At 39.3% G+C, this 72089-nt stretch overlaps 1 pseudogene; it reads right to left on the bottom strand.

The window, feature by feature from the left end:
* Positions 1 to 19385: 19385 nt before the first annotated feature.
* LOC100597940 lies at positions 19386 to 20554 on the bottom strand (annotated as a pseudogene).
* Between the last annotated feature and the right edge of the window lie 51535 nt (positions 20555 to 72089).

The following is a 72089-nucleotide window of genomic DNA, read 5'->3' on the forward strand; positions in this document are numbered from 1 at the left end:
GAATCCTTTCCTTATTGCTTTTTTTGGTCAGGTCTGTCAAAGATCAGATGGTTGTAGATGTGTGGCATTATTTCTGAGACCTCTGTTCTGTTCCATTGGTCTATATATCTGTTTTGGTAACAGTACCATGCTGTTTTGGTTACTGTGGCCTTGTAGTGTAGTTTGAAGTCAGGTAGCGTGATGCCTCCAGCTTTATTCTTTTTGCTTAGGATTGTCTTGGCTATACAGGCTCTTTTTTGGTTCCATATGAAATGTAAAGTAGTTTTTCTAATTCTTTGAAGAAAGTCAATGGTAGCTTGTTGGGGATAGCATTGAATCTATAAGTTACTTTGGGCATTATGGCCATTTTCACAATATTGGGTCTTCCTATCCATGAGCATGGAATGTTTTTCCATTTGTTTGTGTCCTCTTTTATTTTCTTGAGCAGTGGTTTGTAGTTCTTGTTTATTATTGGTGTATAGGAATGCTTGTGATTTTTACTATTGATTTTGTATTCAGAGACTTTACTAAAGTTGCTTATCAGTGTAAGAAGATTTTGGGCTGAGACAATGCGGTTTTCTAAATATACAATCATGTCATCTGCAAACAGAGACCACTTGACTTCCTCTCTTCCTATTTGAATACGCTTTCTTTCTTTCTCTTGCCTGATTGCCCTTGCCAGAACTTCCAATACTACGTTGAATAGGAGTGGTGAGAGAGGGCATCCTTGTCTTGTTCTGGTTTTCAAGTGGAATGCTTCCAGCTTTTGTCCATTCAGTATGATATTGGCTGTGGGTTTGTCATAAATAGCTCTTATTATTTTGAGATATGTTCCATCAATGCCTAGTTTATTGAGAGTTTTTAGCATGAAGGAGAGTTGAATTTTATTGAAAGACTTTTCTACATCTATTGAGACAATCATGTGGTTGTTGTCATTGGTTCTGTTTATGTGATGGATTATGTTTATTGATTTGCATATGTTGAACCAGCTTTGCATCCCAGGGATGAAGCCCACTTGATAATGGTGGATAAGCTTTTTGATGTGCTGCTGGATTCAGTTTGCCAGTATTTTATTGAGGATTTTTGCCTCGACGTTGATCAGGGATATTGGCCTGAAATTTTCTTTTTTTGTTGTGTCTCTGCCAGGTTTTGGAATCAGGAGATGCTGGCTTCATAAAATGAGTTAGGGAGGAGTCTCTCTTTTTCTATGTTTGGAATAGTTTCAGAAGGAATGGCACCAGCTCCTCTTTGTAATTCGGGTAGAATTTGGCTGTGAATCTGTCTGGTCCTGGGCTTTTTTTTGTTGCTAGGCTATTAATTACTGCCTCAAGTTTCTTTTTTTTGTTTTTGTTTTTGTTTTTTGAGACTGAGTCTCACTCTCTTGCCCAGGCCGGAGTGCAGTGGCACAACCTGGGCTCATGGCAAGCTCTGCTTCCTGGGTTCATGCCTTTCTCCTGCCTCAGCCTCCCGAGTATCTGGGACTACAGGTGCCCACCACCACTCCTGGCTAATTTTTTTTTGTATTTTTGGTAGAGATAGGGTTTCACTGTGTTATCCAGGATGGTCTCAATCTCCTGAACTCATGATCTGCCTGCCTCAGCCTCCCAAAGTTGTGGGATTACAGGCATGAGCCACCATGCCCAGCATACCTCAACTTTCAAACTTGTTATTCATCTGTGCATGGATTTGACTTCTACTTGATTCAGTCTTGGGAGGGTGTATGTGTCCAGGAATTTATACAATTCTTCTAGATTTTCTAGTTTATTTGCATGGAGGTGTTTATAGTATTCTCCAATGGTAGTTTGTAGTCCTGTGGGATCAGTGGTGATATCTGCTTTATCATTTCTTATTGTGTCTATTTGATTCTTCTGTCTTTTCATCTTTATTTGGTCTGGCTAGTGGTCTATTTTTTAATTTTTTCAAAAAACCAGTTCCTGGATTTATTGATTTTTTTAAGGGTTTTTCATGTCTGTAGCTCCTTCATTTCTGCTCTGATCTTAGTTATTTCTTGGCTTTTGCTAGCTTTTGAATTTGTTTGTTCTTGCTTCTCTAGTTCTTTTAATTTTGATGTTAGGTATTGATTTTAGACCTTTTCTTGCTTTCTTCTGTGGGCATTAATGCTTTAAATTTCCCTCTAAACACTGCGTTAGCTGTGCCCCAGATATTCTGGTATGTTGTGTCATTGTTCTCATTGGTTTCAAAGAATTCATTTATATCTGCCTGAATTTTGTTATTTACCAAGCAGTCATTCAGGAGCAGGGTGTTCAGTTTCCATGTATTTGTGCAGTTTTGAGTGAGTTTCTTAATCTTGAGTTCTAATTTGATTACACTGTAGTCCGAGAGACTGTTTGTTATAATTTCTGTTCTTTTGCATTTGCTGAGGAGTGTTTTACTTCCAGTTATGCGGTCAATTTTAGAACAAGTGTGATGTGGCACTGAGAAGAACGTATATTCTTTTGATTTGGGTTGGAGAGTTCTGTAGATGTCTATTAGGTCTGCTTGGTCCAGAGCTGAGTTAAAGTCCTGAATATCCTTGTTAATTTTCTGTCTCGTTGATCTGTCCAATATTGACAGTGAAGTGTTAAAGTCTTCCACTATTATTGTGTGGGAGTCTAATTCTCTTTGTAGGTCTCTAAGAACTTCCTGTATGAATCTGGGTACTCCCATATTGGGTGCATATATATATATATGATAATTAGCTCTTCTTTTTGCATTGATGCCTTTACCATTATGTAATGCCCTTCTTTTTCTTTTCTGATCTTTGTTGGTTTATAGTCTGTTTTATAAGAGACTAGGATTGCAGCCCCTGCTACTTTTTGCTTTCCATTTGCTTGGCAAATATATCTCCATCCCTTTATTTTGAGCCCATGTGTGTCTTCACATGGGAGATCAGTCTCCTGTATAGAGCACACTGATGGGTCTTGACTCTTTATCCAATTTGCCACTCTGTGTGTTTTAATTGGGGCATTTAGCCCATTTACTTTTAAGGTTAATATTGTTATGTGTGAATTTGAATCTGTCATTATGATGCTAGCTGGTTATTTTGCCCATTAGTTGATGCAGTTTCTTCATGGTGTTGATGGTCTTTATAATTTGGTATATTTTTGCAGTGGCTGGTACGAATTTTTCCTTTCTATATTTAGTGCTTTCTTCAAGAGCTCTTGTAAGGCAGGCCTGATGGTGACAAAATCTCTTATTCTTTGCTTGTCTGTAAAGGATTTTATGTCTCCTTCACTTATGAAGCTAAGTTTGGCTGGATATGAAATTATGGCTTGAAAAACTTTTTCTTTCAGAATGTTGAATATTGGCCTCCACTCTCTTCTGGCTTGTAGGGTTTCTGCAGAGATACACTGTTAGTCTGATGGGCTTCCCTTTGTGGGTAACACAATCTTTCTCTCTGGCTGTGTTAACATTTTTTTCTTCATTTCAACCTTGGTGAATCTATTGATTATGTGTCTTGGGGTTGATCTTCCGAGGAGTATCTTCGTGGTGTTCTCTGTATTTCCTGAATTTGAATGTTGGCCTGTCTTGCTAGATTGGGGAAATTCTGGATAAAAGAGTGTTTTCCAACTTGGTTCCATTTTCCCCGTCACTTCCAGTTACATCAAACAAATGTAGGTTTGGTGTTTTCGCATAGTCCCATATTTCTTGGAGGCTTTGTTCATTCCTTTTCATTCTTTTTTCTCTAATCTTGTCTTCCTGCTTTTTTTCATTAAGTTGATCTTCAATATCTGATGTCTTTTCTTTTGCTTGATCGATACAGTTGTTGATACTTGTGCATGTCTCACGAAGTTGTTCTCCTGTGTTTTTCAGTTCCATCAGGTCATTTATGTTCTTCTCTAAACTGGTTATTCTAGTTAGCAATTTCTTTAACCTGTTTTCCAGGTTCTTAGCTTCCTTTCATCGTATTAGAACATGCTCCAAAAGCTCAGAGGAGTTTGTTATTACCCACCTTCTGAAGCCTACTTCTGTCAATTCGTCAAACTCCTTCTCCATCCAGTTTTGTTCCCTTGCTGCCGTGGAGTTATGATCCTTTGGAGGAAAAGAGACATTCTGCTTTTTGGAATTTTCAGGCTTTTTGTGTTGGCTTTTCCTCATCTTAGTGGATTTATCTACCTTTGGTCTCTGATGTTGGTGAACTTCAGATGGGGTTTTTGTGTGGACTTTTTTTGTTTGTTTGTTTATGTTGATGGTATTTCTTTCTGTTTGTTAGTTTTCCTTCTAACAGTCAGGTCCTTCTGCTACGGGTCTGTTGGAGTTTGCTGGAGGTCCACTCCAGACCCTGTTTGCCTGGGTATCACCAGTGGAGGCTGCAAAACAGCAAACATTGCTGCCTGTTTCTTCCTCTGGAAGGTTCATCTCAGAGGGACACCTGCCACATGACATCCAGAGCTCTCCTGTATGAGTTGTCTGTCAACTCCTGCTGGGAGGTGTCTCCCAGTCAGGAGGCACGGGGGTCAGGGACCCACTTGAGGAGGCAGTCTGTCCCTTAGCAGAACTTGAGCATTGTGCTAGGAGATTCACTGCTCTCTTTAGAGCCGGTGGGCAGGAACATTTAAGTTTGCTGAAGCTGCACCCACAGCTGCCCCTTTCCCCAGGTGCTCTGTCCCAGGGAGATGGGAGTTTTATCTATAAGCCCCTGACTGGGTCTGCTGCCTTTCTTTCAGAGATGCCCTGTCCAGAGAGGAGGAACCTAGAGAGGCAGTCTGGCTACAGCAGCTTTACTGAGCTATGGTGGACTCCACCCAGTTCGAACTTCTGGTGGCTTTGTTTACACTGGGAGGGGAAAATTGTCTACTGAAGCCCCAGTAATGGTGATGCCCTTCCCCCTACCAAGCTAGAGCATCCAGGTTGACTTCAGACTGCTGTGCTGGCAGCAAGAATTTCTAGACAGTGGATCTTAGCTTGCTGGGCTCCATGGGGTTAGGATCCTTTGAGCTAGATCACTTGGCTTTCTGGCTTCAGCCCCCTTTCCAAGGGAATGAAGAGTTCTGTCTCACTGGCTTTCTTGGCACCTCTGGAGTATGAAAAATAAACTCCTGCAGGTAGCTCGGTGTCTGCCCAAACAGCCACCCAGTTTTGTGCTTGAAACCCAGGGCCTGGTTGTGTAGGCACTCGAGGGAATCTCCTGGTCTGTCTGTTGTGAAGACTATGGGAAAAGCATAGTATGTGGGCCAGAATGCACCATCCCTCATACCACAGTCCCTCATGGCTTCCCTTGGCTAGGGAAGAGAGTTCCCTGACTCCTTGCACTTCCTGGGTGAGTCAATGCCCTACCCTGCTTTGGCTTACCCTCCGTGGGCTGTACTCACTGTCTCACCAGTCCCAATGAAATGAGCTGGGTACCTCAGTTGGAAATGCAGAAATCACCCAGCTTTTGCCTTGATCTTGCTGGGAGCTACAGACGGGAGCTGTTCCTATTCAGTCATCTTGCCAGCCACCCTCCACAGTGGTTCTTTTGAGTCAGAGTAACACCTATTGCCAAGAACCTTCTGCAGCAATACTATTCAATGTATTTGTTCCCTTCAGATGATAATGCCTGCATAACTTCTGAGAGTGTTATTCCATGTTGGCCCTGTAATTAGACATGTTTATAATACTAAGATCCATCCCAATAGCTATATCACATTTGCTAGGACTACTGACTACTGTTTTTCTCATCCCTATATGATTCTGGTTTCTTCTCTTCCTCAGTAGTGCATATTGCTGAGAACACAGAAAGCCTTGTAACTGGGCCCACATAACAGTATATTTCTAAGTCAATGGTTCTCGAAATATGGTCCCTGGAGCAGCAACATTTGCATGTCCCAAGAATTTGACAGAAATGAAAATTCCTTCATCCTATCCCAATCCTGTTTAACTACATAGAAACTTTGGGCATCTGTCCCAGCAATCTGTGTTTTAATAAGTCCTCTTGATTATATGGATAGAAACTAAAGTCACCTTTAGGATATGGCACTATAGAATATGATGTTTACAGTAAGTTTCTGGTAGATTCCCTTAGTTAAATAAGTTTCCTTTCACTCCAGTTTTCTTTGTATGTTGGAGAGGGAGGGATGACTTGTATTATTCTTTGAATTCTTTACTGAAATCAAGTAAATATTTGGGGTGTTTGGATATTTAAAAATGTATTCATCAGTGAGATTGGCATATAATTCTTTTGCTGTGCACACTTCTCATTTGATTTTGGTATCAGGACTATGTTTTTTTTCTGTTTTCTCTTTCCCAACTTTTATTTTAGGTTCAGGGGGTATATGTGCAGTTTGTTACATGGGTAAATTACATGTCCCTGGGGACTGGTGTACAAATAATTTCATTACCCAGGCAGTGAGCATAGCACCCCATAGGTAACTTTTTGATCCTCCCCTTTCCCCATCCTCTTCCCTAAAGTAGGCCCTAGTGCCTATTGTTCCCCTCTTTGTGTCCACGTGTACTCAGTGTTTAGCTCCCACTTACAAGTGAGAAGATGTGGTGTTTGGTTTTCTGCTTCTGCATTAATTCACTTAGGATAATGGCCTTCAGCCACATCCATTTTGCCGTGAAGGACATGATCTCATTTCTTCTTAATGGCCTGTAGTATTCCATGGTGTATGTGCACCACATTTTCATTATCCAGTTCACCATTGATGAGTATCTAGGTTGATTCCATGCCTTTGCAATTATGAATAAAGTTGTGATAAATATATGAGTGCATGTGTCTTCTTGGTAGAATGATTTATGTTCCTTTGGGTATATATCCAGTAATGGGATTTCTGGATTGAATGGTAATTCCATTTTAAGTTCATAGAGAACAATTTACATTCCCACCAGCAGAATATAAGCATTCTCTTTTCTCTGCAACCTTGCTGACGTCTGATATTTTCTGAATTTTTAATAGCCATTCTGACCTATGTGAAATGGTATCACATTGTGGTTTTGATTTGCATCTCTCTAAAGATTAGTGATGTTGAGCATTTTTTCAAATGCTTATTGGACATGTGTATGTCTTCTTTTGAAAAGTGTTTGTTCATGCCTTTTTCCTATTTTTTAATGGGGTTGTTTTTTGCTTGTTGATTTGTTTAACTTCCTTATAGATTCTGGATATTAGACCTTAGTTGGCTGCATATTTTGTGAATATTTCTCCCATTCTGTAAGTTGTTTTTTGCACTGTTGATTGTTTTTGTTGTTGTTGTTTGCTATGCAGAACTCTTTATTTAATTAGATCCCACTTGTCAATTTTTGTTTTTGTTGCAATTGTTTTGGGAGACTTTGTCACGAAATCTTTGCCAAGGTCTAACTCTGGAATGTTATGTGCTAGATGTTTCCTAGTTGTTTTTTTTTTTTTTAAGTTTTAGGTCTTACATTCAAAGTTTTAACCCATCTTGAGAGATTTTTGTATATGATGACAAGAAGGGGTCCATTTTCAATCTTCTCCATATGGCCAGCCAGTTATCTAGATATCACTTATTGAATAGGGAGTTCTTTCCCATTTTTCATTTCTGTCAGCTTTGTCAAACATCAAATGGTTGTAGGTGTGGAGCTTTATTTCTGGGTTCTTTATTCTGTTACATAGGTCTATGTGTCTGTTTCAATGCAAATACCATGCTGTCTTGGTTATTCAAACCTTGTAGTATACTTTGAAGTCCAGTAGTGTGATGCCTCTCACTTTGTTCTTTTCACTAAGAATTGCTTGACTATTTGGGCTATTTTTTGTTCCATATGAATTTTAGAATAGTTTTTTCTAGTACTGTGAAAAATAATATTGGCAGTTTGATAGAAATGCATTGAATCTGTATATTTCTGTGGGTAGTAACACCAATTTAACAATATTTATTCTATCTCTGAATATGATGGTTTTCCATTTTTTTGTGTCATCTCCAATTTCTTTCAGAAGTGTTTTGTAATTAATTCTTACTGTAGAGATTATTCACCTCTCTGGTTAGCTGTATTCCTAGCTACTTTATTGTGTTTTGGCTATCGAGAATGAAACTGTGTTCTCGATTTGGCTCTCAGGGTGGATGCTGCTGGCATATAGAAATGGTACTAATTTTTGTACATTGATTTTGTATCCTGAAACTTTGTTGAAGTTGTTTATCAGATCTAGGAGTCTTTGGCCAGAGGATGTGGTGTTTCTTGAGGTATAGAATTTTATCTTCTGTGAAGAGAGATAGTTGACTTCTTCTCTTACTATATGAATGCCCTTTATTTCTTTCTCTTGCTTGATTGTTCTGACTAGGACTTCCAGTATTATGTTGAATAGAAGTGGTGAGATTGGGCATCCTTGACTTGTCATAATTCTAAAGGGTAATGCTTCCAGCCTTTGCCCACTTATCACAATGTTGGCTGTGGGTTTGCCTATTTCAGAGACCTATGAAGAGATTTAGATAACCACACAATAATGGTGGGAGACTTCAACACCCCAATGACAGTGCTAGACATAAAATTGAGGCAGAAAATTAACGAAGATATTCAGGCCCTAAACTTGACATTTCATCAAATAGAACTAACAGACATCTACAGAACACTTTACTCAACTAAAACAGAATATACATTATTCTCATCTGCACACAGTGCATATTCTAAGATCAACCACATGCTTGGCCATGAAGCAATTCTCAAAAAATTAAAAAAAAAACACAAAATAATAGCAACCACACTCTTTGACCACAGCGCAATAAAAATAGAAATCAATACCAAGAAAGCCTTTCAAAACCATACAATTAAACAGAAAATAAACAACCTGCTCCTGAATTACTTTTCAATAAATAATAAAATCAAGGCTGAAATTAAAAATTGTTTGAAAATAATGAAAACAAAGATAAAATATACCAGAATCTAAAAGACACAGCTAAAGCAAGGTGAAGAGGAATGTTCACAGCAAAAAATGTCTACATCAAGAAGTTAGAAATATCCCAAATTAACAACCTAAGAACACACCTAGAAGAAATAGGTCTATTTCACATTTTTATTTCTATTTTATTTATTTACTTATTCCTTTTAATTTATATTTTTAAATATTTTTTCAATAGAATAGGTCTCTTATTATTTTGAGGTATGTTCATTCAGTGCCAAGTTTGTTGAGGAATTTTAACATAAAGCAATGTTGAATTTTATCAGAAGCCTTTTCTGTATCTAATGATGGTCATATGTTTTTCTGGTTTTAGTTCTGTTTATAGGATGAATTATATCTATTGATTTGCATATGTTGAACCAACCTTTCATCCCATGAGTAAAGCCTGCTTGCTTATGATGGATTAGCTTTTTGATGTGCTGCTGGATTTGATTTGCTATTATTTTGTTCAGGATTTTTGTGTCTATGTTCACCGAGGATATTGGCCTGAAGTTGTTATTTCTATGTGTCTCTGCCAGGTTTTGGTATCAGAATGATGCTGGCCTTATATAATGAGTTATAAAAGAGTCCTTCATCATCAATTTTTTGAAATAACTTCAGTAGGGTTGGTACCAGCTGTTCTTTATATGTCTGGTACAATGTGGCTATAAATTTTTCTGGTCCAGGAATTTTTCAGTATTTTTTTTCTGGTCTAGCGATTTTTCAGGATTTTTTATTACTGATTGAATTTCAGAATTTATTAGTCTATGCAGGACTTCGATTTCTTCCTTGTTCAATCTTGGGAGGTTGTATATTTCTAGGAATTTATCCATTTCTGGTAGGTGTTCTAGTTTGTGTGCAGAACAGTATTCATAATAGTCTCTGAAGGATTTTTGTAATTTCTTTGGGTTTGGTGGCAATGTCCTCTTTGTCATTTCTGGTTGTGCTCATCTACATCTTTTCTTTTTTTATATTAGTATAAACAGTGATCTATTATTATTCTTTCAAAGCACCAAGTTTTTGTTTTGTTGATTTTTTCTATTAATTTATACATCTCAATTTATTTCAGTTCAGTTCTGATTTTGTGTTTTTTTCCTTCTGTTAGCTTTGCAGTTTTTTTTTTTAATTTTTCTATTTCTTCTCAGTGTGGTCTTAGGTTGTTAATGTGAGATCTTTCTAACTTTTTGATGTAGACATTTTGTGCTATGAACATTCCTCTTCACTTTGCTTTAGTAGTGTCTTAGATTCTGGTATATTGTCTCTTCATTTTCACTATTTTTAAATAATTTTTTATTTCAGCCTTAATTTTATTATTTGGTGAAAAGTAATTCAGGAGCATATGGTTTATTTTCTGTTTAATTGTATAGTTTTGAAAGACTTTCTTCATATTGATTTCTATTTTTATTCCACTGTGGTCAAAGAGTGTGGTTGCTATTACTTTTTTTTAAATTTTTTGAGAATTGCTTCATGGCCAAGCATGTGGTTGATCTTAGAATAGGCACTGTGCACAGATGAGAATAATGCATGTTCTGTTTTAGTTGAGTAAAGTGTTCTGTAGATGTCTGTTAGGTCTATTTGATGAAATGTCAAGTTTAGGGCCTGAATGTCTTTGTTAATTTTCTGCCTCGATTTTCTGTCTAACACTGTTATTGGGGTGTTGAATTCTCCCACTATTATTGTGTGGTTGTCTAAATCTCTTCATAGGTCTCTGAAAACTTGTTTTATGAATCAAAGTCCCTGAGTTTTGAGTGCATATTTATTTAGGATAGTTACATAATGGCATTACCATTATGTAATGCCCTTCTTTGTCTTTTTTGACCATTGTTGGTTTAAAGTCAGTTTTGCCTGAAATAAAAATAGCAACCCTTGCTTTTTTTGTTTTCTTTTTGCTCAATAGATCATTCTGTATTCCTTTAATTTGAACCTATGTGTGTTATTGCATGTGAGATTAGTTTCTTGTGGACAACATACAGTTGGGTCTTGCTTCTTTATCCAACTTGCCATTCTGTGCCTTTCACATGGGGTGTTTAGCCAATTTACTTTAAAGGTTAATATTGATATGTGAATATTTGATCCTGTCATTGTTTTGTTAGCTGGCTGTTATGTGGACTTGGTTGTATAGTTGCTTTAAGGCAGGTCTGATGGTAAGGAAATCCCTTATTATTTGTTTGTCTAAAAAGAATTTTATTTCTCCTTTGCTTATGAAGCTTGCTTTGGTTGGATATGAGATTCTTGGTTGAAATTTCTTTTCTTTAAAGTTGCTTAATATAAACCACCAATCTCTTCTGACTTATAAGGTTTCTGTTGAAATGTTTGCAGTTAGCCTGATAGGATTCACTTTGTACATGATTTGCTCTTTTTCTCTTACTACCTTTTTTTCTCTACTTTTTCTTTTGTGTTGATCTTTGAGAAACTGAGGAGTATGCATCTTAAGTATAGCCAATGTAGTATCTCACAAGGGTTCTCTTAATTTCTTGAATTTATTTTTTTTTTGAGACTGAGTTTTGCTCTTTTTGCCCAGGCTAGAGTGCAGTGATGCAATCTTGGCTCACCGCAACTTCTGCCTCTCAATTTCAAGTGATTCTCCTGCCCCAGCCTCCTGAGTAGCTGGATTACAAGCATGCACCAACATGCCTGGCCAGTTTGGTATTTTTAGAAGAGATGGGGTTTCCCCATGTTGGTCAGGCTGGTCTCGAACTCCTGACCTTAGGTGATCTACCCACCTCAGCCTCCCAAAGTGTTGGGATTACAGGCGTGAGCCACTGTGCCCAGCAATAATTGATTTTAAGGCGCACTATAAGCGATCAAAAGTTACTCAAAAAGCAGAGAACCTGAAAAGACCAATAGTCAAAGAAAAAATTTAAAAGGTGACCAACAATCTAACTTTTAAAAAGGGGGCCAGTATCATGTAGTGTTTCTGTTGAATTTTACCAGATAATTCTCATGTTATATAAACTCCTCCAAAGGTCATAGGGCAAAAGCTTTCCCAATGCATTTGAAGCGAAAATGCAGCAGCTGTGCTGGTGCTCATGCACTTGCAGACCTATGACCCCTTGCCAAAGTGATTTTGCCAGCAGCCCCTAGCAGAATGTTGTTGCTAACAGACTGGGGACACTCTGACCCCTTCAATGCAGCAGGTGCTTAACTTCCAGGAACAGGAGAACAAAGCCATAGGCTTGGTTCCAACACTCCAGAATGTACAATGAACTCAAACAAATTTACAAGAAAAAAACAAACAACCCCATCAAAAAGTGGGCGAAGGACATGAGCAGACACTTCTCAAAAGAAGACATTTATGCAGCCAAAAAACACATGAAAAAATGCTCATCATCACTGGCCATCAGAGAAATGCAAATCAAAACCACAATGAGATACCATCTCACACCAGTTAGAATGGCCATCATTAAAAAGTCAGGAAACAACAGGTGCTGGAGAGGATGTGGAGAAATAGGAACACTTTTACACTGTTGGTGGGACTGGAAACTAGTTCAACCATTGTGGAAGTCAGTGTGGAGATTCCTCAGGGATCTAGAACTAGAAATACCATTTGACCCAGCCATCCCATTACTGGGTATATACCCAAAGGACTATAAATCATGCTTCTATAAAGACACATGCACATGTATGTTTGTTGTGGCACTATTCACAATAGCAAAGACTTGGAACCACCCCAAATGTCCAACAACGATAGACTGGATTAAGAAAATGTGGCACATATACACCATGGAATACTCTGCAGCCATAAAAAATGATGAGTTCATGTCCTTTGTAGGGACATGGATGAAACTGGAAAACATCATTCTCAGTAAACTATCGCAAGGACAAAAAACCAAACACCGCATGTTCTCACCCACAGGTTGGAATTGAACAATGAGAACTCATGGACACAGGAAGGGGAACATCACACTCCGGGGACTGTTGTGGGGTTGGGGGAGGGGTGAGGGACAGCATTAGGAGATATACCTAATGCTAAATGACGAGTTAATGGGTGCAGCACACCAACATGGCACATGGATACATATGTAACAAACCTGCACATTGTGCACATGTACCCTAAAACCTAAAGTATAATAATAAAAAAAGATGAATAACTCTAAAAAAAAAACAAAACACCACATGTACCCAATCAATATATATGCCTATTATGTACCCATGATAATTAAAAATTAAAATTGGAAAAATACATAAAAATATCTTTAGACAAACAAAAATAGTAACGCAACATACTTCAGCTTATGAGGTGCACCAAAAACAGTTCTCAAAGGAACATTTATAGCACTAAGTGTCTTTGTCAAAAAAAAGGAAATATCCCAAAAAAACAGCCTAATGCTTTACCTCAGGAGACTAGAAGAGGAAGAACTAACTAAGCTCAAAGTTAATAGAAAGAAGGAAATAATAAAGATGAGAGCAAAAACATATGAAATAGAGACTAGAGAAACAAAAGAAAAATTTTGAATTGTTCACACAACCCAAAGCAATCTACCAATCTAGACAATTCTTATCAAAATTCCAATGATATTCTATACAGAATAAAAAAAAAACTTCTGCCAGGTGCGGTGGCTCATGCCTGTAATCCCAGCACTTTGGGAGGCCAAGGCGGGCAGATCACGAGGTCAGGAGTTCAAGACTAGCCTGACCAACATGGTGAAACCCTGCCTCTACTAAAAATACAAAAGTTAGCCAGGCATGGGGGTGCATGCCTGTAGTCCCAGCTACTTGGGGGGCTGAGACAGGAGAATCACTTGAACCCAGGAGGCAGAGGTTGCAATGAGCCAAAATTGCACCATTGCACCCTAGCCTGGGCAACAACAGTGAGACTCTGTCTCAAAAAAAAAAAAAATTCTAAAATTTGTATGGAACCACAAATGACCCTGAATAGTCAAAACAAAAATGGAGGCATCACACTGTCTGACTTCTAAATATATGTCAAAGCTAAATTGATCAAAATAGCATGGTACTGGCATAAAACAGACACATTGACCAATGGAATAGGATAAAGAGCCCAGCAATAAAACCACACATTTACAATGACCTGATTTTCAATAGAGGTGCCAATAACATGCATTGAGGAAAAGATAGTCTCTTCAATAAATGGTGCTGGAAAAACTGGATATCACATATGGATAAATGAAATTAGAGCCTTATCTTATGCCATAAACAAAAATCAATTCAAATGGATTAAAGACTTAAATGCAAGATCAAAATTGTAAAACTACTAAGAAAATAACAGAGAAAAAGATTCATGACATTGGTCTGGAAAATAGTTTCTTGTATACGACTTCAAAAGTGCAGGCAACAAAAGCAAAATAGACCAATGGAATTGCATCAAACTAAAAAGTGTTTGCATAGCAAAGAAAACAATTAACACAGTGAGAGACAACCTACAGATTGGCAAATAATATTTGCAAATCATAAAGCAGATGAGGAGCTAATAGCCAAAATATGTAAGGAATTCAAACTACTCAATAACAAGAAAACAAGTAACCAACTTTTTAAAAATGGGCAAAGGACGTGAATAGACATTTCTCCAAAGAAGACATACAAATGTCTAACAGACATGAGACTAAATGCTCAATATCACTAATAATTAGAAAATTGCAAAGAAAAACCTCAATGAGATATCACCTCACGACTATTTAGAATGGATATTATGAAAAAGATGAAATTAAGTTTTGATGAGGATATGGAGAAAAGCGAATCCTTGTGCACTGTTGGTGGAAATGTAAATTAGTACAGCCATTATGGGAAACATAAAGTTTCCTCAAGAAACTGAAAATAGAATTATATCATCCAGTAATCTCATAATAAGGTATATATCCAAAGGAATTAAAGTCTGTATGTCAAAGAGATGTTTGCCTTCCCATGTTTATTGCATTATTTACAATAGCCAAGATATAGAAACAACTGGAGTTCTCATTAATGGACAATGAATTTTTAAATATATACACAATGGATTATTATTCAGCCTTTAGAAAGAAGAAAATTCTGTCATTTGTGACAAAAATGAATTTATGAGACATTTTGCTATGTGAAATAATCCAGGCACAGAAAAATGAATACTGTATTACCTCAATTGTATGTAAAATCTAAAAATTCTAACTCATAGAAGTAGAGAATAAAATGGTGGTTATCAGAGTTGTCATGGTCAATGACTGCCTGAGGCCAACATATACGTTGTAATAGAATTTACCAAGACAGTAATGAGTTTAGAAAGGCAGCTTTATTAGAGGAAAGAAGATACATTGCAAGGGAGCAACAAGCAAGACAGCAGAAAGAAGGCTGTCTGCAAAGAGCAGAAGCTGAAAGGGAGTTTTATAAGTTTGTGCTGTTTAAGTTGAATGCTTGCAGACAGAATTCTTGGGTGCAGGTGGACTGTGAGCTGAGTGCCTGTAACAGAATCATTGGGTGCTAGTGAGCTATTTGTGGTTGTCCCCATTTCTCAGGACATTTGCTCCTCTCTACCCCTTTTCTGTTTCTGCCAGCTAAGCCCATTTTTTTCAATTTTCTTTTAACTCATTAGAGCTCCTCAAGAGGCTGAGGGGAGTGGAGAGTAGATGGGGAGTACTGAGATGTTGGTCGAAGGTTACAAAGTTTCAGGGAGACAGGAGAAATAAGTTCTGACAATCTACTGCACTGTATAGTGACTATGGCTAATAATAATGTATATTTCAAAATTTCCAAAATAGTGGATTTTGAAAGCTCTCAAAATAAATATGTGAGGTGATAGATATGTTAATAAGTCTGATTTGATTATTTAACAATGTATAAATGTATCAAAATATCACACTATACACCATAAATATATGCAATAATTATTTGTCAAATAAAAGTAAAGTAAAAAAATTTTAATGAAATGAAACTGGACAAAAACATTTCATGAACCAAAAACTACAAATCAGTATTTCTTATGAATACAGACACAAAGTTCATTCACAAAACACTAGCAAACCAACTCTCATAACATAAACTATGACTATGACCAAGTTCGATTTAACTTAGGAATTCAAGGTTGCTTAAAATCCAAAATCAATTAATATAATACACCATCTTAATATAGTAATGTCTTAAAACTACATGATTGTTTTAAAAGACACAGTAGGCTGGGCGTGGTGGCTCATGTCTGTAATCACAGCACTTTGGGAGGCCAAGGCAGATGGATCACCTGAGGTCAGGAGTTCGAGACCAGCCTGGCCAACATGGTGAAACCCCGTCTCTACTAAACATACAAAAATTAGCCGGACATGGTGACAGGCGCCTGTAATCCCAGCTACTTGGGACACTGAGGCAGGAGAAATGCTTGAGCTGAGATCATGCCACTGCCCTCCAGCCTGGGGGATAGAATGAGACTCTGCCTCCAAAAATAAAAAACGCAGTAAAAGTATTTCCAAACTCTTTCATGATAAAAACATTAAGAAAATAGGAGTAGATGGGACCTTCCTCAACCTGTAAAAGGCATCTATGAAAAACCCACAGCTAATATTATACTCAATAAAGAAGGACTGAAAACTTTTCCCACCTAAGATTAGGAAAAAGACAAGGATGTCTACTATTGCCACTTTCACTCAACATTTTTTTGGAATGTTCTAGCCAGGACAACTAGGAATACAGACTAGTAAGGAAGATATACAACTATTTCTGTTAGCGGGTGACAAATCTTATTTGATGTTTATCTTACTCAGAGGTTTCCAAAACGTTTTATTTTACAGGTTTGTAGCTTTTGAGGACCAACATCTGTATCAATTCCTTTAAAATGTCCAATTAATTTTAGTTCTATAGCAGACTCTTCTGTACTGCACACCATACTTACGACTGGAGGTCCAGTTACACATGCACAAATGCTGTCTGCTGGTTTCTGGAGGTGGATATGCCAAAGTTAAAGCCTCCTCCAGGGAGCTTCATCTTTCCAGGGGTGGTTTCCTTTGGCAAGAAGTCGATTGGTTTACATGGGCGACTTTGGTGCCTGTGAGCAGAAAGCCTAAGAAACTTGCACTATGTGCTGCTTTTTGTTGTTTTTAGTTTAGTTTTATTTTTTGACGATGGGAACTTGAGGATCCAGTGCCCTTGTCCTTAATGACAGGAATCCCTCCTCTTTGTTTAGTAGGTTAAAATATAAGAAAGTCTTTGCTTTAAGTAACACAGATAACACGTTTTTAGATTGCCTATTTATTCTAGAACTACAAAATTTAATTCAAGAAAATATAAGTCCTATGAAAGACTTAAAATTTTATAAGACTAAAATCCAGATTTTCCAGATAAATTTTACTTTAGGCAAAACCCTCCCAATGCTTCTAAAATAATACTAAAAGGGGCATCTGATTATACAAGAACAATTTAAAAATTAAATATTTATTTGAATAACAAGTTTAAGTTCAAGCTGCAATGTTTGCAATGCAGATTTTTAACACAGATCACAAAAAGCATGCACTAAAAAGTACTGGCGTGCAAAGGACAAAATAATGCTAAGAATTAGGCTAAATCGTTGCTGATTTTAAGCAAATAAAAGGCTGAAATCACTCACTCTACAAAATACAAAATGTATTAAACACTACCATCCACAGAACAGTCTTTATTATTGATTATATTTAAAATTATTTGCATAGCTAATTATATACTGAATTGTAAATGAGTATTATATATGAACCTCCTTTCAGAGGGCAATTCCTTGTTGCAGTATAGGACATCTAATTACATGGCAAAAAGTATCCGTTTTTGCGATCAATAAAGAAAAGAGTTAATGTTATTGCTGTAAATATCAAGAAGGCTACAAAAAAGAATTAAGATTTATTTTTCTTCTTCAAAATGTTTTCCATGCAGTGAAGCATTTTTCATGTTGAACTGGATGCACTATTGGAGAATGTCCTGGGTCCGAGATGCTCTTGAATACAAGACTAGGCTTTCAAAATCAAAGACTGGAGGGAATCATGCAACCCTCTTACCACTGGGATAGCATCATATACCACTTACCAATGCTGTCTCTCCAGAAAACCATTCAAAACACTTTAAAAAAAATCAGACTTATATGATAAATATACATAAAATGAAAAGACACCAACTGCTATTTAACACTACTATTGGTAATGTCTGTGCTATGTAAAAGCACCTTTAAAAAGTGCCTATGTGGCAAGAGATACATATCTAAACATTCAAAATGAATTGATAGTATTGGATAATAATATAATTCTCAACTAGGAACCTGCCTCAAGATTAGGTGCATCTCTGCCCAGCCACCCCGTCTGGGAACTGAGGAGCGCCTCTGCCCGGCCGCCCCGTCTGGGAAGTGAGGAGCGCCTCTGCTTGGCCGCCCATTGTCTGGGAAGTGAGGAGCGCCTCTGCCCGGCCGCCCCGTCTGGGAAGTGAGGAGCGCCTCTGCCCAGCCGCCCCATCTGGGAAGTGAAGAGCACCTCTGCCGGCCGCCCCATCTGGGAAGTGAGGAGCTCCTCTGCCCGGCCGCCCCGTCTGGGAAGTGAGGAGCGCCTCTGCCCAGCCGCCCATTGTCTGGGAAGTGAGGAGTGCCTCTGCCCGGCCACCCATCATCTGGGAAGTGAGGAGCACCTCTGCCCGGCCGCCCTGTCTGGGAAGTGAGGAGTGCCTCTGCCCAGCCGCCCATTGTCTGGGAAGTGAGGAGTGCCTCTGCCCGGCCGCCCTGTCTGGGAAGTGAGGAGTGCCTCTGCCCGGCCGCCCCGTCTGGGAAGTGAAGAGCGCCTCTGCCCGGCCGCCCCATGTGGGAAGAAGTGACGAGCGCCTCTGCCCGGCCGCCCCATCTGGGAAGAAGTGAGGAGCACCTCTGCCCGGCCGCCCCGTCTGGGAATTGAGGAGCGCCTCTGCCTGGCCACCCGATCTGGGATGTGGGGAGCGCCTCTGCCCGGCCGCCCCGTCTGGGAGGTCTACCACGGAGGCCAGAAGCAATGTGGGGGCTGGACGTGGTGGCTCATGCCTGTAGTCCCAGCACTCTGGGAGGCTGGGGCGGGTTGATCACTTGGGGCTAGGAGTTCGAGATCAGCCTGGCCAACATGGCGAAACATGAAAAATACAACAGACAAACCAACCAACCAACCCAGCGACAACAAAACAGGTCTACCCTGGAGTCATACTCTAATTTTTTCTATTTTCCTCCCTTTCTGATCCTTTATCCCACTTTCTTTTTCTTCCTCTTCCTTCTCCTTCTTCTTTGTCAAATAGAGGATTGAGTTATTATCATTGATGCATACAAAGTCCCTCTCTCATTTATTTTCTTTAATTCCCACTCCCCATTTCTATTCCCCATCTTCCCATGTGCAACCTTCCTAATATGTTTGATACGCATCTTTTTGTTTGTATGTATTTTTAGAAAATGTTTGTTGTTTTGTGTGCAAAAAAAATTAATAAAAAAATAAAATAAAAGTTAAAATCACGCTAAAAAAAGATTAGGTGCATCTTCAGTTAATGTAACAGGAAAAAAGACAATGTATTTTATTTTATTAATTGTATCCACTTACAAGTCGACCTAAGGTCATCCAATGTGTAGGCACAATGAGATTTTGTTGTTTATAGTCGTTAACTGAAGTGATGATAAAGGAAACAAATGTATTTAAAAATGAAACCAAATAGCTATTTCTGTCTAGGTTAAGAGGTGGCCCCCAGGTGTGGGATTCACATTTTGAATGGTCAGTTGATCCACGGTTTGTCTATGATTCTGGCTGTGTGTTTGCCCTTCTCTTCAATCCCAATAATTTCATACTTGGTGGCCTTCACCACAGTTAGGGGACTTCATCTCTGCATGGACTCGACCTGCTTGCTCATGTGGTAAGGAGATCAGAAGGCCTCCTGATGCCTCCTGGCAGGTCCTGTACATGAGGCAGAACATGTTTCTGCAGGCTTTGCTCACCGCAGCCATCTTGACCAGCACTGGGATGTTGTGGATCACAAACGACACCTTGTTCCTCTGCTACTTGACCAGGCTCTGCTCCAGTCCCGAAATCCCAAAGCCCGTGATGTCGGTGCCTGCGTGGGAATTGAACGTGTGCATGAGTCCTGCAGTTGTCCTGTTGAGCATCCTCATGCTCATCATCACCTCCTGGTAGGCCAATTCTACATGTCCTTGGGTGACCACTAATTTAATTTTATTCTGTTTTCCAGTAATATCCAGCCACTGGTGCACAACCACTGCCACATGTGTCCCCAGGGGTTTTGTCAACACCAGCCCATCCCCTGGCACTGCATTGTCTGGCATGATAAATTCACTGGGCTGGCAGACATTGGCAGCAACTCCTCCCAGAACAATCCAGGGGTTTAATACTGTTTGGCCACTCCTTACAGACTTTCCTGCTTCCTCAGCTGCGTTTTTAAAACCCTGGATAATCAGAGGCATCAGTTTATCCCTTTCCCTATCAGTCATTTTATTACTGACTCCAAGGAGCATCAGCATATTGTCACATTCTGTGACCCCCATTGCATATAGGTCACTGAAGACATTGGCACATGCCATCCTGCCCATCATGTAAGGGTCGTCTATGATCAGTAAATGTAATCCATGGTTTGAACCAAGGAAAGTTCATCGTGCTTCAAAGGAATGACACAAGTATCAATTCTAATGCCAAGCCTTGGCATTAATGGCTACCAGAAACTGCTCATCTTCTTGGAAGTGGTTCTCCTATAAAGATTCCAGCAATTTTTGCAGGACATTTTGGGGCACTTTGCAGCCTGTGCCCTTCAGTTCAGTGAATCTGGTTAGCTGAAAGCTCTTGTCAATTAGTAACTTTCCGGATTAAAGGAGTCCCACATAGACATGGTTCTTGGGTTCACTCTCCTCACAGCTCAGCCCCTCCCTTCCTTCACTGAGTTGGCTGGGTTGTTTAGGGATCCACTCGAGGAGAGGTGGCATCTGTTACATGATGCAAAAGAAGTATTGATTTCAAAAATTGCGACTTGCATTGGCAGCAGCCTTTGGCACTTGGGCCACCTCATTTTTTCCCTGGCCCTGCTGCAAGGGATAGAATGTTTCCACCACCTGCTGGGCTGGACCGCAAGGCATTCTGTGGGGAGCTGCACCTGCTCCCCAACATGTCTTATAAGTATATAAACTCCCTAGGAATCCACTGAAAAAACTATGAGAAGTAATACATGTGTTCAGAAAAGCTACAGAAAATAAGGTAAATATTAAAACTCAGTTAATTGTATTTCCATATGCTAGCAATGAAAAGTTCAAAAATGAAATTAAGAAAAATCAATTTACAATAGTATCAAAGTAATAACATATGTAGGAATAAATTAATAAAATAAGTGTAAGACTTATACATGGAAAACTACAAAACGTTATTAAAAGACATTAATGACCTGTCAAAATCCATAGCATATATAACATATTGGCTCATCAATTGTAACAAGGTAGCACACTAATGCAAGATGTTAATAGTAGGGGAAACAGTTGGGGAGCACTAGGGGTGTAAGGGGAACTCTATATTTTCAACTCAATTTTTCTGTCAACCTAAAAGTTCTGTAAACAAAGAGTCTTCTAATTAAGAAAAAGAAATTGAAGATCTAAATAAATGGAAAGAAATCCAGTGTTCATAGTTAGAAGGCTTAGTATTGCTAAGATGGCAATACTCTCCATGTTGATTTACATATTAAACACAATCCCTATAAAAAATTCAACTCCTTTCATTTTGCAGAATTTGACAAACGGACCCCAAAATTTACATGAAAATGCAAGACACATAGGATAGCCCAAACAGTCTTAGAAAAGAAACACAAAAATTCACCCTCCCCAATTTCAAAACTTATAACAAAACTACAATAATCAAGACAGTGTGGTACTGGTATAAGGATATAGATCAATGGAATAGAATTGAGATTCTTATGTAGTATGAAGATTTCCCTAAGAACTAAAAATGGAACTGCCATTAGACCCAGCAATTTGACTACCGGGTATCTACCCAAACAGCAAATATATATATATATATATATATATATATATATATATATATATAAAAGACAGCTGTGTTTGTGTATTCATTGCAACATTATTCATAAGAGCAAAGTCATGGAATCATCCTAAGTGTCCATCAAGAGTTCATTGGATAAAGAAAATGTAGCATATGTACAACATGGAATACTATGTAGCCATAAAAAGAATGAAATCATGTTCTTTGCAGCAACATGGATGGAGCTGGAGGCCATTTTTGTTAAATAAACAAGATTCTCAAAATATTAAACATACAGTTACTATACGACCCAGCAATTTCATGCCTAGATGTATACCCAAGAGAAGTAAGCACATATGTCCCCCAAAAGACTTATATGGAGATGTTCATAACACTATTATTCATAATAGCCCAATAGTAAAAGCAATCCAAATGTCCATCAACTGATGAATGGATAAATAAAATGTGGTATATCCATAAAATGAAATATATTTTCAGGAATAAAAAAATGAAGTATTGATATATGCTACAACGTGAGTGAACCTTAAAAACATTATGCTAAATAAAAGAAGCCAGACACAAAAGACCACATATTGTATGACCCCATTTATGTTACATGGCAAGAACAAGCAAATTGATAGAGACAGAAAGTAGATTAGTGGTTGCTTTGGGTGTGGGAGCATGGAGGGTGACTGTTAGTGGGTTCAAGTTTTCTTTTTGGGATCATGAAGTTTTCTAAACTTAGACTATGGATACAATTTAACAATTATTTACATATGCTAACAATTTTTAAATTACACACTTTAAATGTGTGAATTTTATGGTATATAAATTAATTAATTAAGCTGTTTAAGAAAAGAATGGTAAAGTGATTAAAATAGTTTGTTTCAGTAGAGGTTAAGAATTGTCCAAACTAATGTGGAAATATAATACATGAAAATGGTGTCATTTCAAACCAAAAGGGGAAAGGATAGCTTCATTAATAAACAGTGTTGGGAAAATTCACTAGTTATTTTCCCTTAGCATACTGCATAGGACAGAGTAAACAACCAGCAGCTGTTAATCATTTTTTTGGTTGGTGTTATTATTATTATTGTTATTGTCATTATTTTGAAAAATTAAACCTGGATTACTACCCTATTTTCATACCTTAAATAATTCCAAATATATGAAAAGTTTAAATGCAAAAAATAAAATCATAAAACTAGAAAACGTGAGATATTACCCTGCAATTTTTGTGTGTGTGTGTGTTTCATTCTAACTTTTTTTAAAAAATTTTTTTTGCACACAAAAACAATAAACATTTTCTAAAAATACATACAAACAAAAAGATGCGTATCAAACATACCAGGAAGGCTGCACATGGGAAGACGGGGAATAGAAATGGGGAGTGGGAATCAAAATAAATGAGAGAGGGACTTTATATGGATCAGTGATAATAACTCAATCCTCTATTTGATGAAGAAGGAGAAGGAAGAGGAAGAAAAAGAAAGTGGGATAAAGAATCAGAAAGGGAGGAAAACAGAAAAAATTAGAGTATGACTCCAGGATAGACCTGCCCTGTTGTCACTGAGTTGGTTGGTTGGTTTGTCTGTTGCATTTTTCATATGCTTCGCCATGTTGGCCAGACTGGTCTCGAACTCCTAGCCCGAAGTGATCAACCCGCCTCGGCTCCCCAGAGTGCCAGGACCACAGGCGTGAGCCACCACGTCCAGCCCTCAGATTGCTTCTGGCCTCTGTGGTACACCTCCCAGATGGGGCGGTCGGGCAGAGGTGCTCCCAATATCCCAGACGGGGCGGCCGGGCAGAGGCGCTCCTCACTTCCCAGACCGGGCGGCGCGGCAGAGGCGCTCCTCACTTCCCAGACGATGGGTGGCCGGGCAGAGGGGCTCCTCACGTCCCAGATGATGGGCGGCCAGGCAGAGGCGCTCCTCACTTCTTCCCGGACGGGGCGGCCGGGCAGAGGCGCTCCTCACTTCCCAGACAGGGCGGCCGGGCAGAGGCACTCCTCACTTCTTCCCGGATGGGGTGGCTGGGCAGAGGCGCTCCACACTTCTTCCCGGACGGGGCGGCCGGCAGAGGGCTCCTCACTTCTTCCGGACGGGGCGGCCGGGCAGAGGCGCTCCTCACTTCCCAGATGGGGCGGCTGGGCAGAGGTGCTCCTCACTTCTTCCCGGACGGGCGGCCGGGCAGAGGTGCTCCTCACTTCCCAGACGGGGCAGCCGAGCAGAGGCGCTCCTCACTTCCCAGACGATGGGTGGCCGGGCAGAGGCGCTCCTCACGTCCCAGATGATGGGCGGCCGGGCAGAGGCGCTCCTCACTTCCCAGACGGGGCGGCCGGGCAGAGGCCCCCTCACTTCCCAGACGATGGGTGGCCGGGCAGAGGCGCTCCTCACTTCCCAGACGATGGGTGGCCGGGCAGAGGTGCTCCTCACTTCCCAGACGATGGGTGGCCGGGCAGAGGTGCTCCTCACTTCTTCCCAGATGGGGCAGCCGGGCAGAGGCGCTCCTCACTTCTTCCCGGACGGGGCAGCTGGGCAGAGGCTCTCCTCACTTCCAGACGAGGCGGCAGGGCAGAGGCGCTCCTCACTTCTTCCCAGACGGGGCGGCCGGGCAGAGGCGCTCCTCCTTCAGAGGGGGGCAGAGGAGCTCCTCACTTCTTCCCAGACAGGGCGGCCAGGCAGAGGTGCTCCTCACCTCCCAGACGATGGTTGGCCGGGCAGAGGCGCTCCTCACCTCCCAGACGGGGCGGCGGCCGGGCAGGGGCTGCAGTCCCAGCACCCTGGTAGGCCAAGGCAGGCGGCTGGGAGGCGGAGGCTGCTGCGAGCCAAGACCAGGCCACCGCACTCCAGCCCGGGCCACACGGAGCACCTAGTGAGCGAGACTCCGCCCGCCGTCCCAGCACTTCGGGAGGCCGAGGCGGGCAGAGCACTCTGGGTCAGGAGCCGGAGAGCAGCGTGGCCAACATGGCGAACTCGTGCCTGCAGCCAAAGGAGGAAAAGCAGGCTGGCGAGCGCTGGCAGTCCCAGGCAGTCCGCGGTGCGGGGCCGCAGCGAGCCGAGTAGATCACATGCAGCCTGGGCCACAGAGGGAAAAAAAGAAAGGAAGGAAGGAAGGAAGGAAGCTACCTTGCAATTTTTAAGTAAGAAAAATTTTTCAGAAAAATGTAAAACCTAAATGTCTCATAATTTGATAACCTAATATTTAAACATCCCTGTATAAAAAAGTCAAAAAAACAAGAAACAAGCTTGGAGAAATATTGTAACTCTTTTGACAAGATACTAGTCTTTGTAGTATTTAAAATAACTCGTAAATCCATAAGATAAACAAAAGTTCAATTTAAAAATGGGCAAACAGTAATAAGTAGTTCAAAATTTTTAAAAGTCACACTTTGCAAAATATTTTTAAAATTATACTAATAAACAGTGTGTTTGTGTGTTTTGTTAATTGCAACCTTTTTAAAGGAAAATTCGACAATATCTATCAAAATGAAAAAAGCACATAAGCTTTGACCCAACAATTCTACTTACAAAAAAGAACTTCACTGTAGCATTCTACCATAGCAAAACACTGGAAACATACTATATGCCTGTTAGTAGTTAAATAAATGTTGGTACATCCATATAGTTACAGTCTATAAACTAGTTAAAAGGAATGAAGCAAGTCAGTATATGCTGATATGGAGAGTCTCAAAATATACTAAGTGATTAAAAAAATTAAAAGTGCTCAAACTCTGTAATAAATAAATGTAAATTATTTTTATGAACCAGTCAAGATGTGATGCTGGATGAGGTGGTACTTCACTGAGTTTAGAGGGCCAGAAACCACAGACATTACGAAGAGTTTTATAGATCAGTTTAAATATGTTTTGTAGCTTTATATTTTTATTTTTAAAAGATCATCTTGGCAACCGTGTGCAGACTGGATCAAAGAAAAGAGAATTTACAGGTAGAAAAATGAATTAAGATCCTTAACACTACTGAACTGTACAACTTAAAAATGGTTAATGGTTAAGGTGATAAATTTTATGGCATGTCTATTTTACCAAAAATTTTATAAAAATTAAAACAACAATAACAAATGAGGCAAGTAAAACAGGTGAATTCTGAATAAAGTCCATAGATTGCATCAATGTCAATTTCTTGCTCTCGATGTTGTACAAGATATGTAAAATGTTACTATTGGGGAAAACTGGGTGAAGATTTCAGAGAATCTCTCTATATTATTCCATACAAGTGAACATGAATCAACAATGATTTCAAAATAAAGAGTTAAAAACAAAACAAAGCAAGATTCTATTGCCAAGTCCTGGGGCTAGGATGTGGGAAAGAGAATGAAACAGAAAAAAATAGGATACATGGAAGAGATGTCTCAATGGCAGAAAAAAAAAACACAGAAGATTGTAACAGATCGGATATGATAGATGAGGAAGAGAAAGGTAAAAGATGATTTTGTGGTTGTTATCTTTGAAGTGATTTAATCTCTTAATCAGGATTATACAGGAGGAGGGAGAGGTTTGGGAGCAACAGTTACTCTTAACATCACCATAACAATAATAAGTCAAACTATTTGGCACATGATTTCAGAACAACAAGCACATCTTTCTTTTTGAGTTGCTTCAAAACAATTCTAGAAGTTTACAACATTGGCTGCACAATAGAATCATCTGGGTGCTTAAAATGCAGTGCTGCCTGGGCTCAACTTTAAGTTTAATTAGATCAGAATCTCTGTGGGTGGGGCCAGCATTTGTTTCATTTTTTAAAAAACTCCTCAGGCAATATTAATGTGTCACCAGAAATGAGAGTCACTGCTCCAAATTGTAGCTAGGCTTTGGCCAGCAGAGATGCCTTCCAGGAGTCTGCAAAAAGAGGCAGTCACATGTCTTGTAACTAAACAGTAAATTACATTTTTTTGTTGTTGGCATGAGCTTCTTTGGAGAGCTGACTATGGTACTAAGCCGGGTACCCTGCATACTGTCTTTAATTGGCCAGTAAGTATTGCGTTCTGAGATCAAATGAAGGCAAAGCCTCTTATGACACGTAGTCAAGACAATGTGTGTAAAGGATTGTCTTTCTCCTCAAGAAGCAACCATTTCTAGTGGAAAGCATCTGAGCTTCAGATTCTGGAAGACCTAGGTTGGAGCCCAGTCTCCAGTTGTTTTGTTTCTTTGTACAAATTGTCCAATCTCCCTTAGCCTTAGTTATATCCTCTGTAAAATGAAAATATTAGTGACTACCTTAAAATATTAAGGAGGGGTGTGTGTGTGTGTGTAAAAAAGTCTTATACATGTGCCTGGTGTGCAGTTGCTGTGAAATAAATAGTAGCATGCTTCTCTAAGACTAGAGGGGTAAGGGACCTACCGAAATGCCTCGAGGTATGACTTAATCACCAAGACTCAAGTCAAGACTCATGGGACTTATATAACATAAAGAAGAGATTTTACTTTTTGTTTGAACAAAATGGCAGAGAATTATTTTACACTATAAGGATCTGCATTTGAGTCTCCTTAGTGTAGAATTAAAGTTCCCTTTGCCTATCTACTACAAATAACAGCAATTGTAATATTTATTAAACAGTGCCAGACATTATTTTAAACACTTCAAATGTATTAACTCACAACCCTATGAAGTAGGTACTATTTACCCTATTTTGCCTATTTACAGATGAGGAAACAAGCACAGAGAAGTTAAGTCCTTTGCCCAAGGTCACAGAATTAGTAATGGAACTTCAAACTCAGAGAGTCTGATCACAGCAAACAGGCAGCTAATTATTAAGTGTTAATTGTCATGAATTAAAATTATTCTCCAGTGCTTCCAAAAGAGAGAGAAAAGCCACAGAAGTAAAAAATAACTTAAAAAAACTTGCAAGCCACAAACAAAGGCAAAGAAGATTGCTTTCAAGGTATGGTGAAGGGATATGATCTGCTAAAAAGACACATAAGGAAGATACAGTGTCATGTACTTTTTCTGTCTAAATCACACGGTATTAATTTGTGTAAAGCAAACATTGCTGAAAGTTCAAAGACGAATAAAATACAATTGGAAATGGGTAACTTCATCTTTCGGTGACGACCACAAGTGTATAACAAATAAGTGGTATTAAATATGAAACTCTACACTACAATAAAGTATAAACTTTCAAGTGCTGATCAACTTTCCGTGCTTATGTAAATTTGCTTTTAAAATATATTGTGATAAATAAACTTCAAAAATGCCAAAAATAGAAATAGTAGAAACTATAGCCTTTTGCTGCAAAACAATAAACAAAACATAACAATAATAGAAATGAAAAATTTTCACGCCCATATGGAAATTAAAAAGAAAGAAAAAGACAAAAATATCTTGGTTTAGAAAATAAATTAAAATAGAAATTGCCAAATATGTATAAAATAATCATAATCACAATACTACCTTTTGGATGCATCCAAAGATAGACTCACAGGAAAAAAATTCTTGCCTGAGACACATTTTTGAACTAGAAGACTTAAGTTGAATTAAATAAATTAGACTTAATTTATACAAACTACAAATAACAATTGTAATATTTATAAAACATTAGTGCCAGAGATTGTTCTAAACAATTCACACGTATTAACTCACAACCCTGTGAAGTAGGTACTCTTTTACTGTACAATACAATTGTACAATTGTAAAATACAATTGGGGAAACATAAGGAAGATATTAACAAAGACGATAAAAAGAGAAAAATTAACTTCATAAAAAAGCATTAGTATTGATAAAGTGAACGTATTAATTAGCTTTTTAAATGCATAAATCTATGCATACCCTCTGATGCACACACACAAATAGATAAATCATTTACTAAGCCAAGCAACAAAATAAAAAGTCCAGTTTATCAAATTAAAAATGAGAAATTGGAAATAACTACAGATTAAGAAAACATTGAAAAAACCACGAGAGAACATCTTGTACAATCTATTCTAATCCAAAACTTGGATGAAAGAATAATTTTCTAGAAAAATTTAAATTAGTAAAATGGACTCAATAAGAGATAAAAATAAAATTGAGAAAGCTGTTAAAGAAAAACTGAGAAATTATCACAGATTGGAGGAGACATAGCAATTGAATGCAGTGTGGAATCCTGGATAGAATCTTAAATTTAAAAAAGGCCATAAGTAGGAAAACTACTAATTCTAATAAGGCATCAAGTTTGGTTAACAGTTTTGTGTCAGTATTAATTTCTCAGTTTATATAATTATCTATAATGATATAGGATAAATATATAAAAATATGCCCTATATAAAGTACTGAAATGTATTATAATCACCTAAGTTGCTAGTATGAGAGGAAGCTGGGTGAAGGGTATTTGTGAACTCTCTGTATTCTTTCCAACTTTTCAGTAAGTCTAAAATTATTTCAAAATAAAAAAGGGAAAAATTAACTTTTCAGAGACTTAACCTTAAAACCTGATGATTAGGGAGACTAAATAGGTGAAATCTTTGATGTCTTCATATAGAACCAAAGGTATTTTAAATCATGCCAAAAAAAAAGAAAAGAAAAAAAGCTTTATAATTCTTTTCCTAAAATAAACCCTGAAATACTTTCATACCAATACCTAATAGAAATAATACAAAGAATAAAACAACCAGTCAAATATTGATTATCATTGCAAAAACATGAAAATACTAGCATATAAAATCTAGCAGGAGAGTAAAAGAATAATACACCTAAAGCAAGCAGAGATCACCCAAGCAATATAACATATAAAGAAACAAACCAAACTATAGGCCTCATTTACAATGAGATGTTCAGCAACAATTTATTTCCATAGAATATTCTTGGATAGGAAATCTTAACATTGTAAAGATACAAATTCCATACAAATTTTTCCATAAATGAAATGCTGTATCAATCAATATCCAATATATTGCTCTTAATTTATCTGACTCTACACACATCATAGCAATATCAGGAAAATATTCTGATTAGTTCATATAGATACGGAAACAGACCACTTGCTGCCTGCTAACCAAAGAGCCTTTCGGCCCGGAGCAGCAACTAGTGATACCCAGACACTATGTTGAGGGCCTTGGGTGAGCCTAAAGGCTTGCACCTTAGGTATCATCAAAACAACAAAAGATATAGAGCATCAAGTGGGCTTTTGGAGTCCCCAATTTCAGGACTTGACCCTTGGATGGGATCTCTGGACCTACCCTAGGTCAGAGGGGAGCCCACTACCCTGAAGCATGAGTCATAGGCTAGACAGCATTCACGACAAACTGACTTAAGAGCCCCTGGGCCTTAAGGGAATATTCATGGTAGTCAAGCTGAAGTCCCCATGGCCTGTGGTGGTAGTGGCTACACAGTGAAGCTCTCTGACTTTGAAAAGGGGAGGGAAGAATGAGAAAGACTGCTTCTCGTAGTTTGAGTGCCTGGTGTACAATAGAACACCAGGTAGACTTCTAAGGTTTTTGATTCAGTCCCTGACACCCAGATGGCTCTTTGGGGCCCACCTGGGGCCAGTGGGAACTAACTGCCCTGAAGGAAATAACACACAGGCTGGCTTTGCCACCTACTGATTGTAAAGCCCCTTGGGTTCAACAGGTGGCAAAGCCAGACAGAGAGTGGTTACAGCAGACCTTGGGTGAGACACAGTACTGTGCTGGCTTCAGGTCTGACCCAGTGTAGTCCTAGCGGTTGTGGCCACAGGGGTGCTTGTGTCAATCCACACCAGCTTCAGGTGGCTTAGAACAGAGAGAAAGAAAAAATTTTGCAGGGAGGAGAAAGTAAGGGAAGAGGAAAAAAGTCTCCAACTGATAATCCAAAGACTTCTTCTGGGTCTTGTCCAAGACTATCCAGGTGGTACCTGTATAAGCCTGCATGAATCACAGGGTTTATGGGCTTGAGTTGCTCCCAAAGCAGATATTGCTTATATTACAACACTCAAATCCTTTCAAATAACTGGAAAGCCTTCTCAAGAACTACAGGTACAAACAAGCCCAGATAGTAAAGACTACAATAAATACCAAACTCTTCCATTTCCAGACACTGAAGAACATCTACTAGTATCAACACTATTCAGCAAAACAAGGTATTGCCAAATGAATGAAACAAGACACCAGGGACCAATCCTGGAGAAACAGAGATATGTGACCTTTCAGACAAAGAATTCAGAATAGTTGTGTTGATGAAACTCAAAGACATGTAAGATAACAGAAAGAAGGAATTCAAAATGTTAATACATAAATTTAACAAAGAGATTGGAGTAATTAAAAATCAAGCAGAAATTCTGAAGCTGAAAAATACAATTGGCATACTGAAGAATGCATCAAAGTCCATTAATAGCAGAATTAATCAAGTAGAAGAAAAAAATAGTAAGTTTGAAGACAGGTTATTTGAAAATACACAGAGAAGACAAAAGGAAAAATATCATAAAATGAAGGAGCCTACAGAATCTAGGAAACAGCCTCAAAAGGGCAAATCTAAGTGTTATTGGCCTTAAAAAGTTGATAGAGAAAGAGATAGGGATAGAAAGTTTATTCAAAGGGATGAAAACAGAGAACTTCCTTAACCTAGAGAAAAAAATCAATATGCAAACACAAGAAGGTTATAGAACATCAAGATCATTTAATAATTAAACTCCCAAATAGCAAGAATAAAGAAAATATCTTCAAAGCAGCAAGAGTTTAGAAAGAAATAACATTCAATTTTATTTCTGGAAGTTTCAAGATACTATAATCTGGCAGCTTCAAGAACTATAGTATACCTATTATTAGATTCTAGTTTCATTGGTTGCTTCTAATTTTTTCCTGCAATTTATACCAACCCAGCTTATTTCTGTGAACTAACCAGTGATTTCTGGCTGCAGCTCAGAAGAAACAAGAGGGGTAAGTAATGTGAAAAGCTGGATCAATATTCTAATTCTAGGCACATATTGAAATCAGCTGGCAACCCCATGCATCCAAGCCTTAGCAGGCATGACTATAGTCACCAGCTACATGGGCATGTTGGCAGCCTCGAGATTTTTTGGAACTGTCCTTACCTCCTTATTTCATTTTGACATTTCTACTTGTCTTAAAACCCAAGAAACCTTCCTAACTTTGCTTCTTTTTGATGCACGGCTTCTAAATCTAATGACTTGATGTGTCTTCTTTCACCTTTGAGCCATCAAGCTATAGATGATCTTCAGTGAGGGATACTGTCCTCTCAATATTCAAGAGTCTCCCTTCTACAGGGAACCCCTAGACTACCCATCAGTGGGGCATAACAGAGGTGAAATCCTGCCCCTGTCTCCCTTGGACCTGGATTGATACTGCTTTCACCAACCCACAGAGCCACCCTGCCATGACAGCTAGTGAGGCCAAGACCCACAGGACAATCACCACTGCCCCTCTGTCAGCAGGAAGCAGTTACAGAAGACTGGCCTTCATCTATTTTCCTGAAAGAATTGGGGCCTTGGACTCTTGAGGGGGGAGGGGGAAATGTTACAGTAGGTAGCTAGTCAGACATGAGCAAGGCAGGAGGGGGCCCACCCACACCAAGAATGTCAAATGACTGTGAGATGATGGTCAGGCAGTTGTTAAGCTGTCTGTTTAAAATAATAATCAATTGCAGCTGGTGCCAGGGAAAGCAGTCTCCCAATAGAGAGAAAAACCTGAAACTGCTGATCAGCTTTCCAATAAGATATCAGGAGTTGGGCAAATGGACTCAACCAAGCACACTAAGAAGTAAAATGGAGGAGTTTAACTGATATAAGACCTTATATGAACACTTGACTGGTAAAGGAAGAATGACTCAAGGAGCATGCATACAACTTCAGTAAACACAAAGTGCATGCAGCCCCTCCCAGGTGCTAGCAGGCCACTGTGCATGCAGAAAGCTCACCCCAAGGGAAGTATCAGGGAAGAAGGGATGCAACCCTGGGAAGCATGCTAATGTATAAAACCTTCAATTCAAAAGTCAGACCATTCACTTGATGTCTCAAGTCACCTGCTTTGCCATCTTGATGTTCTCTTCTTGCTCTAAACTTTTAAATAAACCTTTACTTCTGCTTTAAAACCTTCCTTGATCTCTCATTCTAGCTTATGCCCCTCAATTAAATTCTTTATTCTGACCAGGTAAGAATTGCAGTTGCTGTAGACCTGTATAAATTCCAAACAAGTAACAGCACCACAAAACAACCAGAAAAAAGTAACAAACCGGCAGGAGTAAGTCCTTATCAATAATAACATTGAATGTAAATGAATGAAACTCTCCAATCAAAAGACAAAGAGTGGCTTAATGGATGAAAAAACAAGACTCATTGATCTGTTGCCTACAAGAAACACACTTTAAAGATGCCTGATTAGAAGCAGGGGCAGTCCATGGCACTCATGGAGAGGAATAAAAATGCGCAAGTGAATTCAGCACCTTCAATTGAAATATCCAGGTTCTTGCATTGGGACTGACTAAGCAAACAACTCAACCCACAGAGAATGAAGAAAAGCAGGGCAGAGGGAGGTGATGGCCCACCTGGGAGCAGTGCAGAGCCAAAGGAACACCCACCCTCAGCCAAGGGAAGCAGTGAGTGATAGCACAACCCCAACCAAGAAACCACATTTCTGCCATGGATCTTTGCAAACGATGGATCAGGAGATCCTCTCATGAGCCCAAGCCACCAGGGCCTTGTGTCAATACACAGGGCTGTGTGGTGTCTTGGCAGGGCAGCTGCTTAGGCACACACAGAGACCCAGGAGTTTTGCATACTTTGGCATTGGGATCTCTAGCAAGGCAGAAATCTGTCTTTACATATCCCTAGGAAGGGGGCTTAATACAGGGAGCCTAGCAGCATCATTTTGCAGGCCCTACTTCCATGGAAGCTCATAAGTTAAGACCCACTGGCTTGGAATTCCAGGCAGCCAATGTCAACAGGCTGGAATCTGCCTGAGTTGGATCCAAGTTCCAGGGGAAATGGCAGCCACCATCTCTATCATTTGGTAGACTCAGTTCTTTTAGCCTGATAGCTTCAGAGAATACAAACAGTCCAGCTGATGAAGGGTCCCTCACAATGCAGCACAGTTGCCTTGACAGTTCATGGCCATACTGCTTCTTTAAGCAGGACTCCAATCCACTTTTTTTCACTGGGCAGAAACTCCTTGCAGGGGCTTCAGACACTCCAGCCAGAGTTCTATGGATAGAGCTCCAATCTCTCCCAGGGATGGAGCTCCTGAGGGAAGGGGCAGCTGCCATCTCTGTGGTTCAGTCAACCCAGCCATTCTAGCCTGCCAGCTTTGGAGGATACAAGTGGTCCAGACAAGGAAGGGTTTTCTCCAACAAAGCATGGGAGCTGCCATCTCTGTGGTTCAGTCAACCCAGCCATTCTAGCCTGCCAGCTTTGGAGGATACAAGTGGTCCGGACAAGGAAGGGTTTTCTCCAATGAAGCATGGCAGCTGCCATCTCTGTGGTTCAGTCAACTCAGCCATTCCAACCTGCCAGCTCTGGAGAATACAAATGGTCCAGACAACGAAGGGCTTCCTCCAACAGAGACTGCTTCTTCAGGAAGGTCCCTGATTCTTTTCCTCATGACTGGGTGAGATCTTCCAACAGGGGTCTCCAGCCACCTCCTGCAGGTGTATTTGGGCCTGCAGAAGGTCAGTACCCTGCAGGGATGAAGGTTTCAGAGGAAGGAGCTGGCTGCCAGCTTTGCTGTTCCATCTTCAATGGTGATACCTCCAGTTATGGAAAAAACCAAGACAACCAGGGTCTGGAGCAGACCCTCAGTAAACCACAGCAGCTCTGTAGAAGAGTGGTCTGGCTGTAAATAGAAAAACAAACAAGCAAAAAACAACCACAAAGGCCCCAAATAAACCTGATTCAAACCCCAGCAACCTCAAAGATTAAATGTACTTAAGCCTAAAAAAGATGAGAAAGAATCAACACAAAAGCATTGAAAACTCAAAAAGCCAGAGTGTCTCTTCTCCTCCAAATGACAACAACATCTCTCCAGCAAGGGCACAGAACTGGGCTGAGGCTCATATGGCTGAATTGACAGAAGTAAGCTTCAGAAGGTGGGTAATAATGAACCTCACTGAGCTAAAGGAGCATGTTGTAACCCAATGCAAAGAAGCTAAGAATCATGAGAAAACAATACAGGAGCTGATACCAGAATAGCCAGTTTAGAGAAGAACATAACTGACCTGATGGAGCTGAAAAACACAACATGAGAACTTCACAACGCAATCACAAGTATCAGTAGTACGATAGATCAAGTGGAGGAAACAAGGAAACAAAAAGCTCGAAGATTATCTTTTTGAAATAAGGCAGAAAATAATACAGATAAAAAAGTGAAAGTAGACCCCTATCTCTTGCCATATACAAAAATAAAATCAAAATGGGTTAATGACTTAAATCTAAGACATCAAACTATAAAACTACTACAAGAAATCATTGGGGAAAATCTCCAGGACACGGGTCTGGGCAAACATTTATTGAGCAAAAGCACAGGAAACCAATGCAAACACGGACAAATGGGATTATATCAATTTAAAAAGCTTCAACACAGCAAAGAAAACAATCAACAAAGTGAAAACACAACCCACAGAATGGGAGAAAATATTTGCAAACTAACCATCTGACAAGAGATTAATCACCTGAATATATAAGGAGCTCAAGCAACTCTATAGGAAAAAATCTAATAATCGTATTTTAAAATAGGCAAAAGATTTGAATAGACACTTCTTAGATGAAGACATACAAATGGTAAACAGGCATATGAAAAGGTGCTGAATGTCACTGATCTTCAGAAAAATGCAAATCAAAACTACAATGAAATATTGTCTCACTTCAAGTAACATGGCTTATATCCAAAAGACAGGCAATAAATGCTGGCAAGGATGTGGAGAAAAGGGACCCCTAGGACACTGTTGGTGTGAATGTAAACTAGGAGAACAGTTTGGAGGTTCCTCAAGCAACTAAAAATAAAGCCACCATATGACCCAGCAATCTTATTGCTGGATATATACCCAAAATAAAGGAAGTTCATATATTAAAGAGATATCTGCACTCTCATGTCTGTTGCAGCACTGTTCACAATAGCTATAATTGGAAGCAACCTAAGTGTCCATGAACAGATTAACAGACAAAGATAATGTGGCACATATGCACAATAGAGTATTACTGAGCCCTAAAAGGGAATGAGATCCTGTCATCTGCACCAACATGGATGGAATTGGAGATCATTATGTTAAGTTAAATAAGCCAGGCACATAAAGATAAACATCACCTGTTCTCATGTTATTTATGGGATCTAAAAATCAAAACAATTGAACTCATGGAAATAGAGAGTAGAAGGATGGACACCAGAGGCTGGGAAGGGTGGTGGGGAGCTGGAGAGGAAATGGGGGTGGTTAATTGTACATTTTCAAATGACTAAAGGAACGCAATTGGATTGTTTGTAATAAAAGGATAAATGCTTGAAAGGATGGATACCCCATTCTCCATGACGTGCTTGTTTCACATTGCATGACTGTATCAAAACATCTTATGTATCCCAGCGTTATATACACTTACTATGTACCCACACTAAGTAGAAATTTAAAAAGAAAAAGAAAAATTATATATCAGTAGCCACCCACATGTTAAGGTTATTGAGGAAAGTCACTTGCAGAAAGTAGAAAAACAGCATAGGATGTAGATGGTAGACAAGAAAAATTAAGTCCCAGTTTATCAGGTCAGGAGATGATTCCAAATGAATGCATGTTCAGTTTGATTTTGCCATGAATTTTCAGATCATTAATTAATTGCAATGGTCCTCTGTGTTTTATTTCCTACAATTATCTGTGGTGGAAAGGCAGAATGGCCTGATCTTATGCCATTCTCTTACATTTCTTGCAACGCAGTTTCCTTATCTGTACAATGGCAATGCCAGTGTTACCTAGCTCATGAAGTTATTGTGAAGTGTCAATAAACAAAGACAAGAGCAAGTGACATAGGGTAGATACTTAATAGACAGTTATTATCATAATTTATCATTCATCAAGTGCTGCCATCTCAGCTGATTAGTTTCTACTTTGAAATCATAAGGACTTAAGCAGAGGAACCCTGCTTATGGCCATAAATTATATATAATTGCTCACTATGGTAATGCTAAAAATAATTCCAATTATGGATATAATGTCTACAATTTATCTCTTTCTTCATTCTTCCGCTTATCAGTTCATTAAAGGAGGCCTTATTTCTTCCCGTTTTCTCAAAGAAAAAGAAGCGCACATAATAAAAACATAGAATTAAACAGCAAATGACCACCTTTCTCTGAAATAAAATACTCTTCGAGAATAGTGGAATCATACCAACGTTCTACAGCCTTTATGTTTGTCTTTCCTGTACTCAGGAAGATAAGAGATCTGGATAATTTATAGGGAATTTCAGTCTTTTTTTATTTTATTATTATGATACTGTAAGTTTTAGGGTACATGTGCACAACGTGCAGGTTTGTTACATATGTATACATGTGCCATGTTGGTGTGCTGCACCCATTAACTCGTCGTTTAGCATTAGGTATATCTCCTAATGCTATCCCTCCCCCCTCCCCCCACCCCACGAGAAGCCCCAGTGTGTGATGTTCCCCTTCCTGTGTCCATGTATTCTCATTGTTCAATTACCACCTGTGAGTGAGAACATGTAGTGTTTGGTTTTTTGTCTTTGCAAGAGTTTCCTGAGAATGATGGTTACCATCTTCATCTATGTCCCTACAAAGGGCATGAACTCATCACTTTTTATGGCTGCATATTATTCCATGGTGTATATGTGCCACATTTTCTTAATCAAGTCTATCATTGTTGGACATTTGGGTTGGTTCCAAGTCTTTGCCATCGTGCATAATGCCACAATAAACATACGTGTGCATGTGTCTTTATAGCAACATGATTTACAATCCTTTGGGTATATACCCACTAATGGGATGGCTGGGTCAAATGGTATTTCTAGTTCTAGATCCCTGAGGAATCACCACACCGACCTCCACAATGGTTGAACTAGTTTACAGTCCCACCAAAAGTGGAAAACTGTTCCTATTTCTCCACATCTTCTCCAGCACCTGTTGTTTCCTGACTTTTTAATGATTGCCATTCTAACTGGTGTGAGATGGTATCTCATTGTGGTTTTGATTTGCATTTCTCTAATGGCCAGTGATGATGAGCATTTTTTCATGTGTGTTTTGGCTGCATAAATGTCTTCTTTTGAGAAGTGTCTGTTCATATCCTTTACCTACGTTTTGATGGGGCTGATTTTTTTTCTTGTAAATTTGTTTGAGTTCTTTGTAGATTCTGGATATTAGCCCTTTGTCAGATGAGTAGATTGCAAAAATTTTCTCCCATTCTGTAGGTTGCCTGTTCACTCTGATGGTACTTTCTTTCTCTGTGCAGAAGCTCTTTAGTTAATTTAGATCCCACTTGTCAATTTTGGCTTTTGTTGCTATTGCTTTTGGTGTTTTAGACATAAAGTCCTTCCCCATACCTATCTCCTGAATGGTATTGCCTAGGTTTTCTTCTAGGGTTCTTATGGTTTTAAGTCTACCATGTGAGTCTTTAATCCATCTTGAATTAAATTTTGTATAAGGTGTAAGGAAAGGATTCAGTTTCAGCTTTCTACATATGGCTAGTCAGTTTTCCCAACACCATTTATTAAATAGGGAATCCTTTCCCCATTGCTTGTTTTTGTCAGATTTGTCAAAGATTAGATAGTTGTAGACATGCAGCATTATTTCTGAGGGCTCTGTTCTGTTCCATTGCTCTACATCTCTGTTTTGGTACCAGTACCATGCTGTTTTGGTTACTGTAACCTTGTGGTATAATTTGAAGTCAGGTAGTGTGATGCCTCCAGCTTTGTTCTTTTGGCTTAGGATAGACTTGGCAATGCAGGCTCTTTATTGGTTCCATATGAACCTTAAAGTAGTTTTTTCCAATTCTGTGAAGAAAGTCATTGGTAGCTTGATGGGGATGGCATTGAATCTGTAAATTACCTTGGGCAGTATGGCCATTTTCACGATATTGATTCTTCCAACCCATGAGCATGGAATGTTCTTCCATTTGTTTGTATCCTCTTTTATTTCATTGAGAAGTGGTTTGTAGTTCTCCTTGAAGAGGTCCTTCACATCCCGTTTAAGTTGGATTCCTAGGTATTTTATTCTCTTTGAAGCAATTGTGAATGGGAGTTCACTCATGATTTGGCTCTCTGTCTGTTATTGGTGTGTAAGAATGCTTCTGATTTTTGCACATTGATTCTGTATCCTGAGATTTTGCTGAAGTTGCTGATCAGCTTAAGGAGATTTTGGGCTGAGATGATGGGGTTTTCTAGATATACAACCATGTCATCTGCAAACAGGGACAATTTGACTTCCTCTTTTCTTAATTGAATGCCTTTTATTTCCTTCTCCTGCCTGATTGCCTTGGCCAGAACTTCCAACACTATGTTGAATAGGAGTGGTGAGAGAGGGCATCCCTGTCTTGTGCCAGTTTTCAAAGGGAATGCTTCCAGTTTTTGTCCATTCAATATGATATTGGCTGTGGGTTTGTCATAGATAGCTCTTATTAATTTGAGATACGTCCCATCAATACCTAATTTATTGAGAGTTTTTAGCAAGAAGGGTTGTTGAATTTTGTCAAAGGCCTTTTCTGCATCTATTGAGATAATCAACGTGGTTTATGTCTTTGGTTCTGTTTATATGCTGGATTACATTTATTGATTTGCATATGTTGAACCCATTTGCATATGTTGCATCCCAGGGATGAAGCCCACTTGATCATGGTGGATAAGCTTTTTGATATGCTGCTGGATTAGGTTTGCCAGTATTTTATTGAGGATTTTTGAATCGATGTTCATCAGGGATATTGGTCTAAAATTCTCTTTTTCTGTTGTGTCTCTGCCAGGCTTTGGAATCAGGATGATGCTGGCCTCATAAAATCAGTTAGGGAGTATTCCCTCTTTTTGTATTGATTGGAATAGTTTCAGAAGGAATGGTACCAGTTCCTCCTTGTACCTCTGGTAGAATTCGGCTGTGAATCCATCTGGTCCTGGACTTTTTTTGGTTGGTAAGCTATTAATGATTGCCTCAATTTCAGAGCCTGTTATTGGTCTATTCAGAGATTCAACTGCTTCCTGGTTTAGTCTTGGGAGGGTGTATGTGTCCAGGAATTTATCCATTTCTTCTAGATTTTCTAGTTTATTTGTGTAGAGATGTTTATAGTATTCTCTGATGGTAGTTTGTATTTCTGTGGGATTGGTGGTGATATCCCCTTTTCATTTTCTATTGCGTCTATTTGATTCTTCTCTCTTTTCTTCTTTATTAATCTGGCTAGCGGTCTATCAATTTTGTTGATCTTTTCGAAACACCAGCTCCTGAATTCATTGATTTTTTGAAGGGTTTTCTGTGTCTCTACTTCCTTCAGTTCTGCTCTGATCTTAGTTATTTCTTGCCTTCTGCTAGCTTTTGAATGTGTTTGCTCTTGCTTCTCGAGTTCTTTTAATTGTGATGTTAGGGTGTCAATTTTAGATCTTTCCTGCTTTCTCTTGTGGGCATTTAGTGCTATAAATTTCCCTCTACACACTACTTTGAATGTGTCCCAGAAATTCTGGTATGTTGTGTCTTTGTTCTCATTGGTTTCAAAGAATGTCTTTATTTCTGCCTTCATTTCGTTATGTACCCAGTAGTCATTCAGGAGCAGGTTGTTCAGTTTCTATGTAGTTGAGCAGTTTTGAGTGAGTTTCTTAATCCTCAGTTCTAGTTTGATTGCAGTGTGGTCTGAGAGACAGTTTGTTATAATTTCTGTTCTTTTACATTTGCTGAGGAGTGCTTTACTACCAAATATGTGGTCAATTTTGGAATAGGTGTGGTGTGGTGCTGAGAAGAATGTATATTCTGTTGATTTAGGGTGAAGAGTTCTGTAGATGTCTATTAGGTCCGCTTGGTGCAGAGCTGAATTCAATTCCTGGATATCCTTGTTAAATTTCTGTCTCATCGATCTGTCTAATGTTGACAGTGGGGTGTTAAAATCTCCCATTATTATTGTGTGGGAGTCTGAGTGTCTTTGTAGGTCTCTAAGGACTTGCTTTATGAATCTGGGCGCTCCTGTATTGGGTGCATATTGATTTAGGATAGTTAGTTCTTCTTGAACTGATCCCTTTACCATTGTGTAATGGCCTTCTATGTCTCTTTTGATCTTTGTTGGTTTAAAGTCTGTTTTATCAGAGACTAGGATTGCAACCCCTGCCTTTTTCTGTTTTCTGTTTGCTTGGTAGATATTCCTCCATCCCTTTATTTTGAGGCTATGTGTGTCTCTGCACGTGAGATGGGTTTCCTGAATACAGCACACTGATGGGTATTGACTCTTTATTCAATTTGCCAGTCTGTGACTTTTAATTGGGGGCAATTAGCCCATTTATATTTAAGGTTAATATTGTTATGTGTGAATTTGATCTTGTCGTTATGATGTTAGTTGGTTATTTTGCTCATTAGTTGATGCAATTTCATCCTAGCCTCGATGGTCTTTACAATTTGGCATGTTTTTGCAGTGGCTGGTACCGGTTGTTCCTTTCCATGTTTAGTGCTTCCTTCAGGAGTTCTTTTGAGGCAGACCTGGTTGTGACAAAATCTCTCAGCATTTGCTTGTCTGTAAAGGATTTTATTTCTCCTTCACTTATGATGCTTAGTTTGGCTGGATATGAAATTCTGGCTTGAAAATGTTGAATGTTGAATATTGGCCCCCATTCTCTTCTGGCTAGAGTTTCAGGAAAACACTTTCAAAACTGAAATGTGAATTTGCACTAGCTTCCAGTTTTCCTTCTACTCTTAAAGGAGCATTTTCTTTGGGAAAAATATTTAATTAAAAATACTTTAAAATTCAATCCTCCATAGTGTTTTATTTTCTAAGCCTTTTCACCACAATAAAAATTTGCCTGCAGAGAAAAGTGTCAAAGAAAAATTGTGTGACTTACATTCACCAGTCTATTTTCAGTATCCAAGGTCCTGATAGCACATCTGAGATCCTCAAAATTGGAAATATTTCCACATCTCTCTCCAGACATTGTGATAGATTTCAACAGGTTAAGCACTGTAATAGCCTCTGGAGTTGAAGTCGTTAGAATGAGGCTCTCACCACTCTTATTTGTACCACTGGCTCTTTTTGCCTATCGTCTTTCTTTCTTCTGCTACATTTAAAATGCAAGTTAAAAATGTAAAAAAAATAGGGTTAAGAGACCAGGTCTTAATACTTTTGGAGCAAAATAAAACTCACTCAACTCTTGTTACTAATCCTTAGGAATCCAGGTGTGCTATGACCTTAAGATGTCTGATGTGTTAAGTCTTACTTAACTTGAAGCTTCAGTGACAGGTAGTCAGTCTTAGCCAATCTGGCAGGAGTTAGAGTTACTCTAGCCAATAATCAGCAGATTATCCTTAGGGCACAAAATGATTAAAGAAATACAGAAAGCAGCCAAAATTTTGCAGGATTGTATCTGTATCCAGGTGCTGTTACCTGTCCAGTTGAACTCCCTGACATTCTGAATATTACAGTGGGGGAACTAATATAAACCAGATGAGATGGAACTCATTTTTTTAATGGCTATGACAGTGAAATCCTGAAACAGAAAGGCAGAAATATGTGTAAAAGTGTGTGTACGTTCACAGGAAGTGGGATAGTAGAGAACTTCCTAAGAAATAGAAATTCAAACTGCTGAATTGTACTCCTTTGCAATTAGTTTTTCTGAACACAAGCAGGTGAAGAATTTATCCCTGGGGATCACCATGTTAAATACTGTGCATGGTACCTACAGAGGTCTTTAAACAGTTTTCCAATTGATACCATTGATGCAAAAGTAGTTTCACAAAAAGGGACAATATTCTTATTACCTGTCTGAGGACCCAGGTATCAGAGCGGAGGGTTCAGTTGGTTAGAGAAAAAGCTTAGTTCAGAGTTTTGAATTTGTCCATGTGAGAGGCTACTCAGTAGTCAGAGGAAGTTAAAAGGAGACCACACGCTGGGCATGGTGGCTCACACCTGTAATCCCACCACTTTGGGAGGCCGAGGTGGGTGGATCACCTGAGGTCAGGAGTTTGAGACCATCCTGGCCAATATGGTGAAACCCCGTCTCTACTAAAAATACAAAAATTGGCCGGGTGTGATTGTGGGCAGCTGTAGTCTCAGCTACTCGGGAGGCTGAGGCATGAGAATTGCTTGAACTCAGGAGGCAGAGGTTGCAGTGGGCTGAGATCGCGCCACTGCACTCTAGCCTCCAGCCTGTGCGGCAGAGTGAGACTCCGTCTAAAAAAAAAAAAAAAAAAAAGGGCAACAGCGTGAGACTCCATCTAAAAAAAAAAGTCTCTGGACTAGGCTTGAGATAGAAAGATTCTACCAACTCAAAGAGAATGAGTCAATACTGTTTTCTAAAGCTGCACTCAGCATTTGCTCTGTGGTCCTGTGAGTGTCAGCTTTCCAGGCGACCTCTGAGACTTGGAAAATTTTTATTTAAAATTTCAACTTTCACTTAAAACATCAAATTGGGGAACTAGAGGATCATGGTGGACGGGAGGCAGAACTAGATTGCAGCTCCTGTCAGAGCAGCACGTGGAGGCTTGCATTGTAAATTTTAGCTCCGGATTGACTCCAAGAACAATCCAGGAATCACGAGACGACCCACAGACCATCTAAAGAAAGCAGACTGCTCTCACAGGACCCAGGAGATACCCAAAATACTGTGAGTGCCCCAACAGTGGAAGTGAGAAAGGGAGACCCTCCTCACCTAAACACACACCCCCACTGGAGAAGCTGAAGGTCTGTTTGCAGGAGAAGTTTTTGACTTTATCTGGAGCTGAGTCAAGTTAGAGAGCTGAGCAAAATACAAGGGGAGAAGAATCAAAGAGTCCCTGGGAGCTTTCTGGGTCTCTAAGGAGCCTATTCTTGCCTGGCAGCACAGGGATCCATTGGGAGGGTGGCCAGAGGAGCAGGGGGTAAAACTCCACAGGGAGAAGGAATTCTCTAGGTGAACTTTGTAACAATTTGAACAGGGCAGGAAGCCTCCTGGCCAGAGCTCAGGGGAGCGTGTGAATCCGGAATGTAGACTTCACAGGCGGTGGAAGAACTAAAGCCCTTTTCTTTTGCAGCTGGGAGGCGGATGGCCCTTGACCACTTCTCAAGCCCATCTCACCCTGCGACTGGGCTGTTGTGGGGGTGCATGGTGTGAGACAGGCCTTTCAGGTTGTGTGGGGACTGGGTGAAGCCTGCTACTGCTGGCTTTCCCCCACTCCCCTGACAACCTGCATGACTCAGCAGAGGCAGCCATCATCCTCCTAGATACACAACTCCAGTGATCTGGGACTCCCAACCACATCCCCCACAGCAGCTGCAGCAAGATCCGCCCAAGGAGAGTCTGAGCTCTGACACACGTAGCCCTGCCCTCACCTGATGGTCCTTCCCTATCCACCCTAGCAGTGGAAGACAAAGAGCATACAATCTTGGGAGTTCTAGGGCCCTGCCTACCACTGGTCCCTCTCCACACTACTACAGCTGATGCTTCCTGGAAAGTGCCACCTCCTGGCAGGACGCCAACCTGCACAAAAGTAGAGCATTAAACCACCAATGCTAAAGACCCTCACAGTGTTCATTGCACTTTCTGCCACCTCCACCAGAACAGGTGCTGCTATCCACGGCTGAGAAACCAATAAATTCTTCACATTATACGACTCAATGCAGACAATCCCCAGTACCAGCCTGGAGTTGGGTAGACCTGCTGGGTGGCTAGACCCACAAGGGAGACAACAATCACTGCAGTTTGGCTCATAGGAAGCCACATCCACAGAAAAAAAAGGGGAGAGCATTACATCAAGGGAACACCCCATAGGACAGAAGAATCTGAACATCTTTCAGCCCTAGACCTTCCCTCTGATAGAGCCTTCCCAAATGAGAAGGAACCAGAAAACTAGCCCTGGTAATATGACAAAATAAGGCTCTTCAACACCTCCCAAAAATCACACTAGTAGAAGTTAAAAAGCAAAATCAAAACAACAACAAGAAAAAATAGACAAGCAACAAAGAGCATGATGAATGCAACAGTACCTCACATTTCAATACTAATATTGAATGTAAATGTTCTAAATGCACCACTTAAAAGATACAGAACAGAAAAATGGATAAGAACTCACCAACTAACTGTCTGCTGCCTTCAGGAGACTCACCTAACACATAAGGACTCACATAAACTTAAAGTAAAGGGGTGAAAAAAAGGCATTTCATACAAATGGACACCAAAAGCTAGCAGGAATAACTATTCTTATATCAGGAAAAACAAACCTTAAAGCAACAGCAGTTAAAAGAGACAAAGAGGGACATTATATAATGGTAAAAGGCCTTGTCCAACAGGAAAATATCACAACCCTAAACATATATGCAACTAATACTCGAGCTCTCAAATTTATAAAACAATTACTAATAGACCTAAGAAAAGAAATAGATAACAACACAATAATAGTAGGAAACTTCAATACTTCGCTAACAGCACTAGACAGATCATCAAGACAGAAAGTCATCAAAGAAACAATGGATTTAAACTACACTTTGGAATAAATGGGCTTAACAGATATATACAGAATATTTCACCCAACAATGGCAGAATATACATTCTATTCAACAGTGCCTGGAACTTTCTCTAAGATAGACCATATAATAGGCCATAAAGCAAGCCTCAATAAATTTAAGAAAATTGAAATTACATCAAGCACTCTCTCAGACCACAATGGAATAGAACTGGAAATCAACTCCATAAGAAACCTTCAAAACCATGCAAATACATGGAAATTAAATAACCTGCTCCTGAATGACCATTAAGTCAAAAGCGAAATCAAGATGGAAATTAAAACATTCTTTGAACTAAATGACAATGATGACACAATGTATCAAAACCTCTAGGATACAGCAAAAGCTAAGAGGAAAGTTCAGAGCCTTAAATGCCTATATCAAAAAGTCTGAAAGAGCACAAACAGACAATCTAAGGTCACACCTCAAGGAAGTAGAGAAACAAAAACAAACCAAACCCAAACCCAGCAGAAGAAAGGAAATAACCAAGATCAAAGCAGAACTAAAAGAAATTGAAACAAAAAATACAATACAAAAAAATAAATGAAACAAAAAGCTGGTTCTCTGAAAAGATAAATAAAATTGATAGCTCATTAACAAGATTAACCAAGAAAAAAGAAAGAAAACCCAAATAACCTCACTAGGAAATGAAACAGGAGCTATTACAACTGACGCCACTGAAATATGAAACATCATTCAAGGCTACTATGAACACCTTTATGCACATAAACTAGAAGATCTAGAAGAGATGGATAAATTCTTGGAAAAATAGAACCTTCCTAGCTTAAATCAGGAAGAATTAGATACCCTAAACAGACCAATAACAAGCAGCAAGAGTGAAATGGTAATTAAGAAATTACCAGGCCGGGCGCGGTGGCTCACGCTTGTAATCCCAGCACTTTGGGAGGCCGAGGCGGGTGGATCACGAGGTCAGGAGATCGAGACCACGGTGAAACCCTGTCTCTACTAAAAATATAAAAAAATCAGCCGGGCGTGGTGGCAGGCGCCTGTAGTCCCAGCTACTCGGAGAGGCTGAGGCAGGAGAATGGCGTGAACCCGGGAGGCGGAGCTTGCAGTGAGCCGAGATCGCGCCACTGCACTCCAGCCTGGGCGGCAGAGCAAGACTCCGCCTCAAAAAAAAAAAAAAAAAAAGAAATTACCAACAAAAAAAGTCCAGGACCTGACAGATTCACAACAGAATTCTACCAGACATTCAAAGAATTGGTACCAATCCTTTTGACACTATTCCACAAGATAGACAAAGAAGGAACACTCCCTAATTCATTATATGAAGCCAGTATCACCCTAATGCCAAAACCAGAAAAGAACACCACCAAAAAAGAAAACTACAGTCTGATATCCTTAATGAACACAGATGCTAAAATCCTTAACAAAATACTAGCTAACCAAACCAATAGCATATCAAAAAGATAATCCACCATGATAAAGTCGGTTTCATACAAAGGATGCAGAAATGGTTTAAGAAGTCAGTAAATGTGATTCATCATATAAACAGAATTAAAAACGAAAATCACACAATTATCTCAATAGATGCAGAAAAAGCATTCGACAAAATCCACCATCTGTTTATAATTAAAACCATCAGCAAAATCAGCATAGAAGGGACATACATTAATGTAATAAAAGTTATCTATGACAAACCCACAGCCAATGTAATACTTAATCAGGAAAAGTTGAAAGCATTCCCTCTGAGAATGGGAACAAGACAAGGATGCCCACTCTCACCACTCCTCTTCAACATAGTACTCGAAGTCCTAGCCAGAACAATCAGACAAGAGAAAGAAATAAAGGATGTCTAAATCAGTAAAGAGAAAGTCAAACTGTCACTGTTTGCTGATGATATGATCGTTTACCTTGAAAATCCTAAGGACACCTCCAGAAAGCTCCTAGAACTGATCAAAGAATTCAGCAAAGTTTAATTAATGTACACAAATCAGTAGCTTTTCTATACACCAACAGTGACCAAGCAGAGAATCAAATCAAGAACTCAACCCCTTTTACAATAGCTGCAAAAAAAAAAGTACTTAGGGATATACCTAACAAAGGAGTCAAAAGACCTCTACAAGGAAAACTTCAAAACACTGCTGAGATTTATCATAGATGACAGAAACAAATGGAAACACATCCCATGCTCATGGATGGGTAGAATCAATATTGTGAAAATGACCATGCTGCCAAAAGCAATCTGGAAATTCAATACGATCCTCATCAAAATATCCCCATCATTCTGCACAGAATTAGAAAAAACAATTCTATAATTCATCTGGAACAAAAAAAAGAGCCTGCATAGCCAAAGGAAGACTAAGCAAAAAGAACAAATCTGGAGGCATCACACTACTATACTATAGTATAGTAGCATCCAAACTATACTATAGGGCCATAGTCACACAAACAGCATGGTACTGATATAAAAATAGGCACATAGAGCAATGGACCAGAATAGAGAACCCCAAAATAAAGCCTAGTACTTACAGCTAACTGATCTTTGGCAAAGCAAACAAAAAACATAAAGTGGGGAAAGGACACCCTTTTCAACAAATGGTGCTGGGATAATTGGCAAGCCACATGTAGGAGAATAAAACTGGATCCTCATCTCTCACCTTATACAAAACCAACTCAAGATGGATTAAGAACTTAACCCTAAGACCTGAAACCATAAAAATTCTAGAAGATAACATTGGAAAAACCCTTCTAGACATTGGCTTAAGCAAGGATTTCCTGACCAAGAACCCAAAAGCAAATGCAATAAAATCAAAGATAAATAGCTGGGACATAATTGAACTAAAGAGTTTTGCATGGCAAAGGGAACAGTCAGCAGAGTAAACAGACAACCTACAGAGTGGGAGAAAATCTTCACAATCTATACATCTGACAAAGGACTAATATCTGGAATATACAACAAACTTAAATCAGTAAGAAAAAAATTCAAACAATCCCATTAAAAAGTGGACTGAGGACATGAACAGACAATTCTCAAAAGGACATATACAACTGGCCAACAAACATATGAAAAAATGCTCAACATTACTAATGATCAAGGAAATGCAAATCAAAACCACAATGTGATACTACCTTAGTCCTGCAAGAATGGCCATAATCAAAAAATTAGAAAACAGTGGATGTTGGCATGGATGTGGTGAAAAAGGAACTCTTCTACACTACTGGTGGGAATATAAACTAGTACAACCACTATGGAAAACAGTGTGGAGATTTCTTAAAGAACTAAAGGTAGATCTACCATTTGATCCAGCAATCCCACTCTGGGTATCTACCCAGAGGAAAAGACGTCATTATTTGAAAAAGACCCTTGCACATGCATGTTTATAGCAGCACAATTCACAAGTGCAAAATCGTGGAACCAACCCAAATACCCATCAATCAAAGAGTGGATAAAGAAACTGTGATATATGTATATATATATATATGTGTGTGTGTGTGTGTGTGTGTATATATATATATGATGGAATACTACTCAGCCATAAAAAGCAATGAATTAGTCACATTCGCAGCAACCTGTATGGGATTGTAAGTGAAGTAACTCAGGAATGGAAAACCAAACATCGTATTTTCTCACTTATGAGTGGGAGCTAAGCCATGATGATGCAAAGGCATAAAAATGATACAATGGACTTTGGGTACTCAGGGGAGTGTGGGAGGGTGGTTAGGAACAAAAGACTACAAATATGATGCAGTGTATACTGCTCTAGTGATGGGTGTACCAAAATCTCAGAAATCACCACTAAATAACTTATTCATGTAAGCTAATATCACCCATTCCCCAAAAACCTATGGAAATAAAAAATTTTTTAAATGAATTCACAAATTTTTTTTATGTTTAAATAATAATAATTATATATAGTTCTGTAAACTGGATGCCCACAATGATGAACAAAACTTGAGTATCAAAAAAATAAAAAAATTGAATAATGAAAAAAACAAATTTTGAGGTATGATTGGCATATAGAAATGTGTACATATGTGTTTGGGTATAAGCACACACCCTTAAAACCATTACCACCAGCAAAACCATAAACATGTCTATCACCTCTCCTATAGAAACATGTCTTTCACCCCTATTATTATTATTACCATCATCATTAGTTTTGTGGTAAGAACACTTAACATAAGGTCTGCCTTCTTAACAAATTTTCAATATACAATACTTGTTGTAGTTGTAGGTATCTACAACTAGTGCTATCTAGTAGGTCTCCGGAACTTATTTATCTTTCATAAGTGAAACTTCATAACCTTTAACCATAACCCACCATTTTCTTCTCCACTAAGCCCATGCACCCACTTTTCTACTCTCTACTTCTGTGAGTTTGACTATTTTAGATTCCACACATAAGAGGGTTCACGCAGTATTTGTCTTTGCATGACTGGCTTATTTTACTTAGCCTAATGCCCTCCATGCCCATCTCTGTTATCATAAATTTCAGGATTTTCATCTTTAAAGCCTGACTAATATTCCACTGTGTGTATACTACAGTTATTTTATCCATTCATCTATAGATGGAAATTTAAGTTGTTTCCACATCTTGGCTATTGTGAATAATGAATAATGCTGCAATGATCAGGAGAATACAGACATCTCTTTGAGATTCTGATTTTAGGTTTTGCATATATACCAAGAAGTGGAATTGCTAGATCATATGGTAGTTATGTTTTTAATTTTTAAATTAATATTTTTTCTGCTCAACAAATCATAATTATATGTATTTATGAGGTATAATATGTCTTGAGATATGTACACAATGCAGAATGATTACATCAAGCCAATTAACTTATCCATCACTTCACTTACCTATCAGTATTTATGGTGAGACATTTGAAATGTATCTTAATTATTTTGAATTATACAATACACTACTATTGACTATAGTCATCCTGCAGTGCAATTGACCTTATAACTTATTCCTATCTGAAATTTTGTACTCTTTTTAATTTTTAAGGAACCAACGTACTGTTTTCCACAATAGCTGTACCAATTTATATTCTGAACAGTGTACCAGGGTTCCTTTTCTCCACATCCTCATCAACGTATTTTATTTTTTGTCTTTTTGATAATAACCATCCTTAAAGATGTGAGTTTTTATTTCATTATGGTTGGAAGTTGTATTTTCCCAACAATTAGTAACGTTGAGCAACTTTTCTTATACCTGTTGGCCATTTGCATATCTTCTTTCGTGATTGTCTATTTGGATTCTATGCCAATTTGTAAGTTGGTTTACTTGTTATTTACATTTTTGCTATTGAGTTGATTTCCGTATATACAGTGGATACCAATCCCTTATCAGATATCTGGTTTGCAAATATTTTGTCTCATTCTGCAGGTTGTTTCTTTATTCTGTTGTTTCCTTTGCTGTGCAAAAGATTTTTAGTTTGATGGAGTCCCACTTGACTATATTTGCTATTGTTACCTCTGCTTTTAGTGTCATATCCAAAAACTCATGGCCAAGATCAGTGTCAAGGAGCTTATTCCTATGTTTTCTTCTAGAAATTTTATGGTTTAAGTTATATATTTAAGCCATAATTCCATGTTTAGTTGATCTTTGTATATGGTGTAAGACAGAGGCCCAATTTTATACTTTTGCATGTGGATATCCACTTTTTCCCAATATGTATTGATGAGATTATCATTTCCCCATTGTGTATTTTGACAATTGTCAAATATTGATTAACCATATATGTGTGGGTTTATTTCTTGTCTCTCTATCCTGTTCCATTGGTCTATGTGTCTGTTTTTATGCCAGTACCATACTGTTTTGTTTACTATAGCTGTGTAATATAATTTGAAGTCAGATATAATTGCCTCCAGCTTTGTTTTTTCTTGCTCATGATTGCTCTAGCTATGTGAAATATCTTGTGATTCAATTTGAACTTGCTTTAACTCTTTAACAGTGGTACTGTGCCAGAGTTTGAACCTGGTTGTTCACACTCACTTTTCAGGAGCATGGATCTGAAGTTCTAAGTCATAAAATATGATGGACTCACATTCACAAAGCCCAATAGCTGTATATTCAGTCAACAAACACTTTGTGAATGTCTACTAAATGATAGGCACTGTTCTATGCAAGAGAAATATAGCATTTAAAAAGGCATAAATCTTTGTTCTCAAAAAGCTTCTATTTTAATAGTTGGGGGAGAAAGACAATAAAAATAGGTAAAGATATAATATATCAAATGATTATAAGTTCTGCGAAGAAAAATAAAACATTAAGATTACAGAGAAGGATAGTAAGATACAAATGTTTGATATAGAATTATCAATATTGAGGATGTTACAAGGAGTCAGACCACACAAGGTCTTTGGGCCATGGTGGGGACCCTGGTGTTTACTGTGAGTAAAGGGGAAAGCCGTCAGAGACTTTTGAGCAGAATAGCAACACAAACTGAGATTTTAATAAAGTCACTCTGGTTAATACAGTCACTCTGATTTTAATACAGACACTCTGAAGTGTCACCTAAACCTATATTACAATGTAGGGGCCCAAAGGAAAACTGCAGGTACTACAGTTGAGAGGTTATTGCAGTAATACAGGTGAAGGATGATGGTTTGTACTGTAATTGAACTCTCCATAATAATTTTTAAACAACTGAAACAGTAAAACTGGATTGTTTGTAACACAAAGGATAAATGCTTGAGGAATGGGTACCCTACATATTACATACCTGTATCAAAACATCTAATGTATCCCATAAATATATATGCCTATTATATACCCACAAAAATTAAAATTAAAAATTAAAAAAAAACTTGTGTGGTATGGATGTTGCCCAGAATAGGGATATTCCTTTTCTCTGATGGATAATTATAACTGATAAGTGTTTCATTATCCATAAACATACTTTTTTCTTTACCTATTAGCAAGTCTTGGTTTTTCTTTGCATTGTTAAAGTGGGAAAACTTGCTGGAAAAAAAGTTCCTGTTGCCAAAGTAAGCTACAAATTGGAAATATTTATAACATCCAGCCTTATCTCAGAAACAAGCTCTTCTTCCAGGCTCTCTCTTGTGTGAAGACAATGTTAATGAACTCCATTTCTTTGCAGTGTCACTTAAACCTGTATAAAGCCTCTCAGATTTATGATTGCTTTAAAGAGAAATAAAATTGCAGAATTGAAGGAACATAAGAACTCCTGCATTCAAATGCTCTGACGTTCACTAGGTGTGTAAACTTGGGTAAATTACTTAACTTTTCTGAGCTTCAGTTTTCTCATCTGTAAAATGGGGTTGCATAGTTTTGTTTTTCCCTAGGGATTATTTTTTTCCTGGGACTAAACAAGTTAGATGTGTATAGCACTTAGCTTAGTACCTGGCACACAGTACTTAACATGCTCCCAAAAAAAGCCCTTATTCCATCAACTCCACAAAATCTGTCCCTTCATCACTGTCATTTAAGTGAACCTTTAATCCATCCAGAAACTCAAATTAAAAACTCAGATACGGCTGGGGAGTGAACATGGCCGAATGGAAACAGCTCCAGTTTACAGCTCCCAGTGTGAGCAATGCAGAAGATTAATGAATTCTGCATTTCTAACTGAGGTACTGGATTCATCTCACTGGGGATTGTAGGACAGTGGGAGCAGGACAGTGGGTGCAGCACACCAAGCATGAGCCAAAGCAGGGCGAGGTATCGCCTCACCTGGAAAGTGCAAGGGGTCAGGGAATTCCCTTTCCTAGACAAGGAAAGGGGTGACAGACAGCACCTGGAAAATTGGGTCTCTCCAACCCTAATACAGTGCTTTTCCAATGGTCTTAGCAAATGGCACACCAGGAGATTATATCCCACACCTGGCTCAGAGGGTCCCATGACCACAGAAGCTCGCTCATTGCTAGCACAGCAGTCTGAGATCAAACTGCAAGATGGCAGCAAGGCTGTGGGAGGGGCACCCACCATTGTTGAGGCTTGAGTAGGTAAACAAAGCAGCCACGAATCTCAAGCTAGGTGGATCCCACTGCAGCTCAAGGAGGCCTGACTGCCTCTGTAGACCCACTTCTGGTGGCAGGGCATAGCCAAACAAAAAGCAGCAGAAACCTCTGCAGACTTAAATGTCCCTGTCTGACAGCTTCGAAGAGAGTAGTGGTTCTCCCAGCATGCAGCTTGAGATCTGAGAACAGACAGACTGCCTCCTCAAGTGGGTCCCTGAACCCCAAGTAGTCTAACTTGGAGGCACCCCACAGTAGGAGCAGACTGACACCTCACACGGCCTGGTACTCCTCTGAGACAAAAATTCCAGAGGAATGATCAGGCAGCAACATTTGCTGTTGACAAATATCCACTATTCTGCAGCCCCCTCTGCTGATACTCAGGCAAACAGAGTCTGGAGTGGACTTCCAGCAAACTCCAACAGAAATGCAGTGGAGGGTGCTGACTGTTCGAAAGAAAACTAACAAAGAGAAAGGACATCCACACGAAAACCCCATCTGTATGTCACCATCATCAAAGATCAAAGGTAGATAAAACCACAAAGATGGGGAAAAAACAGAGCAGAAAAACTGAAAATTCTAAAAATCAGAGTGCCACTCCTCCTCCAAAGGACTGCAGCTCCTCACCAGCAAAGGAACAAAGCTGGATGGAGAATGACTTTGAAGAGCTGAGAGAAGAAGGCTTCAGATGATCAAACTATTCCGAGCTAAAGGAGGAAGTTCCAACCCATGGCAAAGAAGTTAAAATCCTTGAAAAAAATATAAGATTAATGTCTAACTAGAATAACCAATGCAGAGAAGTCCTTAAAGGACCTGATGGAGCTGAAAACCATGGCACAAGAACTACCTGGTGAATGCACAAGCCTCAGTGGCCGATTCGATCAACTGGAAGAAAGGGTATCAGTGAGGGAAGATCAAATGAATGAAATGAAGTGAAAAGAGAAGTTTACAGAAAAAAAGAATAAAAAGAAATGAACAAAGCCTCTAAGAAACATGGGACTATGTGAAAAGAACAAATCTATATCTGATTGGTGTACCTGAAAGTGACAGGGAGAATACAACCAAGTTGGAAAACACCCTGCAGGATATCATCCAGGATAATTTCCCCAATCTAGCAAGGCAGGCCGACATTCAAATTCAGGAAATACAGAGAATGCCACAAAGATACTCCTCGAGAAGAGCAACTCCAAGACATGTAATTGTCAGATTCACCAAAGTTGAAATGAGGGAAAAAATGTTAAGGGCAGCCAGAGAGAAAGGTCGGGTTACCCACAAAGGGAAGCCCATCAAACTAACAGCTGATCTCTTGGCAGAAACTCTACAAGCCAGAAGAGAGTGGGGGCCAATATTCAACATTCTTAAAGAAAAGAATTTTCAAGCCAGAATTTCATATCCAGCCAAACTAAGCTTCATAAGTGAAGGAGAAATAAAATCCTTTACAGACAAGCAAATGCTGAGAGATTTTGTCACCACCAGGCCTGCCCTAAAAGAGCTCCTGAAGGAAGCACTAAACATGGAAAGGAAAAACTGCTACCAGCCACTGCAAAAAGATGCCAAATTTTAAACACCATCGAGGCTAGAGAGAAACTGCGTCAACTAACGAGCCAAATAGCCAGCTAACATCATAATGACAGGATCAAATTCACACATAGTCATATTAACCTTAAATGTAAATGGGCTAAATGTTCCAATTAAAAGACACAGACTGGCAAATTGTATAAAGACTCAAGACCCATCAGTGTGCTGTATTCAGGAAACCCATCTCACGTGCAGAGACACACATAGGCTCAAAATAAAGGGATGGAGGAAGATCCACCAAGCAAATGGAAAACAAAAAAAGGCAGGGGTTGCAATACTAGTCTCAGATAAAACAGACTTTAAACCAACACAGATCAAAAGAGACAAAGAATGCCATGACATAATGGTAAAGGGATCAATTCAACAAGAAGAGCTAACTATCCTAAATATATATGCACCCAATACAGGAGCACCCAGATACATAAAGCAAGTCCTTAGAGACCTACAAAGAGACTTAGACTCCCACACAATAATAATGGGAGACTTTAACACCCCACTGTCAACATTAGACAGATCAATGAGACAGAAAGTTAACAAGGGTATCCAGGAACTGAAGTCAGCTCTGCACCAAGTGGACCTCATAGACATCTACAGAACTCTCCACCCTAAATCAACCGAATATACATTCTTCTCAGCACCACACCTATTCCAAAATTGACCACATAGTTGAAAGCAAAGCAATCCTCAGCAAATGTAAAAGAACAGAAATTATAAGAAACTGTCTCTCAGACCACAGTGCAATCAAACTAGAACTGAGGATTAAGAAACTCACTCACAACTGCTCAACTACACGGAAACTGAACAACCTGCCCCTGAATTACTACTGGGTACATAACAAAATGAAGGCAGAAATAAAGATGTTCTTTGAAACCAACGAGAACAAAGACACAACATACCAGAATCTCTGGGACACATTCAAAGTAGTGTGTAGAGGGAAATTTATAGCACTAAATGCCCACAAGAAAAAGCAGGAAAGATCTAAAATTGACACCTTAACATCACAATTAAAAGAATTTGAAAAGCAAGAGCAAACATATTCAAAAGCTAGCAGAAGACAAGAAATAACTAAGATCAGAGCAGAACTGAAGGAAGTAGAGACACAAAAAACCCTTCAGAAAATCAATGAATTCTGGAGCTGGTTTTCTGAAAAGATCAACAAAATTGGTAGACTATCACAAGACTAATAAAGAAGAAAAGAGAGAAGAAACAAATAGATGCAATAAAAAATGACAAAGGGGATATCACCACTGATCCCTTAGAAATACAAACTACCAGCAGAGAATACTATAAACACCTCTATGCAAATAAACTAGAAAATCTAGAAGAAATGGATAAATTCCTGGACACATACACCCTCCCAAGACTAAACCAGGAAGAAGTTGACTCTCTTGAATAGACCAATAACAGGCTCTGAAATTGGGGTAACAATTAATAGCTTACCAACTAAAAGAAGTCCAGGGCCAGATGGATTCACAGCCAAATTCGACCAGAGGTACAAAGAGGAGCTGGTACCATTCCTTCTGAAACTATTCTAATCAATAGAAAAAGAGGGAATCCTCCCTAAATCATTTATGATGCCAGCATCATCCTGATACCAAAGCCTGGCAGAGACACAACAAAAAAAGAGAATTTTAGACCAATATCCCTGATGAACATTGATGCAAAGATCCTCAATAAAATACTGGCAAACCAAATCCAGCAGCACATCAAAAAGCTTATCCACCATGATCAAGTGGGCTTCATCCCTGGGGTGCAAGGCTGGTACATCATATGCAAATCAATAAACATAATCTAACATATAAACAGAACCAATGACAAAAACCACATGATTATCTCAATAGATGCAGAAAAGGCCTTTGACAAAATTCAACAACCCTCCATGTTAAAAACTCTCAATAAATTAGGTATTGATGGGACGTATCTCAAAATGATAAGAGCTATCTATGACAAACCAACAGCCAGTATCATACTGAAGGGGCAAAAACTGGAAGCATTCCCTTTGAAAACTGGCACAAGGCAGGGATGCCCTCTCTCACCACTCCTATTCAACATAGTATTGTAAGTTCTAGCCAGGCCAATCAGGCAGGAGAAGGAAATAATTGGTATTCAATTAGGAAAAGAGGAAGTCAAATTGTCCCTGTTTGCAGATGACCTGATTATATATCTAGAAAACCCCATAGTCTCAGCCGAAAATCTCCTTAAGCTGATAGGCAACTTCAACAGTCTCAGAATACAAAATCAACCTGCAAAAATCCAAGCATTCTTATACATCAATAACAGACAGAGAGCCAACTCATGAGTGAACTCCCATTCACAATTGCTTCAAAGAGTATAAAATGCCTAAGAATCCAACTTGCAATGGATGTGAAGGACCTCTTCAAAGAGAACTACAAACCACTGCTCAACGAAATAAAAGAGGATATAAACAAATGGAAGAACACTCCATGCTCATGGGTAGGAAGAATCAATATCGTGAAAATGGCCATAGTGCCCAAGGTAATTTATAGACTCAATGCCATCTTCATCAAGATACCAATGACTTTCTTCAAAGAATTGGAAAAAACTACTTTAAAGTTCATGTGGAACCAATAAAGAGCCCACATTGCCACGTCAATCCTAAGCCAGAAGAACAAAGCTGGAGGCATCACGCTACCTGATTTCAAACTATACTACAAGGCTACAGTAACCAAAACAGTATGGTGCTGGTACCAAAACAGAGATATAGACCAATGGAACAGAACAGAGCCTCAGAAATAATGCCACATATCTACGACTATCAGATCTTTGACAAACCTGACAAAAACAAGAAATGGGGAAAGGATTCCCTGTTTAATAAATGGTGCTGGGAAAACTGGCTACCCATTTGTTCAAAGCTGAAACTAGATTCCTTCCTTACACCTTATACAAAAATTAATTCAAGATGGATTAAAGACTTAAATGTAAGACTTAAAAGCTTAAAAACCCTAGAAGAAAACCTAGGCAATATCATTCAGGACATGGGCATGGGCATGGGCAAAGACTTCATGTCTAAAACACCAAAAGCAATGGCAACAAAAGCCAAAATTGACAAATGGGATCTAATTAAACTAAAGAGCTTCTGCACAGCAAAAGAAACTACCATCAGAGTGAACAGGCAACCTACAGAATGGGAGAAAATTTTTGCAATCTACTCATCTGACAAAGGGCTAATATCCAGAATCTACAATGAACTCAAACAAATTTACAAGAAAAAAAGAACCCCATCAAAAAGTGGGCAAAGGACGTGAACAGACAATTCTCAAAAGAAGACATTTATGCAGCCAAAAAACACATCAAAAAATGCTCATCATCACTGGCCATCAGAAAAATGCAAATCAAAACCACAATGAGACACCATCTCACACCAGTTAGAATGGCAATCAGTTAAAAAGTCAGGAAACAACAGGTGCTGGAGAGGATGTGGAGAAATGGGAACATTTTTACACTGCTGGTGGGACTGGAAACTAGTTCAACCATTGTGGAAGTCAGTGTGGCGATTCCTCAGGGATCTAGAACTAGAAATACCATTTGACCCAGCCATCCCATTACTAGGTATATACCCAAAGGATTATAAATCATGCTGCTGTAAAGACACATGCACACGTATGTTTATTTTGGCACTATTCACAATAGCAAAGACTTGGAACCAACCCAAATGTTCATCAATGATAGAGTGGATTAAGAAAATGTGGCACATATACACCATGGAATACTATGCAGCCACAAAAAAGGATGAGCTCATGTCCTTTCTTGGGACATGGATGCAGGTAGAAACCATAATTCTGAGCAAACTATGGCAAGGACAGAAAGCCAAACACCGTATGCTCTCACTCATAGGTGGGAATTGAACAATGAGAATACTTGGACACAGGAAGGGGAACATCACCCACCAGGGCCTGTTGTGGGGTGGGGGATGGGGGAGGGATAGCATTAGGACATGTACCTAATGTCAATGATGAGTTAATGGGTGCAGCACACCAACATAGCACATGTATACATAATAAACCTGCATGCTGTGCACATGTACCCTAGAAATTAAAGTATAATAAATAAATGAATAAATAAAATAAATAAAAATAAAAATCCAGGAAACAACAGATGCTGGAGACGATGTGGAGAAATAGGAATGCTTTTACACTGCTGGTGGGAGTGTAAATTAGTTCAACCATTGGGGAAGACAGTGTGGCGATTCCTCAAGGATCTAGAACAAGAAATAGCATTTGACCTAGCAATCCCTTTACTGGGTATATACCCAAAGGATTATAAATCATGCTATTATAAAGACACATGCACACGTATGTTTATTTTGGCACTATTCACAATAGCAAAAACTTGGAACCAACCCAAACACCCATCAATGATGGACTGCATTAAGAAAATTTGGCACATATACACTATGGAATACTATGCAGCCATTAAAAATGGATGAGTTCATGTCCTTTGCAGGGACATGGATGAGGCTGGAAACCATTGTTCTCAGCAAACTATCAGAAAGACAGAAAACCAAACACCACATGTTCTCACTCATAGGTGGGAATTGAACAATGAGAACACTTGGACATAGGTCAAAGAACATCACACACCAGGGCCTGTTGCAGGGTGGGGGGCTGGGGGAGGGATAGCATTAGGAGAAATATCTAATGTTAATGACCAGTTGATGGGTGCAGCAAACCAACATGGCAGATATATACCTATGTAACAAACCTGAATATTGTGCACATGTACCCTAGAACTTACAGTATAATAAAAAATAGAAAAAAAATGTGGCACGTATACACCCATGGAATACTATGCAGCCATTAAAAAGCGTGAGTTAATATCCTTTGCAGGGACATGGATGAAGCTGGAAACCATCATTCTCAGCAAAATATCACAAGGACAGACAACCAAACACCACAGGTTCTCACTCATAGGGGGAAGTTGAACAATGAGAACACATGGACACAGGGTGGGGAACATCACACACTGGGGCCTGTTGTGGGGAGGGGGACTGGGGGAGGGACAGCATTAGTAGAAACACCTAATGTAAATGTCGAGTTGATGGGTGCAGCAAACCAACATGGCACATGTATACCTGTGAAACAAACCTGCATGTTGTGCATATGTACCCTAGAACTTAAAGTATAATTAAAAAAAGAAAGAGAGAAAGAAAAAGAAGAAAGAAAGAAAGAAGAAAGAAGAAAAAAAAGAAAGAAGAAAGAAAGAAAGAAGAAAGAAAGAAAGAAGAAAGAAAGAGAAAGAAAGAAGAAAAAGAAAGAAAGAAAGAAAGAAAGAAAGAAAGAAAGAAAGAAAGAAAGAAAGAAGAAAGAAAGAAAGAAAGAAAGAAAAAGAAAGAAAGAAGGAAAAGAAAATCTCCACACTGTTTTCCATAGTGGTTGTACTAGTTTACATTCTCACCAGCAGTATAGAAGAGTTCCTTTTTCACCACATTCACACCAACATCCACTGTTTTCTGAGTTTTTTATTATGGTCATTCTTGCTGGACTAAGGTGGTATCACATTGTGGTTTTGATTTGCATTTCCTCAATCATTAGGGAGGTTGAACATTTTTTCTTGTATTTGTTAGCTGATTGTATATATTCTTTTGAGAATTTTCTGTTTATGTCCTTAGTCCAGTTTTTGATGGGATTTTTTTTTTCTTATTGATTTGTTTGAGTTCATTGTAGATTACAGATATCAGTCCTTTGTCAGATGTATAGATTGTGAAGATTTTCTCCTACTCTGTGGGTTGCCTGTTTACTCTGCTTATTAATCCTTTTGCCATGGAAAAGCTCTTTAGTTTAATTAAGTCCCAACTGCTTATCTTTGTTTTTATTGCATTTGCTTTGGGGTTCTTGGTCATGAAATCCTTGCCTCAGTCATTGCCTAAAAGGGTTTTTCCAATGTTATCTTCTACAATTTTTATAGTTTCAGGACTTAGATTTAAGTCTTTAATCCATCTTGAGTTGCTTTTTTATACAGTGAGAGATGAGGATCCAGTTTCATTCTCCTACATGTGGCTAGCCAATTATCTCAGCACCACTTGTAGAAATGGTTGTCCTTTCCTGACTTTATGTTTTTGTTTGCTTCATCAAAGATGAAACTGTAAATATTTGGGTTTATTTCTGGGTTCTCTATTCTGTTCCATTGGTCTATGTGCCTATTTTTATACCAGTACCATGCTGTTTTGGTGACTATGGCCTTATAATATAGTTTGAAATCAGGTAGTGTGATGTCTCCAGATTTGTTCTTTTTGCTTAGTCTTGATTTGGCTATGTCGGCTCTTATTTTGGTTCCATATGAATTTTAGAAATGTTTTTTCTAATTCTGTGAAGAATGATGGTGGTATTTTGATGGGAATTGCATTGATTTTGTAGATTGCTTTTGGCAGTTTGATCATTTTCACAATATTCATTCTACTCATCCATGAGCATGGGATGTGTTTCCATTTGTTTCTGTCATCTATGACTTCTTTCAGTAGGGTTTTGTAGTCTTCCTTGTAGAGGTCTTTTGACTCCTTGGTTAAGTATATTCTTAAGTTGTTGTTATTTTTTTTTGTTTTTTTGCAGCTATTGTAAAAGGAGTTGAGTTCTTGATTTGATTCTCTGCTTGATTGTGTTGGGATATAGAAGAGCTACTGATTTGTGTGCATTAATCTTTTATCAGAAAACTTTGCTGAATTCTTTGATCAGTCCTAGGAGCTTTCTGGAGGAGCCTTTAGGTTTTTCAAGGTAAACTATCACATCATCAGCAAACAGTGACAGTTTGACTTCCTCTTTACTGATTTGGATTCCCTTTATTTCTTTCTCTTGTCTGCTTGCTCTGGCTAGGACTTCCAGTACTACGTTGAAGAGGAATGGTGAGAGTGGGCATCCTTGTCTTATTCCCGTTCTCAGAGAGAACGCTTTCAACTTTTCCTGATTAAGTATTATGTTGACTGTGGGTTTGTCATACATGGTTTTTATTACATTGACATATGTCCCTTGTATGCTGATTTTGCAGAGAGTTTTAATCATAAAGAAATGTTGGATTTTATTGAATGCTTTTTCTGCATCTATTGAGATGATCATGAGATTTTGTTTTTAATTCTGTTTTATCACATTTATTGACTTGTGTATGTTAAACCATCCCTGCATCCCTGGTTTGAAACCCACTTGATCACGGTGGATTATCTTTTTAATATATTGTTGGGTTTGGTTAGCTAGGATTTTTTTTAAGGATTTTAATATCTATGTTCATCAAGGATATCAGTGTGTAGTTTTGTTTTGTTTTGTTTGTTGTTGTTTTGTTTTGTTGTTTTGTTATGTCCTTTCCTAGTTTTGCTGGCTTCATAGAATGAATTAGGGAGGGTGTCTTCTTTTGCTTTCTTGTGGAATAGTGTCAAAGGTTCATACCAATACTTCTTTGAATGTCTGATAGAATTCTGCCATGAATCTGTCTGGTCCTGGACATTTTTTTGTTGGTAATTTCTTAATTACCATTTCAATCTCTCTGCCTGTATTGGTCTGTTCAGGGTATTTAATTCTTGCTGATTTAAACTAGCAAGGTTGTATTTTTCCAGGAATTTATCCATCCCTTCTAGGTTTTCTAGTTTATGTGCATAAAGGTTTTCATAGTAACCTTGATGATCTTCTGTATTTCAGTGGTCTCAGCTGTAATATCTCCTGTCTTGTTTTTTAGTGAAGTTATTTTGATTTTCTCTCTTCTTTTCTTGGTTAATCTTGCTAATGGCCTATCAATTATATTTATTTTTTCACAGAACCAGCTTTTTGTTTCATTTATTTTTGTATTTTCTTTGTTTCAATTTCATTTAGTTCTGCTGTGATTTTGGTTATTTTCTTTCTTTTCTCTGGCTTGGGTTTGGTTTGTTCTTGTTTCTCTACTTCCTTGAGGTGTGACCTACAATGTCAGCTCTTGCTTTTTTAGTCATTTTGATGTAGGCATTTAGGACTATGAAGTTTCCTTTTAGCACCACCTTTGCTGTATCCCAGAGGTTTTGATAGGTTGTGTCGTTATCGTCATTCAGTTCAAAGAATTTTCCAATTTCCATCTTGATTTTGTTATTGACCCAATGCTCATTCGGGAGCAGGTTATTTAACTTCATGTATTCACATGGTTTTGAAGGTTTCTTTTGTAGCTGATTTCCAATTTTATTCTACTGTGGTCTCAGAGAGTGCCTGATATAATTTCAATTTTCTTAAATTTATTGAGGCTTGTTTTATGGCTTATCATATGGTCTATGTTGGAGAAAGTTCCATGTGCTCTTGAATAGAATGTGTATTCTGCAGCTGTTGGATAAAATGTTCTGCATATATCTGTTAAGTCCATTTGTTCCAAGGTATGGTTTAAATCCACTGTTTCTTTGACTTTCTGTCTTGATGTCCTGTCTAATGCTGTCAGTGGAGTATTGCAGTCCCCCACTATTATTGTGTTACTGTCTATCTCATTTCTTAGATCTGTTAGTAATTGTTTTATAAATTTGGGAACCCCAGTGTTAGGTGCATATATGTTTAGGATTGTGATATTTTCCTGTTTGACCATGTCTTTTACCATTATATAATGTCCCTCTTTGTCTCTTTTAACTGCTGTTGCTTTAAAGTTTGTTTTGTCTGATATAAGAATAGCCACTGTTAGGGGATTTTAATACCTGACTTTCAACAATGGATAGATCACCCAGATAGAAAATCAATAAGGAAACATAGGAATTGAACCTTGCACTTTAGACCAAATGGATCTAACAGACATATATAGGACATTTCATTTAACAGCAGAAAAATACACATTCTTCTCAAGTACATATAAAACATTCTCTAGAATAGATTACACTTTAGGACACAAAACAACTCTTAATGGATGTAAGAAGACTGAAATTCTATCAAGCATCTTTTCGGAACACAATGGTATGAAGCTAGAAATCAGTAACAAAAGAAATTTGAGAAAAATCACAAATATACGAAAATTAAACTATATGTTCCTGAACAATAAACCATTCAAAGAAAAAATTAAAAGAAACTTTTTAAAATCTTAAGGCAAATGAAAATGGAGACACAGCTTACCAAATCTTATAAAATGCAGCAAAAATATGTTCTAAGAAGGTAGTTTAGCTCTATGGGGCCAAGGTGGTCAATTAGAAGCAGCTGCAGTTTGCAACTTTTAAGGAGACCAATGGAAACGGTGGGTGAATTTTGAACCTTCAACTGAGGTATTCAGATTTTCACATTGAGACTGACTAGGCAGACAGCTCAACCCACAGAGAGTGAGGAAAAGCAGGGTGGGGTGATGGCCCACCTGGGAATGGCATGGAGCCAGGGGAGCCCCCATCCCGAAACCAAAGGAAGTGGTGAGCGATTGTGTGACCCTGCCCAGGAAATCATGCTTTTCCCGTGCATCTTTGCAACCCGCAGATCAGGAGATCCCACTGTGAGCCCACACCACTAGGGCCTTGGGTCTGAAACACAGAGCTATGTGGAGTCTTAGTGGAGCCCTTGCTCACTTGCCAGAGCATGCAGGGAAACCCAGGAGTTTTGTCTACCCCAGCCCTCAGAATTTCAGCAAAGCAGGAAATCCATTTGTGCACTCCCCTAGGAAGGGGGCTGAATCCAGGGAGCCAGGTGGCATGTTCTGCTGGCCCCACTTCCACCACACCTCACAAGTTCAGACCCACTGGCTTGGAATTCCAGCTGGCCAGTGGCAGCAGGCTGGCAATGGCCTGAGACAGACTGAGCTCCTGGGTGGAGGGGTGGCCATGATTTATGCAGTTCAAGTCAGCGGCTCTAGCTTGCTGGCACTGGGGACCGAGAGGAGTTCCCCACAACACAGCACAGTTGTTGGGCCTGATTGTGGCCACTCTGCTTCATTAAGTGGGACCCAGATCCATCTCCCATTGCTGGGTGTGGCCTCTCTGCAAGAATTTCAGCAACTCTAGCCCAGGTTATATGGACAGAACTCTTATGGCTCCCTGGGATAGAGTCCCCAAAGGGAGGGGCAGCTGCTGTCTCTGCAATTCAGCTAACTTAGTTTTTCCAGCCTGCTGACTCTGGAGTGTCAGGGTGGTCAGTGTAGCACACCTGCTCTGCCAACGAGCAGCCAGACTGCTTCTTTAAGCAGGTCCCTAAACCTGTTCCTTCAGACTGGGTGAGACCTCCCAACAGGGGTCTCCAGACACCTCCTATGGGAGAATTCTGGCTGGCGTCCGGCTGATGCCCCCTGGGATGGAGCTCCCAGAGGAAGGAACTGGCTGCTGTCTTTCCTGTTTCACAGCATTCACTAGTGATACCTCCAGGTGCAGGCGGGACTAAGGTGACTAGGGTCTGGAGTGAACCCCCAGCAAAGCCCAGCAGTTCTACAAAACGGTGGCCTGTTAAAGGATAAACAAACAGAAAGCAACAATATTAACAAAAAGACCCCACAAAACCTTATTCAAATGTCAGCAAACTAAAAGTTCAAAGGTAGATAAGCCCAGAAATATAAGAATCAACACAAAATCACTGAAAACTCAAAAGCGAGAGTGCCTCTTTTCCTCCAAATGACTGCAACACCTCTCCAGCAGGGACAGAGAACTGGGCTGAGGCTGGCATGGCAGAATTGACAGAAGTAGGCTTCAAAAGGTGGGTAATAATGAACTTTGCTGCATTAAAGGAGCATATTGTAAACCAATGCAAACAAGCTAAGAATCATGATAAAACAATACAGGGGCTGATAACCAGAATAGCCAGTTTAGAGAGGAACATAACTTACCTGGTAGAGGTGAAAAACACAACACAAGAACTTCACCATGCAATCACAAGTATCAATAGCAGAATAGAGCAAGCAGAAGAAAGAATCTCAGAGCTTGAAGACTATCTTCCTGAAGTAAGACAAGCAGACAAGAAGTGAGAAAAAATAATGAAAAGGAATAAACAAAACCTCCAAGAAATATGGAACTATGTGAAAAGACTGAAGCTACAACTGGTTGGGATACCTGAAAGAAACGGAGAGATCAAAACCAAGTTGGAAAACATACATCAGAATACCATCCAGGAGAACTTCCCCCAACTAGCAAGACAGACCAACATTTAAATTCAGGAAACCAAGAGAAACCCCATAAGATACTCCATGAGAAGGTTAACCCCCAGAAAAATAATCTGCAGATTCTCCAAGGTTAAAATGAGAGAAAATATGTTAAGGGCAGCCAGACAGAAAGGCCAGGTCACTTACAAAGAGAAGCCCATCAGACTAATAGTGGACCTCTTAACAGAAACCCCACATGCTAGAAGAGACTGGGGGCCAATATACAACATTTAAAAAAATAATTTACAATCCATAATTTTATATCTTGCCAAACTAAGCTTCATAAGTCAAACAAGCAAATGCTGAGGGAATTTGTCATGATGAGGACTGCCTTGCAAGAGCTCATGAAGGAAACACAAAATATGAAAAGGAGAAACTGGAGATGGAACCAAGATGGCTGAATAGGAAGAGCTCCAGTCTACAGCTCCCAGTGTGAGCAACACAGAAGATGGGTGATTTCTGCATTTCCAATTGACGTACCAGGTTCATCTCACAGGGAAGTGCCGGACAGTGGGTGCAGGACAGTGGGTGCAGTGCACCATGCATGAGCCAAAGCAGGACAAGGCATCACCTCACCCGGGAAGCATGAGGGGTCAGGGAATTCCCTTTCCTAGTCAAAGAAAGGGGTGCAGACAGCACCTGGAAAATTGGGTCACTCCCACACTAATACTGCACTTTTCCAAGGGGCTTACCAAATGTCACACCAGGAGATTATATCCCGTGCCTGGCTCAGAGGGTCCTACGCCTATGGAGCCTTGCTCATTGATAGCACAGCAGTCTGAGATCCAACTGCAAGGTGGCAGTGAGGCTGGGGGAGGGGTGACCACCATTGCTGATGCTTGAGTAGGTAAACAAAGTGCCAGGAAGCTCAAACTGGGTGGAGCCCACCACAGCTCAAGGAGGCCTGCCTGCTTCTGTAGGCTCCACCTCTGGGGAGCAGGGCACAGACAAACAAAATGAAGCAGTAACTTCTGCAGACTTAAATATCCCTGTCTGACAGCTTTGAAGAGAGTAGTGGTTCTTCCAGCATACAGCTTGAGATCTGAGAAGGGGCAGACTGCCTCCACAAGTGGGTTCCTGACTCCCGAGTAGCCTAACTGGGAGGCACCCCCAGTAGGGGCGGACTGACACCTCACATGGCCAGGTACTGCTCTGAGACAAAACTTCCAGAGGAATGATCAGGCAGCACCATTTGCGGTTCACCAGTATCTGCTGTTCTGCAGCCACCGCTGCTGGTACCCAGGCAAACAGGGTCTGGAGTAGACCTCCAGCAAACTCCAACAGAACTGCAGCTGAGGGTCCTGACTGTTGGAAGGAAAACTAACAAGCAGAAAGGACATCCACATGAAAAACTCATCTGTACGTCACCATCATCAAAGACCGAAGGTAGATAAAACCACAAAGATGGGGAAAAAACAGAGCAGAAAACCTGGAAACTCTAAAAATCAGAGCACTTCTCCTCCCCCAAAGGAATGCAGCTACTCACAAGCAACGGAACAAAGCTGGACAGAGAATGACTTTGATGAGTTGAGAGAAGAAGGCTTCAGAAGATCAAACTACTCTGAGCTAAAGGAGGAAGTTCGAACAAATGGCGAGGAAGTTAAAAACCTTAAAAAAAAATTAGACGAATGGATAACTAGAATAACCAATGCAGAGAAGTCTTAAAAGGACTTGATGGAGTTGACAACCATGGCAGGAGAACTACGTGATGAATACACAAGCCTCAGTAGCTGATGCGATCAACCGGAAGAAAGGGTATCGGTGATGGAAGTTCAAGCGAATGAAATGAAGTGAGAAGAGAAGTTCAGAGAAAAATGAAAAACAAGAAACGAAAAAAGCCGCCAAGAAATATGAGACTATGTGAAAAGAACAAATCTACATCTGATTGGTGTACCTGAAAGTGACAGGGAGAATGGAACCAAGTTGGAAAACACTCTGCAGGATATTATCCAGGAGAACTTCCCCAATCTAGAAAGGCAGGCCAACATTCAAATTCAGGAAATACAGAGAACGCCACAAAGATACTCCTTGAGAAGAGCAACTCCAAGACACATAATTGTCAGATTCACCACAGTTGAAATGAAGGCAAAAATGTTAAGGGCAGCCACAGAGAAAGCTCTGGTTACCCACAAAGGGAAGGCCATCAGACTAACAGCTGATCTCTTGGCAGAAATTCCACAAGCCAGAAGAGAGTGGGGGCCAGAATTCAACATTCCTAAAGAAAAGAATTTTCAACCCAGAATTTCATATCCAGCCAAACTAAGCTTCATAAGTGAAGGAGAAATAAAATCCTTTACAGACAAGCAAATGCTGAGAGATTTTGTCACCACCAGGCCTGCCCTAAAAGAGCTCCTGAAGGAAGCACTAAACATGGAAAGGAACAACCGGTACCAGCCACTGCAAAAACATGCCAAATTGTAAAGACTGGGAAGAAACTGCATCAACTAATGAGCAAAATAACCAGCTAACATCATAAAGACAGGATCAAGTTGATACATAACCATATTAACCTTAAATGTAAATGGGCTAAATGCTCCAAATAAAAGAAACAGACTGGCAAATTGGATAAAGATTCAAGACCCATCAGTGTGCTGTATTCAGGAAACCCATCTCACGTGCACAGACACACATAGGCTCAAAATAAAGGGATAGAGGAAGATCTACCAAGCAAATGGAAAACAAAAAATGGCAGGAGTTGGAATCCTAGTCTCTGATAAAACAGACCTTAAACCAACAAAGATCAAAAGAGACAAAGAAGGCCATTACATAATGCTAAAGGGATCAATTCAACAAGAAGAGCTAACTATCCTAAATATATATGCACCCAATCAGGAGCACCCAGATTCATAAAGCAAGTCCTTAGTGACCTACAAAGACACTTAGACTCCCACACAATAATAATGGAAGACTTTAACACCCCACTGTCAACATTAGACAGATCAATGAGACAGAAAGTTAACAAAGATATCTAGGAATTGAACTACGCTCTGCACCAAGCGGACCTAATAGACATCTACAGAACTCTCCACCCCAAATCAACAGAATATACATTCTTTTCAGCACCACACCACACCTATTCCAAAATTGACCACATAGCTGGAAGTAAAGCTCTCCTCAGCAAATGTAAAAGAACAGAAATTATAACAAACTGTCTCTCAGACCACAGTGCAATCAAACTAGAACTCAGGATTAAGAAATTCACTCAAAACTGCTCAACTACATAGAAACTGAACAACCTGCTCCTGAATGACTACTGGGTACATAAAGAAATGAAGGCAGAAATAAAGATGTTCTTTGAAACCAACAAGAACAAAGATACAACATACCGGAATCTCTGGAAAACATTCAAAGTAGTGTGTAGAGGGAAATTTATAGCACTAAATGCCCACAAGAGAAAGCAGGAAAGATCTAAAATTGACACCCTAACATCACCATTAAAAGAACTAGAGAAGCAGGAGCAAACACATTCAAAAGCTAGCAGAAGGCAAGAAATAACTAAGATCAGAGCAGAACTGAAGGAAATAGAGACACAAAAAAACCTTCAAAAATCAATGAATCCAGGACCTGGTTTTTTGAAAAGATCAACAAAATTCATAGACCACTAGCAAGGCTAATAAAGAAGAAAAGAGAGAAGAATGAAATGGATGCAATAAAAAATGACACAGGGGATATCACCACCGATCCCACAGAAATACAATCTACCATCAGAGAATACTATAAACACCTCTGTGCAAATAAACTAGAAAATCTAGAAGAAATGGATAAATTCCTTGACACATACACCCCCCAAAGATTAAACCAGGAAGTAGTTGAATCTCTGAATAGACCAGTAACAGGCTCTGAAATTGAGGCAATAATTAATAGCTTACCAACTAAAAACATCCAGGACCAGATGGATTCACAGCTGAATTCTACTAGAGGTACAAGGAGGAGCTGGTACCACTCCTTCTGAAATTATTCCAATCAATAGAAAAAGAGGGAATCCTCCCTAACTCATTTTATGAGGCCAGCATCATCCTGATACCAAAGCCTGGCAGAGACACAACAGAAAAAGAGAATTTTAGACCAATATCCTTGGTGAACATTGATGCAGAAATCTTCAGTAAAATACTGGCAAACCAAATCCAGCAGCATATCAAAAAGCTTATCCGCCATGATCAAGTGGGCTTCATCCCTGGGATGAAAGGCTCATTCAACATATGAAAATCAATAAACGTAATCCAGCATATAAACAGAACCAAAGACAAAAACCATATGATTATCCCAATAGATGCAGAAAAGGCCTCTGACAAAATTCAACAACCCTTCATGCCAAAAACTCTCAATAAATTAGGTATTGATGGAACGTATCTCAAAATAATAAGAGCTATCTATAACAAACCCACAGCCAATATCATACTGAATGGACAAAAACTGGAAGCATTCCCTTTGAAAACTGGCACAAGACAGGGATGCCCTCTCTCCCCACTCCTATGCAACATACTGTTGGAAGTTCTGGCCAGGGCAATCAGGCAGGAGAAGGAAATGAAGGGCATTCAATTAGGAAAAGAAGAAGTCAAATTTTCCCTGTTTGCAGATGACATGATTGTATATCTAGAAAACCCCATCATCTCAGCCCAAAATCTCCTTAAGCTGATCAGCAACTTCAGCAAAGTCTCAGGATACAAAATCAATGTGCAAAAATCACAAACATTCTTATACACCAATAATAGACAAACAGAGAGCCAAATCATGAGTGAACTCCCATTCACAATTGCTTCAAAGAGAATAAAATACCTAGGAATCCAACTTACAAGGGATGTGAAGGACCTCTTCAAGGAGAACTACAAACCACTGCTCAATGAAATAAAAGGGGATACAAATAAATGGAAGAACATTCTATGCTCACAGGTAGGAAGAATCAATATTGTCAAAATGGCCATACTGCCCAAGGTAATCTGTAGATTCAATGCCATCCCCATCAATCTACCCATGACTTTCTTCACAGAATTGGAAAAAACTACTTTAAAGTTCATATGGAACCAAAAAAGAGCCCACATCGCCAAGTCAACCCTCAGCCAAAAGAACAAAGCTGGAGGCATCACGCTACCTGACTTAAAACTATACTACAAGGCTACAGTAACCAAAACAACATGGTACTGGTACCAAAACAGAGATATAGACCAATGGAACAGAATAGAGCCCTCAGAAATAGTGGCACATATCTACAACTATCTGATCTTTGACAAACCTGACAAAAACAAGAAATGGGGAAAGGATACCCTATTTAATAAATGGTGCTGGGAAAACTGGCTAGCCATATGTAGAAAGCTGAAACTGGATCCCTTCCTTACATCTTATACAAAAATTAATTCAAGATGGATTAAAGACTTAAATGTTAGACCCAAAACCATTAAAATCCTACAAGAAAACCTAGGCAGTACCATTCAGGACATAGGCGTGGGCAAGGACTTCATGTCTAAAACACCAAAAGCAATGGCAACAAAAGCCAAAATTGACAAATGGGATCTAATTAAACTAAAGAGCTTCTGCACAGCAAAAGAAACTACCATCAGAGTGAACAGGCAACCTACCCATCTGACAAAGGGCTAATATCCAGAATCTACAATGAACTCAAACAAATTTACGAGAAAAAAACAAACAACCCCATCAAAAACTGGGCAAAGGACATGAACAGACACTTCTCAAAAGAAGACATTTATGCAGCCAAAAAACACATCAAAAAATGTTCATCATCACTGGCCATCAGAGAAATGCAAATCAAAACCACAGTGAGATACCATCTCACACCAGTTAGAATGGCCGTCATGAAAAAGTCAGGAAACAGCAGGTGCTGGAGAGGATGTGGAGAAATAGGAACACTTTTACACTGTTGGTGGGACTGGAAACTAGTTCAACCATTGTGGAAGTCAGTGTGGAGATTCCTCAGGGATCTAGAACTAGAAATACCATTTGACCCAGCCATCCCATTACTGGGTATATACCCAAAGGAGTATAAATCACGCTGCTATAAAGACACATGCACACATATGTTTATGGCGGCACTATTCACCATAGCAAAGACTTGGAACCAACCCAAATGTCCAACAACGATAGACTGGATTAAGAAAATGTGGCACATATACACCATGGAATACTATGCAGCCATAAAAAATGATGAGTTCATGTCCTTTGTAGGGACATGGATGATACTGGAAAACATCATTCTCAGTAAATTATCACAAGGACAAAAAACCAAACACTGCATGTTCTCACTCATAGGTGGGAA

This window comes from Nomascus leucogenys, chromosome X (genome assembly GCF_006542625.1).
Source record: "Nomascus leucogenys isolate Asia chromosome X, Asia_NLE_v1, whole genome shotgun sequence".
NCBI lineage: Eukaryota > Metazoa > Chordata > Mammalia > Primates > Hylobatidae > Nomascus > Nomascus leucogenys.